This window comes from Malania oleifera, chromosome 8, assembly GCF_029873635.1.
Source record: "Malania oleifera isolate guangnan ecotype guangnan chromosome 8, ASM2987363v1, whole genome shotgun sequence".
NCBI classification, from domain to species: Eukaryota; Viridiplantae; Streptophyta; class Magnoliopsida; order Santalales; family Ximeniaceae; genus Malania; species Malania oleifera.
The window spans coordinates 61,782,264-61,854,352 of NC_080424.1; positions in this window are offsets into that span (position 1 = coordinate 61,782,264).

The following is a 72,089-nucleotide window of genomic DNA, read 5'->3' on the forward strand; positions in this document are numbered from 1 at the left end:
GCATGCTCTATGCTCAATAATAGTATTTCCAAAATGTGGACCAAACTGACATGCAATTTTCACATTGAATTTTTTTTTTTCACATGGAAACACACTACTGCATATGCAAATTCTCTCTCCCCCACCCCCTTAACTAAAATGAGACATTATCCTCAATGTGAAAGCATAAGGGAAATGGGAAAAGATATGCATGGGGGAAACAAACCAATAGAAAAAAAAAATAGTAGAGAGTCACAACCAACTAACACAGTAGAAAAAGAAAAGAAAGATGCAAATAAGAACAAATAAAACGAAAAGAAAAAGAAAATAGTAAATGAGAAAGGTTAGAGGAATCCCCTGGGGTCTTGCAGAAGCAAGATCTCCTCATATGGATCGAATGAAGTCATGAAAGGCTTAAGACGCTAGCTATTGACTGTGAAATTGTTGCCATTCTTTGGACCTACAATTTCTACTGCACCATGAGAATAAACTTTTTCAATGATGTACGGACCACCCCACCTGGACTTCAATTTCCTAGGAAACAAATGCAATCTTGAGTCATAGAGAAGCCCTTGCTGAGTAGGGAAAAGTTGTTTGTCTTTGATTTTCCTATCATGCAGCAACTTCATCCGCTTCTTTGCTAAGCGGGCATTGTTGTAAGCTTCCCTCCTGGACTCTTCAAGCTCACATACCTACAATTTCCTTAAACCTTTGGCGTCATCAAGTGAAAAGTTAATTAGTTTTATAGCTCATAAAGTGCGATGCTGAATCTCAACAAGTAAATGACATGCCTTACCGTAAACTAACCTGTAGGGAGACATCCCTAAATTCGTATTAAATGCAGTTCGATAGGCCTAGAGTGCATTAACAAGTTTTTTTGACCAGTCTTTTCGATTAGGATGCACCGTTTTCTCAAGTATGATTTTGATCTCTCTATTGGCCAACTCAGCTTGACTATTAGTCTAAGGGTGATATGGAGTAGAGACCTTATGAGTCACTCCATACTTTTGCATAATTTTTTCAATTAGTTTGTACAAAAGTGTAACCCTCCATCACTAATGATCGCCTTGGGCATGCCAAAACGTGCAAATAACTCCTTGAGAAAACGGATAACAACCCTATGGTCACTTGTTCTACGAGGTATAGCTTCCACCCATTTTGAGACATAATCCATAGCAACGAAAATGTAAGAATGCCCAAAAGAGTTTGGGAATGGTCCCATAAAATCAATCCCCCAATAGTAAAAAATTTCAAGAGTCAAAATGGGAAACATAGGCATTTCATTCTTTGCTGTGATTTTCCCTAATTTCTGACAAACCTTACAAGTTTTACAAAAATTTTCAACATCTTTGAATATAGTAGGCCAGTAGAGTCCACTTTGCAAAATTTTTGAAACATTTTTCTTTGCAGCAAAGTGACCTCCACACGCTCCACTATGACAAAAATGCATCACAGAAGTAAATTAATCATCGGGCACACATCTGTGAACCAATTGATCAGAACAATATTTAAACAAATATGGATTGTCAAAATAGTAGTGACGTATCTCTGCAAGGAACTTACGCTTGTCCTGAGTTACCTAATGGCCTGGCATTCGGTCGGTGACAAGATAGTTCACAATATTAGCAAACCAAGGAGCGCGCGACACTACAAAAAGATGCTCATCAGGAAAATCATCATTTAAGGGGGAAAGGGACACAAATATATCAAGTAGCTGCAAATGAGAAAGATGATCGGCTACAACATTTCTACTCCCTTTTTATCTTGAATGGTGATGTCAAACTCCTGAAGAAGTAGAATCCATATGATCAACCTGGGCTTAACATCTTTTTTTGCTAACAAATATTTCAACGCAGAATGATCAGTAAAAATAATAACAGGAGATCCAATGACATAAGAGCGAAATTTTTCTAAGGCAAACACAACAACCAACAACTCCTTCTCAGTGGTGGTATAATTTTTCTGAGCATCATTCAAGGTACGACTTGCATAGTAGATGACTGAAGGCTTGTTATCAACTCTTTGACCAAGAACAGCCCTAAGAGCGAAATCAGTAGCATCGGTCATAATCTTAAATGGCAAGTCCCACCGAGGGGGTTGCATAATGGGTGTCATGGTCAAATATTTTTTTAGTATCTCAAAAGTTTGTTGGTATGCATCAGTCCATAAAAATTCAATCTCAGTTTGCAATAAAGAACACAGTGGTTTAGCAATACTGCTGAAATTATGAATGAAACGCCTATAGAAACCGGAATGGCCAAGGAAAGAATGAATATCCCTCACTGTCTTAGGGACAGGTAATTGGGAAATCAACTCTACCTTGGCTCTATCAAACCTCTATACCACGCTCAGAAACTAAATGGCCAATACCCAAACCACTACTTACCATAAACTGACACTTTTCCCAATTTAACAACAAGTTCTTTTCTTCACATATTTTTAGGATAGCAGTCAAATTTTTCAAACAGGTGTCAAAAGACTTACCAAACACAGAAAAATCATCCATAAAAATTTCACATATCTCATTTAACATGTCAGAAAAAATACTCATCATGTAGCGCTAGAAAGTAGCGGGTGCATTGCATAATCCGAATGGCATCCTGCGAAAGGCGTAAGTACCAAAGGGGCAAATGAATGTGGTCTTCTCTTGATCCTTTGGTCCTACGACAATTTGATAATACCCATAAAAACCATCTAGAAAACAATAAAAAGCATTACCAGCTACTTTTTCGAGTATCTGATCTAGGAAGGGTAACGAGAAGTGATCTTTTCGGCTAGCCGAATTTAATTTATGATAATCAATGCACATTCTCCAACCCGTTGCTTTCCTAGATGGGATTAACTCTCCACAAGCATTCTCAATGATAGTCAAACTAGTTTTTTTGGTACTACATGTGTCAGGCTTACCCACTTGTTGTCGGAGATAAGAAAGATGATATCAGCAGCTAATAGTTTCAGTACTTCTTTCTTTACCACCTCTTTCATGGTTGGATTCAATCTCCGCTGTGCATCACGAACTGGCCTTGCATCTCCTTCTAGAAAGATGTTGTGAGTACAGATTGCAGGATCAATACCCTTAATGTCTGCAATAGTCCAGCCTATTGCTCCTCGATGTTGCCTCAATACCTTCAATAACTCAGTTTCCTGCTTCAAAGTAAGCTGAGAAGAAATTACCATAGGGAATGTGCCCTTATCTAGGCCCTGAAAAAATGTATTTAAAGTCTTCAGATAATGGCTTCAACTCAAGTGTAGGGATTTCTTCTTCTGATGACTTCATGACTTCTGGTAAGTCAATAGCTTCAAAAGTTTGCTTATGTCAACTACTCATATAACCTGCATCCAACAACTGAGGGGAACCATCTATCTTCGTGCACTGCCCCTCAGTTTCTATCAACTCTCTAGACGAAGGAACCGTCTCATCAAAAACATCAGGCTGCTCAGGAGAATCATTCTCAAATGCATTGTCTGAACCAAACACTGATAACAACTCTGAGATATCAAAATCATCTATCACATCAACTACACGTGCCTCGGAGTCATCACAACCACTAGGCATCTTGCAAGTATTGAACACGTTCATCTCCAATGTCATATTCCCGAATGTGAGCTTCAACACTTCACTTCGACAATTGATCAACGTATTGGAGGTAGCAAGGAATGGGCGTCCAAGTATGACAGGTGCCTGGGAAATGGTAGAGATAGGCTGCTACATATCCAAAACCACAAAGTCCATCGAGTAGTAGAATGTGTCGACTTGAACTAATACATCCTCAATAACACCCTGTGGTACCTTCACTGATCTGTCAGCCAACTGTAGCACAATAGAGGTCTTATTCAGCTCACCTAACCCCAACTGCTCATATATCGAGAATGGTAGCAAGTTCACACTACTCCCCAAATCAAGTAGAGCTCTCCCAATGTGAGATTCACCGATCATAATGGAGATGGTGGGAGAACCAGGATCTCTGAGTTTCTAAGGAATTTTACTCAATATCAATGCACCAACCTGTTCTTCTTTACATTCAATTTCCTTTTCACTGTGCACAAGTCCTTTAAAAATTTTGCATATGAAGGAACCTGCTGAATGGCATCTAAAAGCGGAATATTAATCTTCACGTTCTTGAAGATCTCCTAAATCTCAGTGTGGTATTTGTTCTTCTGATTGGCTATCAACCTTTGAGGATAGGGTACCACAGGTTGGTACTCCTTACTAGTCTCAGCCTCCACGTCGAACGACTTCTTAAATTCTGGACATACTTCCTCTGATTTTTCTTTGGTCTCATCTGCCTCAACTGCAACTTTCGGTGTCAGGGCAACTATTTCCTCTTAGTAGATATCTTGGGTCAGGGGACTTCCTTCCCATTTCTCAAAGTAATGATGGCCTTTGCCGTCTCAATGGAAACCCCTGAAACATTATCCACCGATTGCTGTTGCTGCTGGTATACTAAGATTAGGCTGAGGTTGTGCTGGAAATTTCCCCTTCTCTAAGGTACTCAACTATGTACTGATCTTATTAATGGCGCCTCATAGTTTATTGTTAGTTGTGGCTTAAATTTACATGAACTGTTGAAAAGTATCCTTAAGAGACCTTTTCGGTGGAACGGGTGCAACATTAGATGGAAACTTTGGAGGTGAGTAGTGCTGAGAAATTAGATGTGGCTGATACAGATGTTGAGACTTTGGTGCAAAATATTGGGGAGGCTACTAAAACTGTGAAGAAGATTGACCAGTCTGATCATTCCTCCATGAAAAATTTGAGTGATTCCTCCATCTTGGATTGTAAGTGTTTGAGAAAGGCTAATTGGGAGCTCTGTTAACCCAATTTGCTGACTGAGTCTGATTAAACCTACTCTCCTGTACTAACGTCATGATCGGACAATCTTGGGACTTATGGCTAGAGTCGGCGCACAGAGAGCACACCTCAACTGATTTCGCCGCTTTCACCTTTTCTAACTCCATAACCTCAACCCTCTTAGCTAATGCAACCATACGATCTTGGATATCAGTTTCCTTCTTTACCTCATATCTACCTCCAACACCAATTGCCCTGAGAGGTTGCACTACCATTGGTGCTCGATCAAATCGTGTGTTCCACTATTGTGCACTTTTAGCTAAGTAATCAAAGAATGCTAGTGCTACATCTGGTTCCTTGTTGAAGAATTCCCCATTACACATAGTCTGAATAAACTGCTTACAATCAAGAGTGAGGGCAGTATAGAAATAATTTACTAGCCTCCAAGACTCAAACCCATGATGCGAATAGATATTTATCAACTCTTTAAACCTTTCCCAACAAGCCTGGAAAGTCTTATCGCCTCTCTACATAAATTGACTGATTTGCTCCTGTAGGAATTGGGTTCTCCGAAAGGAAAAAATTTATGTAGGAACTCACGTTGCATGTCAGTCGAATCAGAAATATGATTAGGTCTTAGAGAATTAAACTAGATCTTCACTTTATCCTTCAAGGAGAAAGGAAATAAATAGAGTTTAATGTATTCATCAATTCCTACTCTAGTAATGAAGGTAGTACATGCCAACACAAAATCGATCAGATGCTGATAAGGACTATCAGAATCCATCCCGTGGAACTGAGGTATTACTGACAATATACCATGCTTAATGGTGAAATTCGATGCATTATTTGGCAAACCAATACATGATGGTGTATTGGCGCGTGTAGGTTGCAAAAATTATTTCAAAGTATGTGGTGCAAGTGGAGGTTTAGCCATGGTTTCCTTAAAATTCTCTTCAAAAAGATCACTCAAATCAATTTCAGTGTCCCCACTTACAACAGAAACAGGAAACCTACTACTTGTATTAGGTGATAGTTTGTATAGCCTATGTGAAATGTCTCTAACTCAAGGCATCAAACATCAACCCAAACAGCAAATAGTCACCAACATAGCAGCAGTCAAGCATGATAGAAAATAAAAAATAAAAATTGCTTTTTTTATTTTCTTTTATTGAAAATATTATATATTTTTGTGTTTTAAAATTATGAGAAAAATCAAAATAAATGGAGAAACACTAGATTAAAACTAATTCTGACACGCCCTAGCAACGGTGCCAAAAACTTGACTCACTTCTTAAAATGAGTAGCACAAGGGCTATCCTAAGTATTGGAGTTACGTCGTGTAATAATTAGCCCAAATAGGCCATATTGTCTCCACAGGGATTGTGGATTAGTTCTAAACTAGCGTGAAATAGATAAAGAAAATAAGAAAACAAATTTTACTAAACATGGTTTAGATTCGAAATCTTGGGATTTTTTTTGAAAGTTTGTGATAGAATTTAAAATTGAGGCAAAACCTAAACTATGCACCTAGCATGCAAACCATCCAAATGCTCACTAATTAAATATTCAAATAGTAAAACAAGGATAGCTAAAATCAGACTCCACAAAGACCTAAGAGTAATGAATAAACTGAACCTAAACAATGACTCAACTAAATGAAAATAAATTAAGATAAACGATGAATAAAACCAGACTAAATAAATAAACTAAACCCAACAATAGAAAGACTCAAACATTTCCAAAATGAAAAAAAAATGACCAAATTTAGACTAATAAAAAAAATATCCAACAACTATTAACTCCTAATCAAATACTTAATTTCAATATAATAACAGCAAGGTAAACACAAGCATAAAATTGTCCAACAAGTATCAACCCCTACAATGACCCTTGGAATAAAATAAATAAACTGAGCTCAATAATATAAATAATCCAATAGAATTTAAATTCAATCAACTACAAGAAGAATAAACTGAATTTAATCACTTAAATAATCTAAGATAATGTTTAAAATGGAGAGAAAGAGAGGCTAAACAAACATTAATCTAATAAATGACACTTAATCTAAATAAGTTCTATTAAACAAATGTTAATCCCAGATTTAAATGAAGCAAACTAAAAGCTTAGCAATAAAATAAAATAACTTAACACTGTTAAAACAATACAAGGAGAGAGAGAGAGAGAGAGAGAGAGAGAGAGAGAGAGAGAGAGAGAGAGAGAGAGAGAGAGAGAGATATGATGGAGGATGAGCTCCAACACAACTTCTCCCTTTGCTGTGGCACTGGTTCCCTAGAAAAGAAAGCCCCCTCGGCTGCTGACCCCCTTGCAAAAGCCTCAATAACAAGAAGAAAAAAACCTACCTTTTTTATCTTCCCTAAAAAGCCCCCAAAACCCCCTTTTCCTCCTTTGAATTTTCAACAAAAAATATAATAAAACACCACACACACCCGGTGCACATCTGCATGGCTGGGTCACGTCAACACTTTAATTATTATTATTTTTTTCATTTTTTATTCTCTATTCACAGCCAAATTTGACCTTCCTAGAGGTTGGTTCTCATGAAACTCAAAACATAGAAGTTGTAGATAATATTTTTCTCTTTCTATAAAAATTTGAATCGTCTCAATCAGAGCTCGGACGCAAAAGTTATGCTCAAATTATGAACAGGTGTTGGTTTTGGTTTCTGGGAATTTTCCTGCGATAAAAAATTACCAAAAACTCATAAATTATGCAATAAAACTCAAAAATGATAAATTCAGAACTTTATTAAAATGTTGGACATAATTGGATATTTAATTAAAAATATAAGTTGTGAAGCCCTAGTTAAGATGCCCAATTACGCTGTTTTGGTGCGAAATCACCTATCTTCTACAACTTGACGTAGATTCAAATATTCCACTTCTGAACACTTACTACCCTCATCCAATTTCTGGCTTGAGTCTAATGGCTCAACCTGTGGCTCTAGTGCACTAAACATTACACTCATTCTTGGCCTCCTATTTGAGGAAGTATGTGTGCAGTGGCCTGCAAGGTCAGCCACGTTGCATAAGCTATCCAAGATCTCCTTCATTGGATCCAATAAGCAATCCAATATGTTTCTTGTCCTTTCACACATATCAATATTGTCATTATTAAACAGATACACGAGGTGAATTTTTTCATTTTGACATATCCTCGTGTACTTGTTTTTTTCCCGTACTAAGTTCCATCAAAATCACTCCGAAGGCAAAGGCATCCAATTTTGAACTCAACCTACCACCACCTATTAGGAGTTTGTATGATCATAGCTAGAATATGTGTTCATGAAAAAGGAAAAAAGAAACACAGGATATGAATTCATACTTCAAAAGGAATCAAATTGCATCATATGACAAATACTCTTAAATATAATTAATGTACTCACAAATAATTTATAGAAGTTATTTTTAAAAAAAATAATATTTATTTGAACAAATTAGGTGTAATTAATAAATATTTGACTTTGAAATTTTATATTACAAAAGACAAAGATAGTTTAAAAAATTCTACTAGTTGCCAAACATGATGAAGTAAAACTACTGAAAAATGTTGTCAATGTACCTAAGCTATGTTCAAAAAATTTATGATACAAACACAACACATAGATAACAAAATATCTTGTATAAAAAACTCTTGCAAAGTCATATCCCAACATCTGCCGGAGAAAATAAATTTAAGTGTTGTTTAATGATATTATAAATATATATAAATAAATAAATAAATATATATATATATATATATACATTTAAGAAATAATTTTTTGTGATATATTTGTATGCATGCTGCCTGTCTTTCTCCAAAACTTTGTCCTAATTTTTTGATGTTTTAAATCATAATTTTAATTAAAATAACTTCAACCTATTGTACATTATAATTTAAACATAAAATTATTTTATTGCAATGCTGGAACTCTTTGCATGCATATGTTGTCTTTTATAAAAAATTTAAATATACAATGCTGGAAATGAGGTAAATAAATTTACAATTAAACATGCTAACTTAAGATTTTGAATAATTGATAAATAAGTTAAGAATTCAAGGTAAAACATATTCTCTTTATCATCATGGACAACCCAATTGGAATTCAAAACTCGAGAACTACTATATTTAGTCCCACTAGAATTGGAAAATCATATGTATGACCGTCAATAGGTAAGTTCCCAAAGGATTTCCAAAAAAATGACGTTATTGTTGTCTAACAAGATTTGAAAGAGAGAAAATCGAAACCATTTTCCCCTGAATCAAATCAGATTTCGCAAACCATGCGGATAGTATAATGGGATGGAAAAAGATCTGGGTTGCGTTAGAAACAAGAAGGCAACCTAAAAATGTTTGTAAAAAATAAGTAAAAAGTTAGTTCTTAAGTTTTGGAACCTAGCCGCAAAACCATTCAATGCCCTGTAGTAAAAATTTGAAATATGTTTATGGCGTTTGGTATTATTGCAAAAAATTAGGAAAATAAAAATAAAAAGTTAGAAACATAAACAAAAGTAAAAACTAGAAACTAGAAACTAGCAACCTATTTCATAACATTTATAAAAATAATACAAATTAAAACATAATTAAAAAAAATGCTCTTTTCATATTTAGATAAAAATATTTAAAAAAATTACAAAAATAATAACATTGCAAACAACAAATATAAAAAAAATAAATTTGATAATATAAAAATATATATTTAAGAAATAATTGTCTATGATATATTTGTATGCACGCCGCCCGCCTTTCTCCAAAACTTTGTCCTAATTTTTTGATGTTTTAAATCATAATTTTAATTAAAATAACTTCAACCTATTGTACATTATAATTTAAAAATAAAAATTATTTTGTTGCAATGCTGGAACTCTTTGCATGCATATGTTGTCTTTTATAAAAATATTAAATATACAATGTTGGAAATGAGGTAAATAAATTTAAAATAGGACATAGTAACTTAAGATTTTGAATAAGTGATAAATAAGTTAAGAATTCAAGGTAAAACATATTCTCTTTATCATAATGGACAACACCATTGGAATTCAAAACTCTAGAACTACTATATTTAGTCCCACTAGAATAGAAAAATCAATTGATTAAAATGAAAATTGTTTTTATACTATTTATATTAAAGAAATTATAAACAATTGCGAGGAGACAACAAAATAATTATCACAATAATCATACGTATGACCGTCGATAGGTAAGTTCCCACAGGATTTTAAAAAAATGACGTTATTGTTGTCTAATGAGATTTGAAAGAGAGAATACCTCAACCATTTCCCCCCAAACTCAATCAGATTTTGCAAACCATGCGAATAGTAAAATAGGATGGACAAAGAATCTGGGTTGCATTGAAAACAATAAGGCAAGCTGAAAATATTTGTAAAAAATAAGTAAAAAGTTAGTTCTTAAGTTTTGGGAACAAGTAGCAACTCCATTCAATGCCCTGTAGTAAAAATTTGAAATATGTTTTAGGCATTTGGTATTATTGCAAAAAATTAGGAAAACAAAAATCAAAAATCAAAAACATAAACAAAAGTAAAAAACTAGAAACTAGCAACCTATTTCGTAACATTTATAAAAATAATACAAATTAAAACATAATTAAAAAAAGCTCTTTTAATATTTAAATCAAAATATTTAAAAAATATTACAAAAATAATAACATTGCAAATAATAAATATAAAAAATTACAATAATAAAAATAGATTTTAAATAATGTACTACTTTTTTGGCTCTTTGGGAGCTCTTCTCCAAAGATATATATCTTTTTAAGTGTTAGAAATGCATTTCTTAATTGGAGTGACTATTGTAGACTTTATTCTGCATAGTGGCAGTTTCCCTACCAGCCTTCTTGTCTTCTACAGCTTGATGTAGATTCAAATATTCCACTTCTGAACACTTACTACCCTCGTCGAATTTTTGCCTCGAGTCTAATGGCTCAACCAATGGTGCTAGTGCACTAACCAGTGCACTCATACTTGGCCTCCTATCCGAGGAAGTATGCGTGCAGTGGCATGCAAGGTCAGCCACTTTGCATAAGCTATCTAAGATCTCTTCCATAGGATCCAATGAGCAATCCAATAGGTTTCTTGTCCTTTCACACCTATCAATATTTTCATTGTTAAACTGATGCACGAGGTGAATTTTTTCATTTGACTTGTCCTTGTGTACTTTTTTTTTTTCCCATACTAAGTTCCATCAAAATCACTCCAAAGGCAAAAACATCCAACTTTGAACTCAACCTATCACCACCTGTTAGGAGTTAGTATGATAATAGCCAGACAAGCCGTGACACTGCCCTCCTCCAAAAAATACTCTTTGCCGCTGTTACCGGGGACACGCAAGAGGGGTAGCACAGAACAACGATTTGTGACAAAACTACGATCCGTCGCCGTCGAGGATAGAGGAACTACACGCCGTCACTGCTCAGGGAGTCACCAAACAATGTAGGTTAGTCTCTTTTCCATTTAGAAAAGTTTAACTTTGATTTCAATAAATTGCAATCCAGTGTCATCTCCCGCCGATGGCCGCACCAGCAGCGGGGAATGTCGTCCAGGCAAGTCCCGGGGTGTAGTCATATGCGCAAGTTGTGAGTAAAAAAGTGGAGATGCCTGCGTTCAAAATTCCTATGAGATTGCCTATTAATATCAATGGGGAATTGGGATTTATTTTCTCAGAAGTAGAGATGGTTAAGGCAGAGGAAGAATTTCGTTTTGCATTAGTAATGAATTTTTTTAGGAATCGGCCATCTATTGATAAAATTCAGTTATCAATTGTGAAAATGTGGGGTTTGACGGAAATTCCAACGATCAGTGTTATGGATGATTTTCATGTATTAATTCACATGTAAAATGAACGTGACTTTCTGCATGGTTAGGCAAGGAAAGGTAGAACTATGGAAGGCAATTCTTTTCAATTGTTCAAGTGGATGAAGGATTTTCATTCCAAAAAAGAATCTCCATTGGCTCCTCAATGGATTTTCTTGTCGGAGTTACCAATGCATCTTTACTGAACGGATTTTCTCCAAATAATAGCGACTCATTTTGGTCGTTATCTTAGAACTAATAATGCAACAATCAACCGTATGAGAGCATCGGGGGCACGTATTTGCGTGGAAGTTGACCTAACAATGGAGCCGGTAAAGGGATTTCCTCTTGAATTATCTCTGAAACAATGTATTTGGCAAGAGGTTAGATATGAAAAGATGGGTTTTTTCTGCTCTAAATGTGCAGGCAAGGACATACCTAGATTGTTTGCAGGGTGGGAGAGAAGCAAAGGGAGGATGAAAAATATAAAGAAAAAAAGATATGGAAACCAAAGACTAATGACGGTGTGATAGAAACCGATTCTGACATGGATAAAGGGGCAAAGAAGGTGGTGCAAGAAGCAGAGCCCAATAATGTGCATATGATAAAACATTAATGATAGGGGCTCTAAAATAGCGAAAATACCTGTGGTTCAAGGAAAAGAGGATCATGTGAGGCAAAACTCCGATATAGCGCAAAGAGGATTAGAAAATAATGGGAATGAAGGTTCAACAAAGAGGAATGAAGGGGAGTGTGAGGAGGTTGGGTGTGATAAGTTTCCTTAAGTCTCAAATGTTGAACCTATATCTCAAGAGGAAGTGGATCACATGGATAGTTTTAAACTGAATGAAGGTGGGGACCAAGGTTTGCATTAGAAGGAATTGGCTCAAGGTTATTCGTCCGAGAGGGAGGAAGGTGAAATATCAATTTTAAAGGGTAAAGAAAAAATGTATGAGTCTGATACAGGGCAAGGATGGATTTCCATAAAAAATTATGTGAGGAAATCTCAGAGGGTTCTCATCCGGCTGCATAAATTAAATTTATGATGGATACAATTATTTTCTGGAATATTAGGGGGTTAGGCAGATCTAGAGGTAGGTTAAAGAAGCTAATTAAAAAGTTTAATGTTGGGTTGTTTGCTATTTCAGAACCCTTCACGGCTGAGGAGTGGATGGTAATGTTGGGTAATTTTCTAAATTATCACCATTTTATATCTAATGAAAATCAAGGTGGTAAATTGTGGCTAATTTGGAAGGATATAAAAGCCTTTGAGGTGATTTCAATCATGACTCAGAAGATTTCCGAGTGGTTTTTTAAGGACAGAAAAAGAATTTTGGTGAGTTTTGTCTATGCCAAATGTTCTTATGTTGAAAGAAGAGAGTTATGGCGGCAACTGGAGGAGTGCCAATCAGATTTTCCTTGGTTGGTCTTGGGTGATTTTAATGTTATTCGAATGGAAACTAAAAGAATTGGTGGAAATCCAAGACCTCTGTTACCTATGATGGAGTTTAATGACTGCTTACATCATTTCGGTCTCTTTGATTTATCAAGCACAAGATCACGAATGTCGTTGTGCAATGGCCATAAAGGGGTGGCTCGTAGTTGGGCTAAGCTTAATTGTGTTCTTATTAATAATGGTTTTTCCAACCTATATGGTTCGACTTAATTCAAATATCTGAGTTCGAAATCCTCAGATCATAACCCTATGGTGGTGTATACAAATACGTCTTTCTCTCGGTATGGCCCTACCCTATTTCGGTTCTTGAATATGGGGAGCTCGCATGATATGTTTTTGTCGTGCGTTAAAGATGCCGAGATTAGGAATGACTCGGCCTCGAGCCTTTTGAAACTTGATGTTCACCTTAAGAGAACTAAAGTTACATTACGTGCATGGAATAAAAATGTCTTTGGGAGAGTGGGAGAAAATTTAAAAGCCCTTGAGGAAAGGATTGAATATTTAGAAAATCAACTACAAGCAGGTTTTTTTGAGGAAGTCGAAGCTGATTACTTGAATACTAAGTTGGAGATTTAGGTATGGGAGAATAGGGAAGCATCTCGCCTAAGACAAATTGCGAAAAAAAAAAATGGCTGATTGAGGGGGATCAAGACTCTAAATTCTTCCATTCAGTTATAAATCAAAAGTAGATTAAGAATCGTATAGACCGTATGGTTCTGAATGACGGGAGGATTTTGGAGGGTTCAGAAGCAATTCATAATGAAGTAGCTATTTTTTTTCCAGAACTTTCTTTCAGAGTCTTCAGCGGTTGAACAATGTGATCTCTCCAAGTTAATTCAAAGACAAATTTCAGATGCTAATAATAATTTCCACTGCACCGAACCAACAGAAGAAGATGTTAAAAGAGTTGTGTTCTCTATTCCCAAAGAAAGTAGTCCGGGACCAGATAGATTTGGCTCTAAATTTTTTAAAACTTACTGGGACATTTTATAAAAAGATCTCTTGGATGCGACAATGGATTTTTTTTCTGGGCTCTACTCTTTTCAAGTTTTTTTCCTTTTGGTTTATTATTTTAATTCCGAAGGTGGATAATCCTTCTACCTTTGATAAATTCTGGCCTATTAGTTTATGCTCTGTGGCTTATAATTTTTTTTCCAAGATTATTGTTTTTAGACTAACTGAAGTTGTTGAGTCAGTCTTTGCACGAAAAAATCGCTAGCAGCAATGTGATGGTAAAACTCGATATGGCTAAGGCTTATGATAGAGTGAATTGGAATTTTCTTCTAGAGGTTCTTAAGGCTTTTGGTTTCTCTAAGAGGTTTAGCAAACTCATTAAAATTTTTTGGAGTCCCTATGGTTTCCTATTTTGATGAATGGAACCTTTAAAGGGGTTAATTAATCTACAAGAGGCTTGAGGCAAAGGGATCCACTCTCTCCTTATTTATTCATCATAATGGAGGAGTTTTTGACAAGGTTGCTTAGGAAAAACTATGAGACTGGTCGAATTGGTCAATTTAGTCACTAGATTGGGACCCCATTGGTGTCGCATTTGTTATATGCGAATGGTATTTTTATTTTTACGAATGGTGGGAAGAGGTCAATTAGAAATTTAGTTTATGCTCTGAAAATGTATGAGACGTGGTCGGGTTAAAAAATCAATAAGAAAAAGTCAACGTTATTCCTTTCGAAATACATCACTCTTGCTCAGAAGCATGGTTTATTGAGAATCATAGGTTTCATGGAAGGTAAATTCCCAATTACATATTTGGGTGCGCCTTTGGTGTCTGGAAAATTGTCTTCCAAGACATTGGAGCCTCTAGTGGAGAAGATTAGAAAGAAAATTGTAGGGTGGAAATCTAAGTTGCTCTCGCAAGGTGGAAGTTTGATTTTATTAAGACATGTGTTGTCTAGCATGCCTATTCATTTGATGTCTGTTATTGAGGTTTCGCAAATCACATATTCTCGCATTAACTCTCTTCTTTCTAATTTTTTATGGGGAGAGGTGAAAGAGAAGAGGAAGATTCATTGGCGCTCTTGGGGGAAAGTTTGTAAACCTACCTCAAAAGAGGGTTTGGGCCTAAAAGATCTTAAGGAAGTTTAGAAATCTCTTCTCATGAAATTTGCCTTCAGATTGCTCACCTCTAACAATTTGTCGGCGGGGTTTTTCAAGGCTAAATATTGTAGAAATGATCATTTATTAATTAGGAAAGGGAGACCAAATGACTCTTGGTTTTGGAAATCAATTATGGCCACAATTCCAGAAGTTATAGAAAATGTTAAAATTTTGGTGAGAGGTGGGAACTCTTCTTTTTGGTTCGACAGGTGGCTGTCATCAGGCCTATTATCTATGAGCACTAAGGATAGTTTGAACAAGAAACTGTGTATTAAGGATTGCTGGTTAAATAATAATTGGAGGCAGAAGTGATAATTTCTTTACAAAAATGGCTTGGGAGGCAGTGAGGAGCAGAAGTGATAATTTTGTGTGGAATGACTAGTTTTGGCATTCTTTATTGCCCAGAAGAATCTCAATGTGTTTATGGAGAGCCTGGTTTATATGTTTGGCTGTAGATGATAGAATTCAGGTCAAAGGAATATCGATGGTTTCGGCTTGTGATTGCTACATTAAAAGAAGTCAAGAAAACATTGATCATATTCTTTCTTTACGTGAGCTGGCTTCAGTGGTTTGGCATTGGGCTAGTGTGGTGTTGGGGATTCCTTTCTGACTCACTAAAAAAAAAGAGCAGCTCGGAAGCTATCCCAAGTATAGGAGTTCTATCGTGTAATATTAAGCCCAAGGGCTAGATCGTCTCCTCAGGGAATGCGTTTAATCTCAGATTTTACGTTCTTCCAATCGAAATTAAAAATGCACTGAACTCAGTTCAGATTCGGGTTTTTCAAGATGGTTCAATTTCACTTGTGACAAATTAAATGACACGCAATTTAAACATTAAAATTAACATGCACTAAATAAAAGAAAACAAGAATAGAAACCCTACGTCTACTTAAGGAAACACTAGATCATACTAACTAAAAATGAAAACTTTAAACATGGAATTAAAATAACAATAATGAGAACCCTAGTCTACTTAAGGAAACACTAGGACACACGTTAATTAAAAATGGCAACCTAGAACATGGAATTAAAAACACACAATGGAAACTAAACTAGACACATACTAAAAAAAAAAACCGAACCTACTAAAAATCGAACCTTTAGCACAATTAAGAGATCAAATCAAGACTCACAATTTAAATGCAAACATGAATTCAACGGAAATTTAAAAAACGTAAACAATAACGGAACACAATAAAAACACAACCTTTACTAATCATAGACCCTAACTAAATTGAATTTCGACAAAAAAAATATCTGAATTTAATTAAGAATGCTAAATTAAAATAACTATCAATTAGATAAACAAAGAGATTAATTTAACAATAATGAAATACTCAACATTACTCAACTTAAACAAAAAGAAAGAAAACTCCAATAACATTAAAAAAAACTAAACTTTCTTCAATATTCCAAGATTCAAAGAAAAGTAAATAAAAGAAAGAAAGAAAGGAAAAGAGAGAGAGAGAAACAAATCCACGGAGCCGTGAAGTTGCTGCAGTGCTGGAGAAGTTGCTGCTGCGCTTTGGTGGTCCTGTTATGGAGTCGGCTAGTCTTCTGCTGTGCTTGGGGACTGCTGAAGATGGTGGAGGAGGCTGGCCGTACTGCAAGAGGGCAGAGGAGGCCAAGAGAAACAGAGGAAAGGGGGAGAGTGAGGGAGGAAAGACAAAGGGAAGGAAGAGAGACAATGGGAGAGAAGCAGAATTGAAAAGAACAAAAAAAAAAAAACAAACTAATGAAGAAGAAGAAGAAGAAGAAGAAAAAGAAGAAGGAGAAGAGGAGAATGGGGAGCCATGGGGGCTGCCTACCTAGGGGGAAGAAATAGAGGAGCTTAAATAGGAGGCATTGAGTGCCCTAGACCCGGATGGAAAGGATTGACCCGGATGGGAAAGGGTTGACCCGTCAACTTGATTTTTTTTCATTTTTTCATTCTCTGTTCATCACAAATTCTGCTCTTCTGGAGCTCGTATCTCACAAAACTCAAAACACAAAAGTTGTAGATGATCCTTTTCTCTTTCTCCAAAAATTTGAATCATCTCAATCGGAGCTCGGACAGAAAAGTTATACGTGAAATACAAACAGGTGTCGGTTTTGGTTCTCGGGAATTTTCCTGCGACAAAAAATTACCAAAACTTCATAAATTGTGCAATAAAGTTCAAGAATGATGATTTTGGTACATTATTAAAATATTGGACAATTTTGGACATTTAATTAAAAATATAAACCGTAAAGCCCGGGTTAAGATGTCCAATTACGTAGTTTCGGTGCGTAATCACTTTCCAATGATCCCTTCCCTGGAAAAACAAAATGGCAAATTGGTTCCACTATGCTAAAAAAAACGTCTATTAAAGGTGTATTATTTGGGCTGATTCCGTGTTTGATTACGTGGTGCCTCTAGAATCGTAGATGTAAAGCGAGAATGGAAGGAGTTTTTCAATGTGTAGATCAGATGTGGAGAAATGTTCAATTTTAGGTTAGTTTTATTGCTGAGAGCAACAATTCTTTTCAAAAATTGAAGAAGTCAGACATTAAGATTTTGAATGAGTTTCAAATTAAGCATTAAGGAGTTTGCGACAGGCCTGAAAAATTATTTCGTGGGTTAAACCTCTAGTAGGTTGGATAAAACTTAACTGTGATGGAAGTTGTAAGGGCAATCCAGGTACTTCAGGAGGTGGAGGAATTATTCGGGACTGTCATGGTATGGTAAAAGCGGCTTTTTCAAGTTATTTTGGCAATTGTACGAATAATAGTACGAAATTAAAAGCAATCAGGGAGGGAATTTGTTTGTGTAAAAATTTGCATTATTTTAATGTGATTATTGAAAGTGACTTGCGAATTGTAGTTGATTGGCTTCGGAAAGGTAGATGTGCTTTGTGGTATCTTTGGGAATTTTAGGAGGACCTCATGGTGGAGCTAGAAGGAGTGAACGTCATGGTGATGCGTCAATATAGGAAAGGCAATAGTGCTGCTGATTTTCTTGCTAAAGAAGGAGAAATGGAAAATAATGTAATCTACGAAGAACAACATCTTCTACCACGTTATCTGAAAGGTATTCTTTTGATGGATAGGTGGGGTCTCATTTTTGTTCGTCATTAGTTTAACTCTAGAGTTTTGTTAGGTGTAGTTTGTTTTGAGTTTGGTTGTGCTTATGTTTTTATTTTATTTGTCAGTTATGTTTAGTTATGTTGTCCTAGTTTGGTTGGTCTTGTAACCACGGTATTCCTCTGTCAAAAGTAAAGGTATATTAATAAATAAATGGAGGTGCCGCCCTTTAAAAAAAAAATCCAGAATATGTATTCACGAAAAAGGAAAAAAAAAAAACAGAAGATACGAATTCATGCTTCATAAGGATTCAAATTGCATCATATAATGAATAATCTTAAATATAATTACTGTAGTGACAAATGATTTATACAAGTTATTTTTTAAAAGAAATTAATATTTGTTTGAACAAATTAGGAGTAATTAATTAATATTTGACTTCAAAATTTTATATTAAAAAAGTGAAAGATAGTTTAAAAAATTCTACTAGCTGTCAAACATGATGAAGTAAAACTAATGAAAAATGTTGTCAATGTACCTAAGCTATGTTCAAAACATTTATGATACACACACAACACATAGATAACAAAATATCTTGTATAAAATACTCTTGCAAAGGCATATCCCAACATATGCTGGAGAAAATAAATTTAATTGTTGTTTAATGATATTATAAAAATATAAAATTAAGAAATAAATGTTTGTGATATATTTGCATGTGCGACGCCCGTATTTCTCCAAAACTTTGTCCTAATTTTTTTATGTTTAAATCATAATTTTAATTAAATTTACTTCAACATATTGTACGTTATACTTTAAATATTAAAACATTTAGTGGGAATGCTGGAACTCTTGGCATGCATATGCTGTCTTTTATGAAAATATTAAATATACAATGCTGGAAAGGAGTTAAATAAATTTAAAATAGAACAGATTAACTTAAGATTTTTGTTAAAGTTTGATATACATTGTTGGCCCACAACCTAACAACTTAAGCTTTTAGGTAAAGTGGTAATATAACATGGTATCAGAGCTCTACTTACCAGGAGGTCCTGGGTTCTAATCTTGTCGCACGTCTTTATTCTGCAATAGTATTTGTCATCTGTTTATCTCTCCACATGCTATCGGGCTGCACGTGTGGGGGAGTGTTAAAGTTTGATATACATTATTGGCTCACAACCTAACAGCTTAAACTTTTAGGTAAAATGGTAATCTAACATGTTAAAATTGGAGAAGAATGATTTTTTGTATTAATTATTTTAATACAAGGATTACAAGGGTATATATACATAAGAGAATTGGAAAAAATGGAAAATAAATATTGTACTAAAATGGAAAGGGTATATCTCTAATACTCCCCCTCAAGTTGGAGCATGGAGATCTATAATGCCCAACTTGCGTGATAAAGTTTGGAAATGTTCATGACCCAAAGTTTTGGTGAAGATATGGGCAAGTTGACTATGGGTAGAAATATGCTTAGTGAAGAAGAGGCCAGCCCGTAACTTTTCACAAACAATATGACAAACGATTTCTATATGTTTGATACGGTCGTGGAAAACAAGATTCTGGGCAATGTGAAGAGCTGCTTGGTTGTCACAATATAAGAGCATAAGCTGAGAATGCTATACACCAAGATCATGTAAAAGAGTTTTGAGCTATGTAAGTTCGTAGGTAGTAGAAGCAAGTGCTCGGTACTCAGCTTCGGCAGAGGAGCAAGAGACGGTAGTTTGTTTCTTAGTGCGCCAGGAAATGGGACTAGTGCCCAAATGAATGAAAAAACCTGTGGTGGAGTGGCAAGTGAGGGGACAACTAGCCCAATCCGAATCAAAATAAGCTGAGACTTAAAGAGTGTTGGCAATAGGAAAAAATAAGCCTTGACCTTGGGATGCCTTAATGTATCGAAGAACACTTACAACAACATCATAATGCGGTTGTCTGGGCTGGTGCATAAATTGACTGAGAATGTTGACTAGAAATACAAGGTCGAGACGAGTGATGGTGAGATAGATCAAATGTCCAACAAGTCACCAAAACGAGCTTGGATCAGAGAGAAGAGCACCATCAGTATTATTGAGCTTTAGATTTTGTTCCATGGGAAAGTGGGCAGGACGAGCACCTAGATGGCTGCTATCAGTGAGGATGTTAAGAGCATATTTGCGTTGGTTGAGAAAAATGCCAGTGAGAGAGTGAGCAGCTTCAAGGCCAAGGAAATATTTCAATTTTCCAAGATCCTTGAGTTTGAATTTCTAAGTGAGCATGACTTTGAAAGTGCTAATAGCGGAGAGATCATTGCCTACCATGAGAATGTCATCAACATAAACAACTATAAGAGTAAAAGACTGACCCCTAGAGCGGGTGAAAAGAGAGTGATCGGCCTGAGAATGGATGAAACCTGCAGCAAGTAAAACAGAAGATAATTTAGAGAACCAATTGTGAGAAGCTTGCTTGAGGCCATAAAGGGATTTCTAAAGACGACAAACACGAGTCTCCCCCTGTTTGCAATATCCTGGGGGGGGGGGTCATATAAACCTCCTCATCGAGGTCACCATGGAGAAAAACATTGTTGAGGTCCAATTGAAGGAGATGCCAATTCCGAGCAGCCGCCACTGCAAGAACACATCTAACAGTAACGAGTAGCAACAGGAGCAAAAGTATCATGATAATCCAAATCTTCTACCTGAGTGTAGCCCTTGGCCACCAAGGGAGCTTTGTGTTGCTCTATGGATCCATTGGCCCAGAGTTTTGTTTTGAACACCCATTTACAGCCAATTGGTTTTTTTCCAGGGGGAAAGGGTTGAAGAACCCATGTATTATTGATTTCTAAGGCTTAGATTTCAGAAGCCATGGCATCACGCCAATGGGAGTGTTGCACAGCCTGAGAATATGAGGTGGGTTTGGGATGTTGGGACATAATAGAAAAAAAAAAAAAGCCAAATATGGAGGAAAGAAACGATGGTAAGATAAAAAAGAGGAGAGGCAATGAACCGTACCTGAGGGACATCTTGAAACTTGTGAAGCCGTGGAGGACTTTGGTAAAGTTGGGCAGATATAATTAGCTAAGTGAAAGGGATGTGTGACAACTCCTTTGGGCTGTGAAGAGGGAGGTGGATGGGGTGGTGAGGGGGTGGAGGGGAAAGGGGTGAGGGTGGCTGTGTCAGGGAGGGGACCAAGGGAGAAGGAGATAAAGAGGAGGGGCTAGGGTTAGGTGTGGGTGGTGGAGAAGGTAAAGTGTAGGAAGGATGTATATCAGGAATAGGAAGAGGAAGGACTGGAGAAGATGTGGGAGTTGGAGAGACAAGACAATAAGGAAAAACATTTTCTTCGAAAGTGACATCATGGGAGATGAAAATTTTTTTGTTTTCAAGATCGTAGACACGATAAGCCTTATGATGAGTAGGATAACCTAAGAAAACACATCGAAGAGCACGAGGAGAAAATTTATCACGATGTTGGCAAGTAGTTTGGCCATAGCCCAAGAACCTAAACACTCGCAAGTGTGTATACAAAGGGGGTTTTTGAAAAAGAAGTTCATAAAGGGACTTATGATTCAGGCTAGGTGAAGGAGTGCGATTAATTAAATAGGTGGTTGTTAGAATGCATTTGCCCCAAAAGGAAACGGGAAGATTGGATTTACTGAGCCACATTAAGAAGATGACGATGTTAAAGCTCAGCAACACCATTTTTATGTGGTGTATGTTAGAAAAGGTGTATTCCCAAGAGGGGGGGGTGAATTGGAATTTTAAACTTTCTTCCTAGGTTCAACTAATCCTACAATCAGTATTACACAATCCTAGAGTCTTTTGATGCAATTCCAAATGCGCTGATAAATATAGTGTACAGAAATTTAAATTAAGCGCATCATTCACACAATAACATACATGTGCGGTAAATGTAAAACGTAAAAATATGGACAAGGCACACGATATGTTATTGGGGTTCAGCCAAATGTACCTACATCCCCGCCTCTAGCTCGCAAGCCCGAGGATTCCACTAATAGCTCACTTAAGGGTAGAGCGACACCGTTTACAACTAGGTCAAATTAACACAGGGCTGACCTCAACCTTAACTAGGTCAATTAGAGGGACTGACCTCAACCTATACGCCTTAACAGGACAATGCACCTAACTTTCCTAACCAGGTCTAAACCAATTCGGGACTATTCCAGGGCTAGTCTCCCTCTTCAGGCCTATGCCTGGATATACAAAAAATGTGTATATAATCAGATGGTACAGTGATTGTGCTTTCGTGTAAAACAGATATGTATCCAAATGTACACAATAACATACACCACAATATGATTCAATATGTAAGCTCAATGTGGTCTAGATGGTTCAACTCTCAAAAGTATTTTCTATCAGTGTAATGCATACGTGAGAGTGTCAAACAAGTAATCTTTGTATCATAAGATATTTAGTCAATAAGTTCACACAAAGATGTCGAGTCTCAAGTATTTCAATCAACAAGGTATCTCAAGCACATAAGTATCAATTAAAGTATATGCTTGGATTGCAAAAGATGTGTAATCTTTGTATTCAACTAGAGATATGAATCAATGAATATTGGAACAAATATTTTTCTCACACAATCAAATATCTCTTTAAAATATTTATCAAGATAAAGCAGACTAGATATTTGAAGGTATTTTGAAAATATTTTGCAACAAAAAACAAATACAATCTTCCCAAGATCTTGCAATGAAGGTGCAAGCTTAGAAGATCTATCAAAGTCTTCTTAGAATATGCTTATCAATAAAGTCCCCTAAGAATCCTTAGGTTTTGCTCTCAAATAAAATCGTATCTATCAAATAGAATAAGGAGAGCAAACCTTTGCAAACAGACACGCAATCCACTTACAAATGATTTAGACACTAATAGAGGGTAAGCTTGAGTGAATGAGGCTAAAAAATGAGTAGTATAGGATTTTAGGTTTTCAGAGGATTTTCCCCTAATCAAAGTAGTTAATCATACTTCTTTTTAACAAATGATCTTATATATATAGGCATGGGAGAAAATATGACCATTGGGGACCTATTGGGTATTATCAGGAAATTTTAATGATGTTTAAAGCATTTTAACCCTGTTTAAAAATATTTAATTGTGGTAAAAATCAGGGCAACCCGAGAGGTCCGGTCGACCAGATTAAGTTCGGTCGACCAAGTCTCACATGGTTCAGTTGACTAAGGGACTTTTGAATTGGGGGCTCGGTCGACCAGGAGGGGGCGATTTCTCAATTTTTTGAGGTTCGGTCGACCAAACCATTTTGAACTGGCTGGTTCGGTCAACCAGACCACTCGGAATTTTCCCGAGGACCCTCGATCGACTAGGTGGTTGGAGTTCATTTTTGTCTCGGTCAACTAGATGGCCAAACTTTTGACCCCAGAGGGTTTCAGTCGACCTGGGCTCTTTGAACTACCTGGTTCGGTCAACCAGGGCCTTGGTTAACTGTTGACCCAGGCCTGGTTTGGTCAACCAGGATAGAATGAATTGCCTGGTTTGGTCGATCGAAAGTGCACCAAGTGTGCATTTCGGTCCCGTTTTGAGACATACAAACCCTAATCAAGTGCCTAACAAATATATGTGTAAATATGTGTGTCCTAGGGTCACTTGGGGTCCAATTTCAAGACACTGAAAAAGTTCGGTGTCAGTCGATCGAACCCTAAGGTCTTTCTAAGGTCACTTTTAGTTCGCATCTAGTTTGAGCTTACAAAATAAATCATACATGTGATGTGTGTGAGTTTATTACAAACCAGAGCCCTACTTACTATTACAGACCGATTTTCACAAATGAATTATATTACAAGTAAGATTGATAATCGGTCTTGAAACTTTTGCTTGCTTTGTGCCCATCTTGATCTAAACAATCTTAGTTCCTGCACAAAAAACTCAAACACTCATTAGATACAATGAGTATTTGTCATAATCAAAACCTGGTGTGACCTATAAGGTTAACATTCTCCCCCCTTTTGATGATGACAAATACGATTGGCAAAATATAGGGTTAAGACCAAGAAGGCTCCCCCTCACAATATGCATCCAATGTATTTTAAATAAACCCTTTTAAATAAACCCATTATTTTTGCCCCTTTCCATATCCCCCTTTTGGCAACAGCAAAAAGGGCCATTTGAATAAAAATCCTTGGCAATGGGTGATTATTTCATTTATACAAGAGTAATGTTGGAAAGATTTTTTGAAAATTTCGGCAGAGTGCCGTTTGTAAATCGAACTTTCCAATAGAAAACCTATATAAGTGCAACCTATTTGAGTGGAAATATATCTTAGAAAATTATTCACAACACCTCAAACAGTTTAGTATGGTCCAATCAAGCAGATGGAATGTCAATATGAACATTGCATTTGGACAGGTTGTGCGACATAGATGATGAACAATATAAGCATGCAATAGGGGTATAAAGTGTACACACAATCAATAATTATCTTTCACAAAGTCTAAAGCAAGAAGATTAGTCAACAATAGAGTTATTTGATAAGACTTGAAAGATTTCCCTGAGAGAGAGCTCCCCTTAACAATATGCAAGTTATGAAACAATCAACCCAAACATATATATATATATATATATATATATATATATTTTACCTGCACAAAAATAGTTCTCAAACATATGGTATCATAAGAGCAAGGCATGCGAGAGCCTATCATCTACCAACAGGTAATACTCAACAACTGCATCCGCCATGAAGTAGGCATTCTATACTACTTATGCATTTCAATAAGATAAACATTCAAACACTAGCATATGCAAATCAAGGTACTACCAATATATGTTATAATCAAATAATGTAATGTACCATGAGAATCCAAAGAATACAAAGAAAATAAAATGAAATAATATAAAAGTTGTTTTTAGTACAAACCAAATTAAATAAAATAGAATGAATCAAAGCCATATAATCTGATCTGCAGACCATCCTGGAGTCTAGAACTCCCCTCCATCATCTCCTCCATCCTCTCCTCCATCACCACCGTCGGCGGCATCAAAGTCGAAGTCCATAGTCATCCGATTTCTCTCATCTTGCATCTCCTGAATACAGTCACTCAGCTCACTGAAGCCAACTGTCATGGACCGCTCCAAATCTGTAAAGTGGCTGGCAGTGGAGATGGAGTGCTGCTGGAACTCCTCCCGAAGTGCAACGGATGACGATGCTAAGTCCTACAAGTCTGACTGGACTAATCCCCGAAACTGTGTGAATGTGTTACACAAGCTAGTGATGGCAGCCATAAGATCCAAGTTTGATGGCTGCGGAGGCTGTGGTGGCTCCTGTAGGCCCTCTACCTGCGCTGTTGCTGCTTTAGAGGGTGCCCAAATGTTCCCAATAAGCTCATACCCCATCAGTTGTAGGGTCATGCCGGAGAATATGTCAATGGGTCGCCTCCTGTTTAGTGAAGCCACATTTGACTGTGTAACCCCGATGTTTCCGAATAGCTTGTTCAAAATGCCTTCATATGGCATTATCACTCAGCGGCCAATCATCTTGGCCATCATCCAACAGATTACAAGACTGGGTAGATCCAATTTCTTCCGAGCGAAAAGGCACCATATAATGAAGCAATCCAAAAATGACACGTGCACTCTAGATCCTGCCTTGGGTAGGACATTGTAGGTGATCAGGTGGTGCACTATCTTAGCCTCTAAGGTGAACTGTCTGTACTGTGGAGGGTGGTTCTGGCTAGCAGTGCCAGGGTTAGACAGAGTTAGGTTTGCGAATGAGGCTACTATAAATTCCTGCTCAAAGATTCAGGAGTTTACTACATCGAGGCACTCAAAGTCTCCACAACTAATGTCGAGGACATCAGAGATATATTATGCGTCAAAACGCACATCTGTCCTCAGAACATGGGAGAAGTACCCGTTCTCGTCATTGCCCAGGTTGGCTTAGAACATCCTAACAAAAGTAGGGTAATGACCCCCTGGCTGGTAGGAGATAAAGGCTCTCCACCCCTGATACTCAAACATATCAAAAATGTTTCTAAAATGATGATTCGTAAATTCTAAATTGAGTATCTTACCTAGTATAGCTTCCTTGGAACGGAACTCCCGTATATACCAAACTTTGCACCTCTTAGGGAGAAAATACTCATCCTCCGCATGTGCAATGTCGTGAATTTCGATGTGTGCCATGGTAACAAAGGATGTAAGGCTTCAATTGTTGGAAATTTAGTGAAGGGATGGAAACTCTCTTAAGAATTACGCGCAAATGAGCTAAAAATGAGTAATCATATATATATATATATATACCATAGCTCGGTCGACTAGAAGCTGATACGGTCGACCGACGCTTGAGATTTCCCCGACACCGACACAATTCGGTCGACCGAGGCAAAAATGAACTAAGAAGCTCGGTCGACCGAGAGGGTGCACTGTGCCATGTTTTGGTAGACCAGGGGGAAACCGGAACTATTGGTCGACCGAGGGAGTTTGTTCACTAGGGTTCGACTGATCGTAAGGGTCAAGGTCAACAAGCACTTGGTCGACCGGGGCATTTTATAACTGCAGTGCTCCGTCGACTGAGCACAGTGCATTTTCCAAATTTTGCCTAATTTTTTTTTTTATCCAAAGTTCTCCCTAAGGTTCAGATTTGATATATTACAATATAGATATGATTCTTAGGGGTTCTTGGTGAAGAAATATTTCTCAAATGAAGTGCGTACCAAGAATCGACTCATTGACCTATTTTGGGCACCGAGCACTAAGGAGTATGAGGCTTTTCTTAAACTATGTCTTTTGGTGATGGGAGAGTATCCTACAAAAATGATGACATATAGGATCAAGGATATGAACCAAGGAATGAGTGAAAATTTACCGAGTATGATCATCGTTTGGTGATGACTTCCTATGGATGAGATAAACCTGAATTGAAGGATTTGCAACTTAAATTCAAAGAGACCAATTCCCTAGAAGGTACTTCGAATCTGGTTATAGTTATGAGAAGCACCTAATATGCATTAGTCATTCATGATCAATGGTGCTTTAAGCCTAGAGTGATATCTTGATTTTGATTTAGGCTTTTCATGTTTAAAAAATGAGTTTAGGGTATAGTGATGTGAGATATAAGATGGAACCCTAAAACTCAATTTTGTGCAATAGACAACTACTGCTTAACTTTATATTTTTCATGTCAGCATGGGTTAAGCAATTGGAACTAAATACCGAGCGTACATGTCATGTCCATTTGGAAGTGGATAAAGGTTCTTAGTACTATAAGATGGCTTAGTGAGTGTATGTACTAAGAAATTCCTTTTAAGCATCAATCACTCCCTAATCCTACAGTCATCACTGCCCCCTAAACCTAGGAACTAAGGAAGACTTAAATAATTATATAATTTCTATCTGAATCTGATCTTCCTTAGACCCTACAGGGTTTGCTTTCATGATTACCCACATCATTTCTTTTTCAACTCCTCTAGCACTCCTAGATGAGAAAATAAGTCGGTTGTGCCATTTTCCTTTAAAATGTAAGCAAGTTTTATAAGTAAGTGAAAGGATATGCTTACACTTCTTATGATTGCTTGTTGAGCCATGATTGTGAGAATTATATGATAACCCTAAATCCTTTTTGAAAAGAATTTTCCTTTTAATCTCTGAGGGTTTATTATGATTATTCTTATCATTTTAAGCTTTGAGTATAAGTCTAGAATAATCATCTATTTCTTCATCCAAGCATGCAATTTTTAATATTTTCTCAATCTTTTTCTTTTCAAGAATAGCATGAAAATTTTCCGACTCCTCAAATTGTTTTGCTATTCTTTTGTTTTCACTCTTCAAAAATATTTTATGCTTGGAAATTCTAACTAGAAACTTGTGCATTTTCAATAAAGTCTTTTCTAGTTTTTCATGCAACAACATGCTTTTAATATTCAAATGAGCACATGATTCATCAAAAGAATTAACACAATAGTTTTCATGCGAATCATTGCATGCATGTTCAACAGGACTATCATAAAGTGTAAGGGATGATTCATTCCATAATATACTGTAACATTCAATACATGAATCATCACATACAACATTATTGGAATTATTATGATATTCAATAGATGATCCAGCATTTGATACATCACATAAGCAAACAAATGATTCAGTATATGGCTCATCACAACATTCATCACATAAACCATCAAATAAGCTAGAGTGAGAATCATATACCTCTTCGTGGATTTCTAGCTCATGATTTACCTCCTCCTGATCATTTAAGCTTGGAGCATCCAGAGGAGTTACCATCTTTGATTCCTGGGATTTTCCATATTTATTTTCCAGTTCATCCTAGATTTCCAGTGCACTATAACATGCCACAATCTCAATACAAATATTAGTCTCTAAAGCACAATGTAGTATATCCATGGCATTAGAATTAGTCATATTAAAATCATTTTCATTTACTTGTGCACATCTTCCTTTCACAGTCACAAACCAGACCCTCCAGTCCATAGATTTCAAAAATATGGTCATTCTAACTTTCCACATGGTGTAGTCGACACCACAAAATACGGGAGGACTAGAAAATGACTGTCCCTCATCGAATGGGGATACATCAAAGTGAGCCATTGCAATCTTTTTAGAAAAACGTTTAAGTCAAGTGCAACGAGGCTCTGATACCAATTATTAGAAAAGGTGTATTCCCAAGAGTGGGGGTGAATTGGAATTTTAAACTTTCTTCCTAGGTTCAACTAATCCTACAATCAGTATTACACAATCCTAGAGTCTTTCAATGCAATTCCAAATGCGCTGATAAATATAGTATACTGAAATTTAAATTAAGCGCATCATTCACACAATAACATACATGTGCAGTAAATGTAAAACGTAGAAATATGGACAAGGCACACGATATGTTATCGGGGTTCGGACAAATGTGCCTAAGTCCCCGCCCGTAACTCACAAGCCTAAGGATTCCACTAATAGCTCACTTAAGGGTGGAGTGGCACCATTTACAACCAGGTCAAATTAACACAAGGATGACCTTAACCTTAATCAGGTCAATTAGCGGGGCTGACCTCAACCTATACGCCTTAACAAGACGACGCACCTAGCTTTCCTAACCGGGTCTAAGCCAATCCGGGACTATTCTAGGGCTAGTCTCCCTCTTCAGGCCCATGCCTGGATATACAACAAATGTGTATATAATCAGATGGTACAGTGATTGTGCTTTCGTGTAAAGCAGATATGTACCCAAATGCGCGCAATAACATACACCACAATATGATTCAATATGTAAGCTCAATGTGGTCTAGATGGTTCAACTCTCAAAAGTATTTTCTATCAGCGTAATGCATACGTGAGAGTGTCAAACAAGCAATCTTTGTATCACAAGATATTCAGCCAATAAGTTCACACAAAGATGTCGAGTCTCATGTATTTCAATCAGCAGGGTATCTCAAGCACGTAAGTATCAATTAAAGTATATGCTTGGATTGCAAAAGATGTGTAATCTTTGTATTCAACTAAAGATATGAATCAATGAATATTGCGACAAATATTTTTCTCACACAATCAAATATCTCTTTAAAATATTTATCATGATAAAGAAAACTAGATATTTGAAGGTATTTTGAAAATATTTTGCAACCAAAAATAAATACAATCTTCGCAAGATCTTGCAATGAAGGTGCAAGCTTAAAAGATCTATCAAAGTCCTCTTAGAATAGACTTATCAATAAAGTCCCCTAAGAATCCTTAGGTTTTGCTCTCAAATAAAATCGTATCTATCAAATAGAATAAGGAGAGTAAACCTTTGCAAACAGACACTCAATCCACTTACAAATGATTTAGACACTAATAGAGGGTAAGCTTGAGTGAATGAGGCTAAAAAATGAGTAGTATAGGATTTTAGGTTTTCAGAGGATTCTCCTATAATCAAAGTAGTTAATCATACTTCTTTTTAACAAATGATCTCATATATATAGGCATGGGAGAAAATATGACTGTTGAGGACCTATTGGGTATTATTAGGAAAGTTTAATGATATTTAAAGCATTTTAACCTTGTTGAAAAATATTTAACTGTGGTAAAAATCAGGGCAACCCGAGAGGTTCGTTCGACCAAGTCTCATATGGTTCGGTCGATTAGGGGACTTTTGAACTGGGGGCTCGGTCGACCAGGAGGGGGCGATTTCTCAATTTTTCAAGGTTCGGTCGACCAGGCCATTTTGAACTGGTTGGTTCGGTTGACCAAACCGCTGGGAATTTTCCCAAGGACCCTCGGTCGACCAGGTAGTTGGAGTTCATTTTTGTTTCGGTTGACCAAATGGTCAAACTTTTGACCCTAGGGGGTTTCGGTCGACCAGGGATCTTTGAACTACCTGGTTCGGTCGACCAGGGCCTTGGTCAACCGTTTTGAGACATAGAAATCCTATTCAAGTGCCTAACAAATATATGTGTAAATGTGCGTGTCCTAGGGTTACTTGGAGTCTAATTTCAAGACACTGAAAAAGTCTGATATCGATCGACCGAACCCTTAGGTCTTTCTAATGTCACTTTTAGTTCGCATTTGGTTTGAGCTTACAAAATAAATCATACATGTGATGTGTATGAGTTTATTACAAACCAGAGCCCTACTTACTATTACAAACCAATTTTCATAAATGAATTATATTACAAGTAAGATTGATAATCGGTCTTGAAACTTTTGCTTGCTTTGTGCCCATCTTGATCTAAACAATCTTAGTTCCTACACAAAAGACTCAAAAACTCATTAGATACAATGAGTACTTGTCATAATCAAAACCGGGCATGACCTATAAGGTCAATAGTGTATCCACACATGTGCACTTGTGAAAAATGCCTTGATCATGGAAAAAGGTTTGAAGCGGGGTGGATAGAAATTCTCGACCATTATTAGTGCGAACATGCTTAACAGTGCAATTGAAATGATTTTTGACCATGGCATAAAAATTTTTAAGGCAAGTGAAAGTATCAGATTTCATGTGCATAAGATAGATCCATGTAGCACGTGAGTAGTCATCCATAATTGTTAAAAAGTAATGTGCACTAGAGAGTGAAGCGGTAGGATAACCACCCCATATATCACAATAAATCTGATTAAAACAAAATGTGCTCTTATGTGTATTCAAGGAAAAAGGTAAACAAGTGTGCTTTGCTATAGAACAAACATCACAAGGCAAATGAGGAGAAGAAATATTTAAGATTTTCAGCATACATGAAATGGAAGGGTGACTGAGACGTTGATGCCAAAATGTAGTGTCAGAAACACGTTGAGAGTGGAAAATTGAGCCAGGGGGGTTTATAGTGGTAAAGCCCATCACGTACTTCACACGTTCCAATCAGCCTCCTCGTTGATAGGTCTTGAAAGACACAAATGGTGGGAAAAAATATAGTAACACAATTGAGATCAGTGGCAAGTTTTCTGATGGATAATAAGTTAAATTTAAATGAAGGCACATAAAGAACATTAGAAAGAGAGAAATTAGGAGAAAATCACATAGTGCCCATATGAGTTACAGGAACAATGTCACCATTTGGAAGCTTAATGAGGCATGGCTGATTGAGAAGCTGAATACTATCAAGAAAAGAAAAATTGGAATTCATGTGAACAGAGGCACCTAATCAACAATCCATTCAGTGTTAGAAAGAGAAGCAGAATGACAAGAGGCGAGGTTACCAGAAAAATTGGCAGAGTTTGTGTTTAAGGGCAATAAAGGATCCAAGAGTCGACGACATTGTTCCTTGGTGAGACCAGGGATAGCAATCTCAGAAGAGGTTGAAGAACTAGTGACAGTAGATGCCGCTATTGAAATACTAGATGCTTCCATGATGTCAGATCAATTCAGTTCAGAAGAATCAAACCGCCCAAATGGGTCAAATCTGAGTTTTGCAATGACTAAAAATATAAACCTTCAATTTAATAGTCTTCAAGTGTAGAGAAGCCGAAGGTGCCGTTGGAGTGTTAAGACCACGAAGTCGAGTCGAAACCAGAGATGGTCAATCAAAAAAAAAAAAAAAACTGCTGAAGAAGATGGGCTGTTGTAGTGAGTATTCTGCTGTGTGTGGGTCTGGGGGCTGCTGATATGCTGCTGATTGTGGTGGTCTGATATAGGGATCTTCTTGTGCTACTGTTGCTAAAGGCAACTCCCACGACCTATTTCTGGTATAGAGTGAAACAGAGGAGAGCTGGTGTGGTTGGTGGGACTACTGGTCCTTTCGGATTCTTCAAGGAGCAGATGCAACTATGGTGAGGATCTGGAACAGAGCCGAGGCTGTCGGGTAGTTGGTTTTGCTACTGGTGGCTACAGAGATGTCACCAAAGAAGGCAACCCGAGACTGCTGCGAGGGCCGAAGACGACTGTCACAGAAGACAGGAGAACCTAAAAGAGAAACCCACACAAAGAGAGGGAAAATAGACGAGATAGAGAGAGGGACTATTGAGGCGCTCCACCGACATCCAGAATTGACCCCCTACCAAGCCAAAAAAAACCTTACAAAAGTGCTCGGGTTCGACAGCAAGCACCATTTGTAGCAGCAGCAGAGATGAGAGAGATAGTCGGAGAAGATAAGCAAACTCTAAACGAATGTTGGAGAAAACTAGCAGTGAGCACCGTAGAACACGAACGAGAACTTGAGAATCCAGAGACAGAACTGATACGAGCCAAAACTAAGAAAGACGAGGACTGTCGTAGGAGAAACTAGCTAAAGATGAGAGCTAACGAAGAAGATGATATTGAGAGGCGAGAGAACTGAGAGATGTGGGGAGCTACCGGAGAATGATGAACAGAGGCGAGTCGCAATTGAGTTCAGAGAGAGAGGAGAGCATTTGTTAGCGACTGTGACGAGCTAAAAACTGGAGGAAACAGGAGAACAATGGAGCAGCGGTGCCCAAAAAAAATTAAGAAACCTAATCTCTGATACATGTTAAAATTGGAGAAGAATGATTTTCTGTATTAATTATTTTAGTACAAGGATTATAAGGGTATATATACATAAGAGAATTGGAAAATATGGAAAGTAAGTATTGTGCTAAAATGGAAAGGGTATATATCTCTAATAATTTTGAACAACTGATAAATAAGTTAAGAATTCAAGGTAAAACATATTCTTTATCATAATGGATAGAACCATTGGAATTCAAAACTCGAGAACTACTATATTTAGTCCCATTACAATAGGAAAATCAACTGATTAAAATGAATTTTTTTATACTATGTATATTAAAGAAATTATAAATAATTCAGAGGAGATAAAAATAATAATTATCAACATAAACATATGTATGACTGTCGACAAGTAAGTTCCCAAAGGATTTCCAAAAAATGACGTTATTGTTGTCTAATGAGATTTGAAAGAGAGAAAACCTAAACCATTTTCCCTTGAACCCATTCAGATTTTGCAAACCATATGGATAGTAAAAAAGGATGGACAAAGAATCTAGGTTGCATTAGAAACAATATGGTAAGCTAAAAATATTTGTAAAAAATAAGTAAATAGTTAGTTCTTAAGTTTTGGGACCTAGCCGCAACCCCATTCAATGCCCTGTAGTGAAAATTTGAAATATGTTTACAGTGTTTGGTATTATTGCAAAAAATTAGGAAAACAAAATAAAAAATCAGAAATATAAACAAGAGTAAAAAACTAGAAACTCACAACCTATCTTGTAACATTTATAAAAATAATACAAATTTAAAGATAATTAAAAAATGTTTTTTCATATTTAAATCTAAACATTAAAAAATATTACAAAAATAGTAACATTGTAAATAATAAATATAAAAAAATTACGATAATAAAAATAAAATTTAAATAATGTATTTCTTTTTTGGCACTTTGGGAGCTCTTCTCCAAAGTTATATAGCTTTTTGAGTGTTAGAAATGCATTTTTTAACTAGAGCGATTATAGTAGACTTCATTATGCATAGTGGGGGTTCCCTGCCAGCCTTTCTATCTTCTACAGCTTCACGTAGATTCAAATATTCCACTTATGAACACTTACTACCTTCGTCCAATTTTTGGCTCGAGTTGAATGGCTCAACCAGTGGTGCTAGTGCACTAACCACTGTATTCATTCTTGGCCTCCTATGTGAGGAAGTATGCATGCAGTGGCATGCATGGTCACCCACCTTGAATAAGCTATTCAAGATCTCTTCCGTAGGATCCAATGAGCAATCCAATAACTTTCTAGTCCTTTCATACCTATCGATATTGTCATTCTTAAATAGATACACGAGGTGAATTTTTTTCATTCGACAGGTCCTTGTGTACGACATTTTTTTCCCGTAATAAGTTATATCAAAATCACTCCAAAGGTAAAACCATCTAGCTTTGAACTCAACCTACTACCACCTATTTGGAGTTAGTGTGATCATAGCTAGAATATGTGTTCATGAAAAAGAAAAAAAAAACATACAAGATACGAATTCATGCTTCATGAGGAATAAAGTTGCATCATATGACAAATACTCTTAAATATAATTAATGTACTGAAAAATAATATAAATTAAAACATAATTAAAAAATGCTCTTTTCATATTTAAATCAAAATATTAAAAAAATATTGCAAACATAATAACATTGCAAATAACAAATATACAAAAATGCAATAATAAAAAAAATTTAGATAATGTATTACTTTTTTGGCTCTTTAGGAGCTCTTCTCCAAACTCATATAGCTTTTTGAGTGTTAGAAATGCATTTTTAATCAGAGCGACTAGTGTAGACTTCATTCTACATAGTGGGGGTTCCCCCTGCCAGCCTTCTTGTCTTCTACAACTTGACGTAGATTCAAATATTCCACTTCTGAAAACTTACCACCTTCGTCGAATTTCTGGCTCGAGTCGAATGACTCAACTTGTGCTGCTAGTCCACTAACCACTACACTCATACCTGGCCTCCTAGCTGAGGAAGTAAGCGTGCAGTCACATGCAAGGTCAACCACCGTACATAAGCTATCAAAGATCTCTTCCATAGGATCCAATGAGCAATCAACCAGCTTTCTAGTCCTTTCACACCTATCAATATTGTCATTCTTAAATAGATACACAAGATGAATTTTTTCATTTGATATGTCCTTGTGTACTGCTTTTTTTTTTTCCAATAATAAGTTCCATCAAAATCACTCCAAAGGCAAAAACATCTAGCTTTGAACTAAACCTACCACCACTTGTCATATATTTGCATGCCCGACGCCCATCTTTCTACAAAACTTTGTCCTAATTTTTTGATGTTTTAAATCATAATTTTAATTATACATTATAATTTAAACATTAAAACATTTAGTGGCAATGCTGGAACTAGTGGCATGCATATGTTGTCTTTTATAAAAATATTAATAATACAATGCTGAAAATGAGGTAAATAAATTTAAAACCGAATAGATTAACTTAAGATTTTCAACAATTGACAAATGAGTTAAGAATTTAAGGTAAAATATATTCTTCTTTATTATAATGGATGGCACCACTGGAATTCAAAACTCGAGAACTACTATATTTATTCCGACTAAAATAAGAAAATCACCTGATTAAAATAAAAAGTTTTTTTATACTATGTACATTAAAGCAATTATAAACAACTGGGAGGAGATAAAAAAAATAAATTCCACAATAATCATATGTATAACCATCGACAGGTAAGTTCCCAAAGGATTTCCAAAAAATGGCATTATTATTGTGTAATGAGATTTGAGAGAGAGAAAACCTTAACCATTTTCCACTAAACCCAACCAGATTTTGCAAACCATGCAGATAGTAAAAAGGATGGAAAAAAAAATATGGGTTGCATTAGAAAAATTAAGGCAAGCTGATAATATTTGAAAAATTAAGTTAAAAGTTAGTTCTTAAGTTTTGGGACCTAGCCGCAACTGCATTCAATGTCCTGTAGTAAAATTTTGAAATATGTTTAATGCATTTTGGTATTATTGCAAAAATTAGGAAAACAAAAATAAATAATTAGAAACATAAACAAAAGTAAAGAACTAGAAACTAGCAACATATTTCGAAACATTTATAAAAATAATACGAATTATAACATAATTAAAAAAAATGCTCTTTTCATATTTAAATCAAAATATTGAGAAAATATTACAAAAATAATAACATTGCAAATTAAAAATATAAAAAAATTCCGATAATAAAAAAAAATTTTAAATAAGTTTTTACCTTTTTGGCTCTTTGTGAGCTCTTCTCCAAACTCATATAGCTTTTTGACTGTTAAAAATGCATTTTTAATCTGAGCGACTATTGTAGACTTCCTTCTGCATAGTGGCGGTTCCCCCTGCCAGCCTTCCTATCTTCAACAGTTCAATGTGGATTCAAATATTCCACTTTTGAACACTTACAACCTTCGTCAAATTTCTAGCTCGAGTCGAATGGCTCATCTAATGGTACAAGTCCACTAACCACTACACTCATACCTAGCCTCCTATCTAAGGAAGTATGCGTGTAGTGGCATGCAAGATCAGCCACCATACATAAGCTATCTATGATCTCTTCCATAGGATCCAATGAGCAATCAAACAACTTTCTAGACGAGATACGAATTCATGCTTCATTAAGGAATCGAATTGCATCATATGACAAATACTCTTAAATATAATTAATGTACTGACAAATAATTTATAGAAGTTATTTTTTAAAAAAATATTAATATTTTTTGAACAAATTAGGAGTAATTAATTTATATGTCACATCGAAATTTTACATTACAAAAGTCAAAGATAGTTTAAAAAATTCTACTAGTTGTCAAACATGATGAAGTAAAACTAATGAAAAATGTTGTCAGTGTACTAAGCTATTTTCAAAACATCTATGATACACACAACACATAGTTAACAAAATATCTTGTAAAAAAAAAACACTTGCAAAGGCATATCCCAGCATCTGCTGGAGAAAATAAATTTAATTATTATTTAATGATAATATAAAAATATATAATTAAGAAATAGTTGTTTGTGATATATTTGCATGCGCGATCTCGTCTTTCTCTAATACTTTGTCCTAACTTTTTGATTTTTTAAATCATAATTTTAATTAAATTTACTCCAACCTATGGTGCATTATAATTTAAACATTAGAACATTTAATGGCAATGCTGGAACTCTTTTCATGAACATGTTGTCTTTTATAAAAGTATTAAATATATAATGTCGGAAATGAGGTAAATAAATTTAAAACAGAACATATTAACTTAGGATTTTGAACAATTGATAAATAAGTTAGGAATTCAAGGTAAAACATATTCTTCTTTATTATAATGGAGGGCACCATTGAAATTCAAAACTCGAGAACTATATTTAGTCCCACTAGAATAGGAAAATCAACTGATTAAAATAAAATGTTTTTTTAGGCTATGTACATTAAAGCAATTATAAACAATTGGGAGGAGATAAAAAATATTTACCACAACAATCATATGTATGACTATCGACAGGTAAGTTCTCAAATGATATAAAAAAAAATGACTTTATTGTTGTCTAATGAGATTTTAAAGAGGGAAAACCAAAACAATTTTCTCCTAAACCCAATTAGATTTTGCAAACCTATTGTACATTATAATTTACACATTAAAACATTTAGTGACAATGCTGGAACTCTTGGATTGCATATGTTGTCTTTTATAAAAATATTAAATATACAATGCTTGAAATGAGGCAAATAAATTTAAAACAGAAAAGATTAACTTAAGATTTTGAACAATTGATAAATAAGTTAAGAATTCAAGGTAAAACATATTCTTCTTTATTATAATGGACAGCGCCATTGGAATTCAAAAAACTCAAGAACTACTATATCCCACCAGAATAGGAAAATCCACTGATTAAAATAAAAAAAAATTTATACGATGTACATTAAAGCTATTATAAACAATTGGGAGGAGATTAAAAAATAATTACCACAATAATCATATGTATGACCGTCGACAGATACGTTCCCAAAGCATTTGCAAGAAATGATGCTATTGTTGTCTAATGAATGACATTTGAAAGAGAGAAAATCTAAACCATTTTCCCCTAAACCCAATTAGATTTTGCAAACCAAGCGGATAGTAAAAAAACGATGGAAAAAGAATCTTGGTTGCATTAGAAACAATAAGGCAAACGGAAAATATTTGTAAAAAATAAGTAGAAAGTTAGTTCTTAAGTTTTGGGACCTAGCCGCAACTCCATTCAATGCCCTATAGTAAAAATTTGAAATATGTTTAAGGGGCTTTGGTATTATTGCAAAAAATTAGGAAAACAAAAATAAAAAATTAGAAACATAAACAAAAGTAAAAAACTAGAAACTAACAACCTATTTCGTAACATTAATAAAAATAATACAAATTAAAATATAACTAAAAGAAATGCACTTTTCATATTTAAATCAAAATATTAAAAACATATTACCAAAATAATAACATTGCAAATTATAAATATTAAAAAATTACGATAATGAAAATCAAATTTAAATAATGTATTACTTTTTTGGCACTTTGGGAGCTATTCTCCAAACTCATATAGCTTTTTGAGTGTTAGAAATGCATTTTTTAATCGGAGCGACTATTGTAGACTTCATTTTTCATAGTGGGGGTTCCCCCCGCCAGCCTTCCTATTTTCTACAACTTGACGTAGAATCAAATATTCCACTTCTAAACACTTACTACCTTCGTCCAATTTCTGGCTCGACCAGGGGTGTTAGTGCACTAACCACTACACTTATACTTGGCCTCCTATCTGAGGAAGTATGCGTGCCGTGGCATGCAAGGTCAGCCACCTTGCATAAGCTATCCAATATCTCTTCCGTAGGATGCAATGAGCAATCCAACAACTTTCTAGTCCTTTCACGCCTATCAATATTGTCATCCTTTCACGCCTATCAATATTGTCATTCTTAAACAAATAGATGAGGTTAAATTTTTCATTTTGCATGTCCTCCTGTACTGCTTTTTTTCCCAATAAATTCCATCAAAATCACTGCAAAGGCAAAAACATCTAGCTTTGAACTCAAACTAGCACCACATGTTAGGAGTCGGTATGATCATAGCTAGAATATGTGTTCATGAAAAAGGGGAAAAAAAGAAGAAGCACAAGGTATGAATTCATGGTTCATAAGGAATCAAATTGCATCATATGAGAAATACTCTTAAATATAATTAATGTATTGACAAATAATTTATAGAAGTTATTTTCGAAAAAAATAATATTTGCTTGAACAAATTACAAGCTATTAATTAATATGTGACTTCGAAATTTTACATTACAAAAGTCAAAAATAGTTTAAAAAACTCTACTAGCTGCCGAACATGAAGAAGTAAAACTAATGAAAAATGTTGTTAATGTACCTAAGCTATGTTCAAAACATTCATGATACACACATAACACATAGATAACAAAATATCTTTTATAAAATATTCTTGCAAAGGCATATCCCAACATCTGCTAGAGAAAATAAATTTAATTATTGTGTAATGATATTATAAAAGTATATAATTAATGTTAGCATATCTCTCTCAAATATCTCCCCAAAATACCCTTGTATATCTACATACTCTTGTAGTCTGCCTCCTTCCCCCATAAAAGGATGGCCTTATATAGTTTTTTATGTACAAAAAGATTAATAAAGTTTGTATTAATCTTAACATGGTATCAAAGCCAAGTTAAACCTAATTTCTTTTTTCCTAAACATCCTTGTTGCCGCCCACTGTTTCTAAACATCCTTCCTCTGCTCGGCTGCCGTTTCAGACGACTTCGTCGTCATTGTATCCCCTCCGCTCGGCCGCCATTTCAGACGATGTCGTCGTCATCGTTGGTAGCCATTCCAGACGACGTCATTGTCATCTTGCCCAACTTTCTCCGATCGAAATCCCTCTGGTCTTGTCTCCCTCTGATCGTTGTCATCGTCTCCAGCGAGACTCTCATCTTTAGTCGCTCGGTCCCACTCTTGTCTCACATTCTCTCTCATGATCTCTCCTTTGAGCCTCTCGAGTCTTCACTGATTCGGCGCATAAGAGAGACAGCAGCAACAGTTGCCACTACCACTCCCTGCATGAGCCTGCTTCATAACGCATGATACTGCTCTCTAGTCTTCACCAGCACGACCCTGCTCCACGGCCTCCATGATCTCTGGCGACAACCACGGCGGGATTTTTCATGTGAAAGCTAGAAAAATTCCTCACAATTTTCCGCTATCACTACTACTAAACACGCGTGGACTCAGATAAAAAAAAAAAAAAAAAAAGAGCGACTGAGAGAGAGCTACCAGTGTTCTAAAGACCCGACTTGTGGTTTCGTATTCGACTTCAAATCAAATTGGGCGATGTTGGGTTCCTTCTCTGCCACAACTTCTGGGTTTTAAAAGCGATTTCAGGATTAGATAACTCTGGCTCTCTGTGATACTCCAAACACCCACAGATTTGGCTGGTTCTGTGACATGGGATGTACATGGTAATTGGCGTTAATATTATTGGAATCGCACTGGATATAGATAACCTTCTTTGGTCATGTTCTTTCTCTGGCGAAGCACCAATTTTCATCTCTCCAATTCCATTAAATTGCTATTTTCTTTATGGCATCTTTCACTGATGTTGCCCACCCTATAGAGATTGTTTTGAATGGCTCCAACTACAATGCTTGGGCCCAACAAATGTCAGTTTTTTTGACACTACAAAAAATAAGATTATTAGTGATGGTTTTCAATTAGTCGCTATAATTACCGTTACTAATACTTATTAGTGACGAATTTTTCAAACCGTCACTAATAATAGAGCATTAGTGACGGATTAAAACCGCCACTAAAAACCTAAGCTTGTCACTATAGATTCTACACCGGATCGACTAAAAATCATCACTGAAGCCATAGTATTAGTGACAGTTTTAAAATTGTCACTATTGCTCTATTATTAGTGACGGTTTTAAAATCGTCACTAATGCTCTATTATTAGTGACAGTTTTAAAACCGTGACTATTGCTCTAGTGACCATTGTAAAACCATCACTAATGCTCTATTATTAATGATAGTTTCAAAAACCGTCACTATTGCTCTATTATTAGTAACAATTTTAGAATCGTCACTATTGCTCTGCAGAACCATCACTAAAGTCATAGTATTAGTGACGGTTTGAGAACCTTCACTAAAACTTTTTTAAAAGGCTATTAGTGACGATTTCAAAATCGTCACTAATACTTGAATTGGACAATTAGTAAAGAAATTAATTTTTTTTTCCAATTATTAATTCCTGTAAAAATCTGTAATTAAATTACATTTTCTTATACATAACATTAAACCATAATTGCAATAAAATTCATAAATTATTCAAAATTCTAATTCAAATTTAAATACAAATATATTATACAAGTTCAAATTCAAATACAAATATATTATACAAATTCAAATTTAAATACAAATATATTATACAAATTCAAATTTAAATACAAATGCATTATACAAATTCAAATTCGAATACATTTCATCTGTTCAGATAATAAAAAAAGTGAAAAGCTGCTTCCGTAGTGCATGACATCGTCTTGACATTGTCACAGTTGCAAACCCTACAAATTAAGAAAGTTAAAAAAATTAGCATATGCTTTTTGAAAAATTTTGGCAACATTTCTTATGTAAATATGACATTTTCCATAGATATATGCTCCAAACCTAAGTGTTTACAATAAACAGTTCACAATAATCCAACTAGTAATGAATTTTGCGAGTGCACAGGAGCTTCATATAATAAGCATTAAATAATGTAATGACCACAAGAAGGACATCAAGATTCAAGAGAAATAAAATTAATATTTAAATCATACCTTAAATATAAGAGACTACCTATCAGATGAAAGGCTAAAATTCATTTTATCTACATGGACAGGCTTATCGTATTTCAAATCAATTTTGAAAAGAAACTCTGGGTAAACTAGATAAAGCCCCTCTATTCATTATATATACACTACAAATGATATGCCCACTATCAAAAATAGAAGTTATCAAAAGTAGACCTAAAATTATATAACAAACCCTTCTCAATGACGGCAAAATCTAAGGAAAAAACTACATAATTATAAATGCAATGTAAAAAATAAATATACTTTTAAACTATTTTTTAGTTATTCAAATTACTAACTTAAATTCATTAAGTAAATCAAGCCAAGAGAAATTTATAAAATTTCAAAGTTCATATTACTTTCAAGATTTATGATACAACTCGCAATTATTCCTATATTGTTTCCAAATCTCATCCAACAATAAACCTCCACCTTAGTCAAAACTCAAATCCTCACTTTCTGATCCAATATATCTCCCCATTTCTTAACCTTCTTTTCTTTCCATTCCACATTGATGCACCCAACCTCCTTCTTAATAGGAGAATCTCATCCAACAACAACCTCCCACCACAGTCAAATCTACCAAAATTCAGACACAAGATATCATCAATCTCCCCCATAGTTGCTCCTAGGTTTGTGCATCTTACCTCCCCATTTTTCAAACACTTCTAGCTCCAAACTATTAATATTCTGGACATGTACCAAAGTTTGATCACCATGATTTGAATTTTGGAGTACTGGACTCTAAACGTGAAGTCTAACCTCCTATTAGTAATACTATTTCTTTTGCACAAAGTGTTTTTTGTGGGAGAGAGGCAGATTGTGTATGTTATTTTTAGTAGACATTGAAGTGGTAGGATGTTCATTGTACAAAGAAAAATGGCACTGTGTTCAAATTAGATCTTCTGATTTTGAGAAGGCATGTGATTGAGCTAGTTGGGATTTCTTGGATAGAGTGCCTTTGAGGAACGGGTCAGGTGTTACGTGGACGAATTGGATAGGGGGCTCTTTATCTAATGCCTTTGTGAACCACCAATATGGATTGGAATCTCTAAAATCAAGCAAAACTAATATAGAAAACAACCCACCCTAAACATATGTGAACCACCAATATGGATAATCCTTAAAATCAAGCAAAACTAGTATAGAAAACAACTCAACTAGTCAATCCTTAAAAGAAGGTCCGCTTGTGTCCCAAATCATAATTTGACTGTTTGACGCACTCGAAAAGGGTTCCTAGATTCCCATCTGCTTCTAATAACAAACTAAATGTAATTAATAAAGTAGATATCACCAAAAAGTCAAGGGGGGGGGGGACTCATTATACACACACACACACACAAACACAAACACATGTATATCAGTACCTAAAACAAAAGCAATGTCAATCATTTTGCAATAATTTCACGTGCTTATATCATAAAATTTATATTCATTCAATTAGTAACTTTTCTTTTTATACCATAATATTTTATTGAATGTATCAATAGTTTTACTTTGCATCCTAAAATTGCAACATTGACATATCAACACAAACCCATCAAGAAACAACAATAGCATCTCATTGTATCCCAAAAACATGGCTCCACCTTTGGTCCTCTGCGTCTATGGATCAACCAAAATGATTTCAATATATGATATTTTGTTGAGTAGTCATATAGGAACCGAAATGTCAAACTAAATAGAAATGCATGCTAGGGCCACATGCCAATTTGGTGAAGGGCTATATTGCCTTAGTTATAGTACACCTAGTTAACTAGTTAGCTTAAAGTATATTATGATTTCACCACATGCATGAATGAATTCCTAGTCATCGAACACAAAGTTAAATGTAAGCAATAAATGAGCATGTATTAAAAGATGAGTCGCATTGTAAACTAAAAAAAAAAAAAACGCAATTCATTATTCACACTTTTGTAGGTAAGGTGTGTCTAACGAGAGAAGCAAATAGACTAAATACGTTAACTGATTAACTGATTATCAAATTTCAATATATGATATTCCTTAAAAAAACTAATTGACTTGTCATTATATCATAATCTTATAATTGATTAAGCAACGGAATATCTTACACCTACATTAAATATTTTAATTTTACAGTTAATCAGTTATTGAACAAATTAACTAATTGACAAGAGAATAAGATTATGATATAATGACAAGTCAATTATGAGCATTCTATAAATAATATATATATATATATATATATATATATATATATAAATATATGGTTTTCTAACAAGTTAAAAGTTTATTCTTTATAGACATTTTACTGATATAACGGCTGTAAAATGAAATATTAAAATAAAATGAAATTTTATAAAGTACTAAAACAATTAATAGTGTAGAAAGTTAATTAACTATCTATTTGGGGGAAAAAAAACTCAACTTTTTTAAATTTAAATTTAGAAAAAATGCTATCTAATACTCTATCGTAGTTGTAAAATTTTAAAGACCTAGTTTAGTGGTATTTAATTGTGAAAATTAAATTTTATTTTTAAAATTATTTTTTAACATTTATATGAAAATATTGAAAATTAAATAAAAGTGGCTTTTTTAATTTTTGATCCAAGTGTTATAAGAACTAGAGAACACTACAATTTTACTTGCTCGAACATGGAAAATGTTTTTACTCATCCTTTCAAAAATATTTTAACATTAAATGACTAAACCTATCTTTTCTTTTTGTTTGGGAAAATTTTAACGCAATTTCGGCAACATGTCGTCTGTAAATTGGACGTTTTTTCATAAAACCTGTACCTGTTGGGTTCAAATAGAGCATTTATAAGAAGTTGAAGGCACACGAGAACCTATATCCACTACCAGCATGCAAAACACATCAACTGCATCCGCCATGCAGAAGGCATTCTAGACTAGCATGTAGCATATTCACGACAGTAATACATGTAACCATATCTTAAATTCATAATATAAATACTTGAGGTTGCTCTTGCGAAGCTCATTTCTGAGGAGACAAGCCAACAAACTCGTCGAGCTCATTCTATAGATATGGTTTTAGCTACTGCTCCGTCTAGTTCCTTTACTCCGACTACTCCTGCTGCAACTATCGCATCTTCTAAACCACGTCGTTTCCATGGCCAGTGCCACTATTGTAAGGAAGATGATCACCTTATTTTTTATTGTCCTAAGAAGAAGGCTAAGGATGCTAGGGATGCTCTCTCAAGGCTAAGGCCTCTTACTCTTCCAAGCATGTTGTTGTTGTCTCCACTAGCTCCTCAATTTATGCTCCATCTTCTATGCCTCCTTTGTCATCTCTTTTTGTAGCTGACCTTAAGGCAATTATCACCCAGGTTCTATCCCACACTTTTACTACCTTATCAGTCTCCACAAGTACCCCGACACCTTGGTTTATTGATTCTTCCTGTTGCAATCATATGACCTCTGATTCCACTTTAGTGACACATAAGTAGTCTTTAAATCATGTTCCCTTAATTTATACTACTGATGGTTCACATATGTCTGTTAGTCATCTTGGTCATATTTATACTCCTACTTTTTTCGTGCCTAACATATATGTTGTGCCTAACTTGTCTCTTAATCTCCTTTCTGTTGGTCAACTTGTTGAATGTGGTTTGATCTGAACATTTTCTCACAAAGGTTGTGATGTGCAGGATCCGAAGACGGGCCAACTTGTTGGGACCAAGCATAAAGTTGGTGACCTTTTCGAGCTCACATCTCTACATTTGCCTCGTTCGTGTTCTCCTCCATCTTCTTTTGCTGCAGTGTCTTCCAGTGTTTGGCATTCTCGTCTCAGTCATGCCTTGTTGTCTCGTGTTCAATCCTTAGCTTCTAGTGGTTGCTTAGGAAATGTTAAATTTGAATATTTTGATTGTATGCCTTGTCAACTTGGGAAACAAAAAGCTTTACCTTTTAATGAAAGTACTTCTTTGTCTTCTGCACCATTTGATTTGGTTCATTCTGATATTTGGGGACCTGCTCTTATCCTTACTAAAGGAGGGTCTCATCACTTTGTCATTTTTATCGATGATTACTCTTGGTATACATGGATTTATCTTTTACATGATCGTACTAGGTTACTTAATGTTTTTCGTGACTTTAAGTAGATGATTAAAACTCAATTTTCTTGCACCATTAAAGTCTTTCGGTCTGATAATACCCTAAAATATACTTCTACCTTTTTCATTGAAGAACTTCGAGAGGCTGACGCCTTATCCCATCAATCCTGTCCATCCACCTGCCAGCAGAATGGTCATGCCGAATGTAAGCATCGTCACATTCTTAACACTGTTCGCTCTCAACTCTTCTCTGCATCCCTCCCCAAATCCTTTTAGGGTGAAGCTGCTCTTACCACTATTTACACTATTAATTGGGTTCCAACCCCTACTCTTTCCAATAAATATCCATATGAGGCTCTCTATGGAAAGGTACCGGATTATTCTCTTCTCAAAGTTTTTGGTTATGCTTGCTTTGTTTTGCTTCCACCTCATGAACATACAAAACTTGAACCTTGCTCTCGTCTCTGTTGCTTTCTTGGTTATGGCATTGAACACAAGGGTTATCGATGCTATGACCCCATAGCCAAGCGTCTTCGCGTCTCTCAGCATGTTCAATTTTGGGAACACAAAATGTTTGCTAGTATCTCTCCATTTTCTTCCGATTGTCCTTCATACTCCCCCATTTTAACTGATCTTGCCATCGATCCCTCTCTTTCTTTATCTTCTAATGCAGGTCATGCCAGCTCATCAGGTGATCCCTCCGCCTCAGTCGCTCCCGCACCTGGACCATCTAATGAGCCTAACGTCACTTCCATTCTGCCCGAGTCCACTGATTTGGATGTCCATCATTCTAGTCGGGTAAGGGCACCTCATACCTATCTTAGTGACTATCACTGTTTTTCTACTCTTGACTCCCTTCATAAGCCTCACAGTTATCGCAAAGCTTGTTTTGTTCCTGTTTGGAAGCTAGCTATGTCTAAAGAACTTGATGCACTTCACAAAACCCATATTTGGGACCTAGTTGACCTGCCTCCTGGTAAGACTGTAGTAGGGAACAAATGGGTGTATAAAAGGATAACAAACTCCGATGGTTCTGAAGTACGACATAAAGATCATTTAGTGGCAAAGGGCACTCAAGAATATGGCATTGATTATAAGGAGACATTTTCCCCTATTGCTTGTATTACCTATGTTTGCTCCCGTTTGGCTGTTGCCTCTGCTCGACGATGTCCTTTATTTCAAATGGATGTTAAGAATGCTTTCTTACATGCTGATTTGGCTAAGGAGGTATATATGTAGGACCCTCCTGGGTATCCTCATTCTCCAGCTTAGGTCTGTCGTCTCCACCATGCTTTATATGGGCTTAAGAAAGCTCATCGTGCTTGGTATGCCAAGTTCAGCTCCACTATTGCCCAGTTTGGGTTTGCTTCTAGTCCCTATGACTCAGCCCTTTTTACCCGTCACACTGCTACTAGCATCACTCTTCTACTACTTTATGTTGATGATATGATCATTACTGGTGATGATACTTCTGGTATTCATAAGCTTAAGCAATTTCTGTGTCTGCAGTTTGAGATGAAAAACCTCGGTTCTCTTCGCTACTTAATTTCTCCAAAACTTTTTCCTAATTTTTTGAAGGTTTAAATCATAATTTTAGTTAAATTTACTTCAACATATTGTACATTATAATTTTAACATTAAAACATTTAATGGCAATGCTCGAACTCTTGGCATGCATATGTTCTCTTTTATAAAAGTATTAAATATACAATGTTGGAAATGAGGTAAATAAATTTAAACAAAATAGATTAACTTAGGATTTTGAACAATTGATAAATAAGTTAAGAATTCAAGGTAAAACATATTCTTCTTTATTATAATTGACAGCACATTGAATTCAACTCGAGACTATTTACTAAATTAGTCCCACTATAGGAAAATAACATGATTAAATAAAAAGTTTTTTTATACTATGTCCATTAAGCAATTAATAAACTTGGGGGAGATAAAAAAATATTTACCATAATAATTTATATGTATGACCATCGATAGGTAAGGTTCCCAAAGGATTTCCAAAAATGACATGGAGGTTAGATTGGGAAGCTTTTTATCAATAGGGAATAGAGCCTACCCACACATACTTGTCTATAGTCTTCCCTAATTAGGATAGAGCCATGAAGAACCCTGTATATATGTACCTACCCTGGGCTGGGACAGGAGCCACATCCTTCTCCACGTATTGTCTTTTGTATATATGTTTTGAAATACTTTGTATTATTTCATGCATTTTGCATCCATTTTAGACATACATACTACTTAGTCATTATTCTAAAAAAGCCCAATAATGAGACTATGAAAAAATAAAGCACTAGGCCCAAGCATTTTAAAATACTGGTCGGCCCAACCCTTTTCAAATAACTCAAGCCAAATTTTTCTAAAAAAACAAACCTAGGTCCGGCCTTTTCCTAAGTAAAAACTGGGCCCAAGCCTGATTTTCAAAAAAGGTCCAAAACACAAATTTTAAAAGCGGGCCTAGCCCTATTACCTAAAAATTCAGGCCAACATTTTTTAAGAAATCCAAGCCCAAGTCCTTTTAAAATAGGGCTTGATCCCATCATAAAAAGCTTGAAGCCCATATTTTAAAATACTCGAGGTCCAAGTGTGTATCAAAGTCCATGAGCCTGCATTGAACAAATCCAACGGGTTGATTACCCTGGGTCAACCCCAACCTCAGATCATAATCTGACCCTTTATAGAATCTGAGGTACATGGACCATCAACAAGGAAAGGAATGGTTAAGGGAAGATTTGAACTGAAATTGTGGCCCATCAATGGTTGTGTTAATCTTGAAATCTTTCATTAGTGGAATTTTTCTAGAATTCTAGCTAAGTAGTCATTTAGGTTACAACGTATTCATGCACTTCATTTTATACATTGTCATGCACGATAGGCTGCATGCACACTCATATCTTTGTTTGTATGTATAAGTGCATTGGTTGCATCCATGCATAAACACATATTGCATACCCTGATCATGCATCAAAACATATTCACTCATGCAGTGCATAATTGTGCATTCATGATTCTAAAAAGGAAATTTTTGGTTTTTAGTTCCTAATCAAAGAGGTTGTTTGAGTAACATAAAGCAATAATTAAGACCACCACGCATCAGTACAACACCAGGCGAAGAGCAAGAGAAATGAGTGAACAATTGGAAAATAGGGTCCTGGGCCTGGTACAAGGACAAGAATCGATAAATGATAAGATAAGTAAGGTTCTGGAGTTACTGATGAACAAAGGAATGGCAGTGCGGGTTGATCCTGAAGTAAGTGTGGACCCCACTCATCCCCCAAGGTTCACCCCAGATCATGGACAAACATCAATTCCATCACCTGGTGTCATAGGGGGTCCACTACCAAATATGCCTCCTTTCATCCCTACTGTGCCAACACAAGGGTTCCTAGTGGCAGGAACTCCTCCGTTAGTACCTTCTGATATGGGGATAAATAAATCTGAGGCCGAACGTTGCTGTGATGTATTGGAAGAGTGCTTGAAAGCAATGGAAGGATCTAATACTTTCGATTCCGTTAATCCAAATGACCTTTGCTTGGTGCCAAAAGTCACTCTTCCGCCAAAGTTCAAGATGCCAGAGTTTGAAAAGTTCGACGGGACCCGGTGCCCTCGAACGCATTTAGTGATATACTGCCAAGCAATGGCCACTTACTCAGATGATGAAAAAATAATGATGCATTGTTTTCAAAGCAGTTTGACTGGGTCCGCTATCCGTTGGTATATTCAGCAAGATAAGGCTCGAATCCATACTTGGAAGGACCTAGCCAATGCCTTTGTTACTCACTACCGCCATATGACGGAGATAGCGCCTGATCGAATCACTCTACAGGAAATGGAGAAGAAATCCACCAAAACATTCAGAGAATATGCTTATAGGTGGAGAGATATGTCAATCCAGGTAGACCCCTCGGTGAGTGACCGAGAGGCCATCTCTTTGTTCGTGAGCACATTAAAAGACCCCTACAGCACGCATCTTCGAGGACCAACTCCCCACGATTTTATGGATATTATGGCTGCGGGAGGAAGAATTGAAGGTGATATCAAGGCGGGCCTAGTCAAGGATAGTGGTGTAGAAACTGGTCTGGGCAAAAGGTGGACTAATAGGAAGAAGGAGGAAGAAATGCAAATGATACAAGGGCAATTTAATTGGAAGAATCAGTACACTAGAGGTGGAAACCAATGGCCCAAGAGGAATGTTTGTTTTGAGCATGCGATAAATCAAAAAGTGCATACAGACACAAGGCCCCAAATCATTCACTCCGGTCCTACGTTCACTCAGCCGAATGATCAGGCAAAAGAAAGAAATGGCCAAAATAACTTTTGGAGAATATATCCTATCCCTTTGTCATATTCAGAGTTATTCCCTCAATTGTTCGAAAGAAAAATGGTTTCAACCATCCCAAGGGCTTCCATTCCAACCCCTCTCCTACAATGGTATGTCCCAAACGCCAAGTGCGCATATCACGCCAATTCCCCCGGTCACACCATCGACCAATGCTGGGTGTTCAAACACAAAGTGAAATCATTAAGAGATGTAGGATGGTTAGCTTTTGATGACAAGCAACTAGGAGTCCAAGGGAATCCTTTGCCCAATCATGAGGAAGGAAGTGGTTAATGTATCAGGGAGGTTCCCAAATCAATGGTTTCAGTCATTAATCACAAAGGCTAAAGTGCTGGAGTAGCAAGCTTTTTATTATCTAATCCTTTTCATTTGATGTTCTTTTGTTTTCCCCCTTGTTATTTGCCTTTTGTAATCCGTGGACTCTTGTGTCTCGGAAGATTTTCTATATTCAATAAAATGAATTATGCATTTCGAGTCCAGTTGCCAAATTTTGCTTATGTTTCATGCAGGAATAGGGAAAGTAATATTGTCAGTATTCACAAGCCAGAAAGAGCTGTTAAATTTTGAAAATTTAACCCAAGAGGCAAAAGTAGAGAAGGATGAAACAATCATCAAATTCAAATGTTATGAAGAAGTATCTTACTTTCCAAGGAATTCAACGAAGCGCTGTGCTGTTCTGATAATTTCTTGTCAATTCATCACTTATATTTTGATCAAATGATGGATGACCCTCTTTAGCTGACCAGTTATCCCTAAAAGAACCCAAACAATGATTTACCATTTGTTAACCAAGTTGAGCCTGAATGTTAAACTAGTTTTTTTTTAAAAGTCAGATCACCAGAAATCTAACTTGGGCATTGGTACCTTAGCGTTTGGCGAATCATTTAAGACAAGAATCATTACCAAAATATTGGCAGGCCATTGTTCTACTACCCAAAAGAAATTTAAATTCAAAGAAGAAATCTCTTGCAAACCCTTTTTGAGCCTAAAAGATTCATTTCTTGATTAACCCGTCAAAGGATCACACCCCACACTGGGGCAGTTTCAAAAAGATCAGTCCCAAATGAAGTTCAAATGAAAATGAAGTTAAGATTCCTTCATAAAAGGAAAAGTGAAAGTTGTAGTAAAAGAAGATGAAAAATGAAAGGAAAAGGGAAAAAGAAAGAAGAAGAAAAGGAAGAAGAAAGAAAATAAGAGACATACTACACATGTGATCTTTGACCGAACTACCCTTGATGAAATCGAGGATTTTGAGCTTTATATAACTCTTTTCTTCTTCAATTCATACCTCTAGCCTACATTACAGTCCAAATGAAAGTCCTGACCAGATTGGTATATGTTATTGCCTCAAATAATTTGTCAAACTCACTCTTGAGTTTGAACTACATAATGATCTGATCCTGAAAAGGTACGTAGGTAGCTTGTTTAAATAACAAGTTCGGTCAATATCTTGCAAAGTGCCTCAACTCTAAGTGGGGGCATAAAACATCATTATGGGGCGGGATTTTTTAGCCTTAGTTTCTCTTTTACTCTGAAAGCCTATATCCCTAAGCCTACATTTCGTCCTAAGTCTTAAAGACCATCTTGAGATCAAAACATGGGTTGATGAAACTGGGGTAGTTGAAGAGAATGACAGTCGTCTAGGTTGGGAAATCAACGTTATACGACTATTGAATACTGGTATGAATTTTCCCTTGCGATAGCATTGAAACATGGTAAAACATTTATTTTGTGCAAATGGTCTTCTGATTTAGCAAGTTGATGTCATAATAGCATAATCATTCCTCGTTCGAAAAAAAAAAACCTTTCTTACTCTTCAGAGCGTTAAAAGAGGATGGATAGTCAAAGGGTTTCAAAATCCCCAGTAGTTTCTACCTGTGGGAAATGAGTAGCCTAATTGGGAAAAATGTTATGTGAGGTTTCAAAGATCTGCTTATTCAAAAAAAAATCCAACAATAGAGTCAAGATTGATGGGAGATGAATTTAACTGGGACAAATTTCGAGTTGAGTTTCAGTGGGTCCCATTCAAGCACCTTCATATCAGATTGGAATATGAAATTAAGGTCAAGATCAGCTGTAGGTCCATTTAGCTGGGGCAGATTTTTTGATTTTCATTTAAGCCGAGTCAATCACTTCCATGACCGGATGAATCAAGGAGATTGAACCAAGATCAATTACAGATCCATTCAAATGTGGCGAGCTTTATGTAGAGATCAAAGATGAGGTCATTGATCACAAGCGCGTTTAAAGAAAAGATTCATGCATTGCCATGCATTACCCTATATTTCATACATTACCATGCATCTCATGCATTGCCATGTATTTCATGCATCACCTAAATTTCATGCATTGCCATGCATTCTATGCATTACCATACATCTCATGCATTGTCATGCATTTCATGCATTACCTACATTTCATACATTGCCATGCATTACTCTATATGACATGCATTGCCTAAATTTTATGCATCATTATGCATTTCATGCATTACACAAAAAGTAAAAAGGCAAAAAAAAAAAAAAAAAAGGAAAAATCACAAGTTGGCAGCATAAGCAACATATCACTACATTCTAGCATCATAAGTTAGCAACATGCATACATATAGCAGCATATCATTGCATTCTAGCATCACAAATAGCAATAGAGCACCCTTCATACTTGAATAAGCTTTCAAATGATCATTTGACATCTTTGATTGAGATATTCTTGCTATGCTAATATCTAAGTTGGGGTAGTTGACCCCAAGCACACATTAATTTACTTGGAAACTAGGGGAGCTGACCCCAGACACACATTGATTTATTGTGAGACTGGGGTAACAGATCCCAAAGACAAAGGGAGTCATTCATTGATATTCGGGCCTTACCCCAAGTGCATTTTTCAAATAGAGTAACCACTTTCCAAACTTTGCTTTCACACCTTGTTACTGGTTGAGGTGGCTCGAGTCATCGTATCTGCTACGGCTCGGATTCTTACATTCGAAGCAAGCCATCATTGTGTCATGTGGCTCAGATTATCATATCCGCTACGACTCTGATTCTTACATTCAAAGCAAGCCATCATGGTACTTTAGTGCTCAGGTTCTCAAACCCAGTGCAAGTTAGTCTTAGTTACTTTGGCACTCGGGTTCTCAAACCTAGTGTAAGTTAGTCTCATTTACTTTGGCGCTCGGGTTCTCAAACCTAGTGCAAGTCAGTCTCATGTACTTTGGCGCTCAGGTTCTCAAACCCAGTGCAAGTTAGTCTCAGATACTTAGGCACTTGGGTTCTCAAACCCAATGCAAGTTAGTCTCATATACTTAGGCGCTCGGGCTCTTAAACCCAATGCAAGTTAGTCTCATGTACTTAGGCACTCAAGTTCTCAAACCCAGTGCAAGTTAGTCTCACATACTTAGGCCCTCGGGCTCCCAAACCCAGTGCAAGTTAGTCTCATGTACTTAGGCACTTGGGTTCTCAAACTCAGTGCAAGTTAGTCTAATGTACTTAGGCACTTGGGTACTCAAACCGAGTGCAAGTTAGTCTCACATACTTAGGCGCTTAGGTTCTCAAACCTAGTGCAAGTTAGTCTCATGTGCTTAGGTGCTCGGGTTCTCAAACCTGATGCAAGTTAGTCTCATGTACTTAAGCGCTTGGGTTCTCAAAACCAGTACAAGTTAGTCTCATGCACTTAGGCGCTCGGGTTCTCAAACCCAATGCAAGTTAGTCTTATATACTTAGGCGCTCGGGTCCTCAAACCCAGTGCAAGTCCTCATCATTTGCTTCGGCACTCAGGTTCTTAAACCCGTTGCAAGTCATCATCATATACTTAGGCACTCGAGTTCTTACACCCGATGCAAGTCATCATCATATACTTAGGCACTCAAGTTCTCAAACCCGGTGCAAGTCATTCTCATATACTTAGGCACTCAGGTCCTTACACCCGATGCAAGTCATCATCATATACTTAGGCACTCGGGTTCGCAAACTTGGTGCAAGTCATCCTCATATACTTAGGCACTCGAGTTCTTGCACTCAATGCAAGTCATCATCATATACTTAGGCACTCAGGTTCTCAAACCCGGTGCAAGTCATCCTCACATACTTAGGCACTCGGGTTGTTATACCCAATGCAAGTCATCATCATATACTTCAGCATTTGGGTTCTCGAACTTGATGCAATTCCTCCTCTTTAGTTTCTATTGACACGTTCAAAAATATCAGTTGGATTACATTGTTCATTCATGAAGTTATCTTCCAGAAAATTGTGCTAAGCATTTCAAGATTGCCCTAATCACTTTTTGTTATTCCTGATTGGCAAAAGCAAATAGTACATGATTGAAAAGCCCCAGACAATTGTGTGGCCTGGCTAAAATAGGTGTCTTTTATCTTTGTAGGCTTGTTGCTACAAAAAACGTAGGAGAGTTCCTAAAGTTACATTGAAGCAACGAAGCCTACAAAGAGGGGCAGCTGTAGACACCCTATTTTTGCCCTAACCGGATAGAACAAGGGTCCCTTCTTATTATCATTATCATTATTATTATTATCATTATCATTATTATTATTATTATTATTATTATTATTATTATTATTATTATTATTATTATTATTACTATTATTATTATTATTATTATTATTATTACCTTATTATTTTTATTATTATTATTTTATTTTATTATCATTATTATTTTTAGTATTTTTATTATCATCATTATTTTTTTTTTCATTTTTATTATTATTACTAGTATTTTTATTATTTTTATTTTATTATTACTTTACTATAATTATTTTTATTTTTCACTATTATTTATTTTATTGTTCATTTTTTTTGCATTAATTATGTGTTATTATTTATTTTATTTTATTATTTGTAGTATTATTAGGTATTTAATATTATTTGCGTTATTATTATTTTTTATTACTCAAGTTATTATCATTATTATTATTATTATTATTATGATATTGAGTTATTTTTGGCCTCATTATTATTTGGTAGTTATATGGGCGAGTATTTGTATGGACTTTATTATCATTATTATGTTATTATTTTACTAGTAATTACGAATTATTATTATTATTATTATTATTATTATTATTATTATTATTATTATTATTATTATTATTATTTATTATTAATACTCTTAGGGTTTTTGGGGATATAGCCTATATATAGGCTCATTCTCGCAGGGATAAGGGGGGCGCACAGCCAAGCCCAAGGAAACACAAAAAATAATAATAAAAAAGCTATCTTTTTCTTGCACGTTCGCTCCCTCATCCCTTGGTTCTTCGCCTCCATCTTCCCCGACCTCCATCTTCAACCCAGCTTCGCTCAGCCTCCTCTCGTTCTCATCTCTCATCTCTGGCAACTAGCCGTGCAGCAGCCCCATCTTCCTCTTCTTCCATCTCCCTCATTCTCTCCATCCCACTCGCCCAGCTTTCATCCTTATAGAGCCCCGCACAGCAGTCACGAGCTCTTGCAGCAACCTGCTGCCGAGACCATCAGCACCAGACCACCGTCACCTTCCAGCAACTATAGCCATCGCCCATGACCCCGTTCTCCGGCGTCACCTCCAGCTTCGGTGTCACTCCGCCGCAGACCTGAGCCAGGCCACAGCCATCGCGATCCTACTCCATCATCATACCAGCCCAGCAACCAACGCCGTCACCATCTCTAGCCATCCTCCTCCATTCCATCACAGTAGTCTACTACTGCAGAAGAGAGCCGTTGGAACCTTCACCGCCATTTTCGTCTTCGGCAGTCCTTGCTGTCCTCCACCGCAGTCGTCGTCTCCAGCAGCCCTTGCTGTCGTTACCGCTTCCAGCCTTAGTTCTCTGGCGGTATCCCCCCTCTATAAGTACCCACTGTAAATACCTCCCCTGCACAGCACACACACACACACGTGCACCCATATTTTAATTTTTTTGTGTGTTTTCTTTCTTTCTGTTTCTTTCCTGTTTGGTTTATTTCTTTGTTTTGATTTATTCTGATGTTTGGGTTTCATTGTACCTGCACGTAGCATGCTTAGGTTGTGTTTATTATATATATAAGGATTACCATTCCTTCTATAGGGTTTTTATATTTAGTTTAATATTTAATATTCATGGTAAGTTTTTTTATTGCATTTGTTATATAGGTTGATTGTTTTATTATCATTGTTATGAAATTTTTATAATTGGAATTTGTTTTGATATTTATAGTTTAACCTTTTGTATTCGTGGAATTATTAATATTCTTATTGTAGGATCCTTAATGTTATAGTATGTGGTTATATGTCTAGTATTCATGTTGCATGTTTTATTATTGTTACAACTATTTTGATGTCCAATTGTCATATTTAGGGTCGTTTGTTATTATTGCATGTTTAATATTTATGTATTTAGAATGGTTGTTATTATAGTACTTATTTATGTACGGGCGATATTGTTTGATATTTGTATGTTTAGGTATGTTATATGTAATGTTCACATTCGGGCTATATCCAATATTATGGTTTAGGGTTCTTGTCATTGTTAATGTTCACATGTAGGGTTCATTATTATTCATGTTTAGTGTCTATATTAAGAATATGGTTATATTTTAATATTATGTCATTTTTAGTATTTCGTTCTATGTTGTATATTATTAGTATGATTATATTTCTTATTTAGTGTATATTTGTTAGTATTCTAATATTTAGGGTATTACCTTTTTTGTATATAGTATCTTTAGTATCTTATATGATATTTTATTACTTATTTTGGGTATTCGTAATATTTTAGTCGATGTGTGTTATTATTAATATTATATGCATTGGGATAGTGGAATATCATAATTTATTATCCTATTATTATATATATTAAAACCTCCCATACTAGTATTTTCCTATAAAAATTTTCTATACAATTTCAAAATTTGGGAGTGTATTTTCTTAAATATTTTCTTGATTTTTATCCTTATGATTTTAATGCTAGGGTATGAGCTTTCGGGCTTCACGTACCTTTAGTTCTGAGGGAATATATATAGTACATATATTTTTTGTATGATTTGTTTATTTATTTATTTATATTGCATGTATATGTGTAGATCCACTAATAAAGGAGTAATGTGAAAGACTTATTAGATTAACTTAGGGATAGTTCCAAATTAATTAGGTACCGTTCGTAAGAATGGGTGTGTAGGGGGTGCTCGTACCTTCCACTTGTGTAACCGAACTCCCGACCTTAGCTCTGGTAACGTAGAACCATCCTGCCCTTAACGGGGTAGTAATTAAGTGTTCTAACCACACTAAAAGGTTAGTGGGGATTTTGATATTCATTGTTTTTCCTTGAAAATATTAACACATTTTTTGTTATTTCGTCGACCCTGAGGCACACGCGCTCTGGGACGTTGCGACACATATAATTATTGTGGTAAATATTTTTTTATCTCCTCCCAATTTTTTATGATTATTTTAATGTACATAGTATAAAGAAACTTTTTACTTTAATTAGGTTATTTTCCTATCCTAGTGGGACTAAATTTAGTAGTTCTCGAGTTTTGAATTTCAATGGTGATGTCAATTATAATAGAGAAGAATATGTTTTACCTTGAATTCATAATTTATTTATCAATTGTTCAAAATCCTAAGTTAATCTAATTTGTTTTAAATTTATTTACCTTATTTCCAGCATTGTATATTTAATATTTTTATAAAAGACGACATATGCATGCCAAGGGTTCAAGCATTACCATTAAATGTTTTAATGTTTAAATTATATTGTACAATATGTTGAAGTAAATTTAACTAAAATTATGATTTAAACCTTCAAAAAATTAGGAAAAAGTTTTGGAAAAAGAAGGGCATCGCACATGCAAATATATTACAAACAATTATTTCTTAATTATATATTTTTATAATATCATTACACAATAATTAAATTTATTTTCGCTAGCAGATGTTGGGATTTCTTTGCAAGAATATTTTATACAAGATATTTTGTTATCTATGTGTTGTGTGTGTATCATGAATTTTTTGAACATAGCTTAGGTACATTAACAACATTTTTCATTCGTTTTTCTTCATCATGTTTTGCAGCCAGTAGAATTTTTTAAACTATCTTTGACTTTTGTAACGTAAAATTTTGAAGTCACATATTAATTAATTACTCGTAATTTGTTCAAACAAATATTTTTTTTTTTGAAAATAACTTCTATAAATTATTTTTCACTGCATTAATTATATTTAAGAGTATTTGTCATATGATGCAATGCAATTTGATTCCTTATGAAGCATGAATTCATATCTTTTTTTTTTTTTTCCTTTTTCATGAACACATATTCTAGCTATGATCATACTAACTCCTAACATGTGGTGCTAGGTTGAGTTCAAAGCTGGATGTTTTTTCCTTTGAAGTGATTTTGAAGGAACTTATTATAGGAAAAAAAGCAGTACACGGGGACATGTCAAATGAAAAATTTCACCTCGTGTATCTGTTTAAGAATGACATTATTGATAGGTGTGAAAGGATAGAAAGTTGTTGGATTGCTCATTGGATCCTATGGAAGAGATATTGGATAGCTTATGCAAGGTGGCTGACCTTGCATGCCATTGCATGCATACTTCCTCAGATAAAAGGCCAAGTATAAGTGCAGTAACACCCTTGGTTGAGCCATTCGACTCGAGCTAGAAATTGGACAAAGGTAGTAAGTGTTTAGAAGTAGAATATTTGATTCTACATCAAACTGTAGAAAACAGGAAGGCTGGTGGGGGGGACCCCCACTATGAAAAATGAAGTCTTCAATAGTCGCTCTGAATAAAAAATGTATTTCTAACACTCAAAAAGCTATATGAGTTTGGGGAAGAGCTCCCAAAGTGCCAAAAAAGTAATACATTATTTAAATTTTATTTTTATTATCATAATTTTTTTTATATTTATAATTTGCAATGTTATTATTTTTGTAATATTTTGATTTAAACATGAAAAGTGCATTTCTTTTAGTTATATTTTAATTTGTATTATTTTTATAAATGTTACGAAATTGGTTGCTTGTTTCTAGGTTTTTACTTTTGTTTATGTTTCTGATTTTTTATTTTTGTTTTCTTAATTTTTTGCAATAATACCAAAGCGCCTTAAACATATTTCAAATTTTTACTACAGGGCATTGAATGGAGTTGCGGCTAGGTCCCAAAACTTAAGAACTAACTTTCTACTTATTTTCTACAAATATTTTCAACATGCCTTATTGTTTCTAATGCAACCAAGATTCTTTTTCCATCGTTTTTTTACTATCCACATGGTTTGCAAAATCTAATTGGGTTCAGGGGAAAATGGTTTAGGTATTCTCTCTCTCAAATCTCATTCATTAGACAACAATAACATCATTTCTTGCAAATCCTTTGGGAACGTACCTGCCGACGGTCATACATATAATTATTGTGGTAATTATTTTTTTATCTCCTCCAAATTGTTTATAATAGCTTTAATGTACATAGTATAAAAATAAATTATTTTAATAAGATGATTTTCCTATTCTAGTGGGATATAGTAGTTCTCGAGTTTTTTGAATTCCAATGGCACTGTCCATTATAATAAAGAAGAATATGTTTTACCTTGAATTCTTAACTTATTTATCAATTGTTCAAAATCTTAAGTTAATCTTTTCTGTTTTAAATTTATTTACCTCATTTCAAGCATTGTATATTTAATATTTTTATAAAAGACAACATATGCATGCCAAGAGTTCCAACATTGTCACTAAAAGTTTTAATGTTAAAATTATAATGTACAATAGGTTTGCAAAATCTAATTGGGTTCAAGAGAAAATTGTTTAGGTTTTCCCTCTTTAAAATCTCATTAGACAACAATAATGTCCTTTTTTTTTTTAAATCCTTTGGGAACTTAACTATCAACAATCATACATATGACTGTTGTGGTAAATATTTTTTTATCTCCTCCCAATTGTTTATAATTGCTTAAATGTACATAGTATAAAAAAACTTTGTATTTCAATAAGTTGATTTTCCTATTCTACTGGGACTAAATGTAATAATTCCCGAGTTTCGAATTTCAATGGTGCCATCCATTATAATAAAGTAGAATATGTTTTGGTGCCATCCATTATAATAAAGTAGAATATGTTTTACCTTGAATTGCTAACTTATTTATCAATTGTTCAAAATCCTAAGTAAATATGTTCTGTTTTAAATTTATTTACCTCATTTCCAACATTGTATATTTAATACTTTTACAAAAGACAACATATTCATGCCAAGAGTTCCAGCATTGCCACTAAATGTTTTAATGTTTAAATTATAATGTACAATAGGTTGAAGTAAATTTAATTAAAATTATGATTTAAAACATCAAAAAATGAGGACAACGTTTTGGAGAAAGACGAGGGTCGCGCATGCAAACATATCACAAACAATTATTTCTTAATTATATATTTTTATAATATCATTAAAAAATAATTAAATTTATTTTCTCCAGCAGATACTGGGATATGCCTTTGCAAGAGTTTTTTTTTTATAAGATATTTTGTTATCTATGTGTTGTGTGTGTATCATAAATGTTTTGAAAATAGCTTAGGTACATTGACAACATTTTTCATTAGTTTTACTTCATCATGTTTGGCAGCTAGTAGAATTTTTTAAACTATCTTTGACTTTTGTAATGTAAAATTTTGAAGTCACATATTAATTAATTACTCCTAATTTGTTCAAACAAATATTATTATTTTTTAAAAAAATAACTTCTATAAATTATTTGTCAGTACATTAATTATATTTAAGAGTAATTGTCATATGATGCAATTCGATTCCTTATGAAGCATGAATTCGTATCTTCTGTTTTTTTTCCCTTTTCATGAACATATATTATAGGTATGATCATACTAACTCCTAACAGGTGGTGGTAGGTTGAGTTCAAAGCTGGATTTTTTTGCCTTTGGAGAGATTTTGATGGAACTTATTACAAGAAAAAAAAAAACCATACACGAGGACCTGACAAATGAAAAAATTCACCTCGTGTATCTGTTTAAGAATGACAATATTGATAGATGTTACAGGACTAGAAGCTATTGGATTGCTCATTGGATCCTACGGAAGAGATCTTGGATAGCTTATGTATGGTGGCTGATCTTGCATGACACTACACGCATACTTCCTCAGATAGGAGGCTAGGTATGAGTGTAGTAGTTAGTTGACTAGCACCACTGGTTGAGCTGTTTGACTCGAGCCAGAAATTCGATGAAGGTTGTAAGTGTTCAAAAGTGGAATATTTGAATCTACATCAAACTGTAGAAGACAGTAAAGCTGGCAGGGGGAACCCCCACTATGAAGAATGAAGTCTACAATAGTCGCTCCGATTAAAAAATGCATTTCTAACACTCAAAAAGCTATATGAGTTTGGAGAAGAGCTCCCAAAGAGCCAAAAGGTAAAACATTATTTAAATTTTATTTTTATTATCGTAATTTTTTTATATTTTTAATTTGCAATGTTATTATTTTTGTAATATTTTTATTTAAATATGAAAAGAGCATTTTTTTTAATTATGTTTTAATTCGTATTATTTTTATAAATGTTTTGAAATATGTTGCTAGTTTCTAGTTCTTTACTTTTGTTTATGTTTCTGATTTTTTATTTTTGTTTTCCTAATTTTTTTCAATAATACCAAAATGCCTTAAACATATTTCAAAATTTTACTACAGGACATTGAATACAGTTGTGGCTAGTTCCCAAAACTTAAGAACAAACTTTTTACCTAATTTTTACAAATATTTTCAGCTTGCCTTATTGTTTCTAATGCAACCCAGATTCTTTTTCCATCCTTTTTTACTATCTGCATGGTTTGCAAAATTTGATTGGGTTTAGTGGAAAATGGTTAAGGTTTTCTCTCTTTCAAATCTCATTAGACAACAATAACGCCATTTTTTGGAAATCCTTTGGGAACTTACCTATCAACGGTTATACATATGATTATTTTGGTAATTATTTTTTTATCTCCTCCCATTTGTTTATAATTGCTTTAATTTACATAGTATAAAAAACACTTTCTATTTTAATCAGGTGATTTTCCTATTCTAGTGGGACTAAATATAGTAGTTCTCGAGTTTTGAATTCCAATGGCGCTATCAATTGCTCAAAATCTTAAGTTAGTATGTTCAATTTTAAATTTATTTACCTCATTTTCAGCATTGTATAATTAATATTTTTATAAAGACAACATATGCATGCCAAGAGTTCTAGCTAGTATGTGCTTTGACAACATTTTTCATTAGTTTTACTTCATCATGTTTGGCAGCTAGTAGAATTTTTTAAACTATCTTTGACTTTGGTAATGTAAAATTTTGAAGTATCATATTAATTAATTACTCGTAATTTGTTCAAAAAAATATTATTTTTTAAAAAAAAAAACTTCTATTAATGATTTGTCACTACATTAATTATATTTAAGAGTATTTGTCATATGATGCAATTTGATTCCTTATGAAGCATGAATTCGTATCTTGTGTTTTTTTCTTTTTCCTTTTTCATGAACACATATTATAGTTAAGATCATACTAACTCATAACAGGTGGTGGTAGGTTAAGTTCAAAGCTGGATGTTTTTGCCTTTGGGTTGATTTTGATGGAACTTATGACGGGAAAAAAAGTAGTACACGAGGACCTTTCGAATGAAAAAATTCACCTTGTGTATCTATTTAAGAATGACAATATTGATAGGATCCTATGGAAGAGATCTTTCGAACATTTATTTAATATTTTTATAAAAGACAACATATGCATGCAAGGTGGTTGACCTTGCATGCCACTGCACACATGCTTCCTCAGATAGGAGGCCAAGTATGAGAATAGTTGTTAGTGCACTAGCACCACTGGTTGAGTCATTCGACTCGAGCTAGAAATTGGGTGAAGTAGATGTGGAATATTTGAATATAGGTCAAGCTGTAGAAGACAGAAAGGCTGGCCGAAAACCCCCACTATGCAGAAGTCGAATGAAAAAAAGTTGCTTGATTGCTCATTGGATCCTACGGAAGAGATCTTGGATAGCTTATTCAACATTTATTTAATATTTTTATAAAAGACAACATATGCATGCAAGGAGTTCCAGCATTCCTAGTAAATGTTTTAATGTTTAAATTATAACGTACAATAGGTTGAAGTAAATTTAATTAAAATTATGATTTAAAACATCAAAAAATTAGGACAAAGTTTTGAAAAAGGACGGGTGGCACGCATACAAATATATCACAAACAATTATTTATTAAATATATATTTTTATAATATCATTAAACAACAATTAAATTTTTTTTCTCCAGTAGATGTTGGGATATGCCTTTGCAAGAGTATTTTATACAAAATATTTTTTTATCTATTTGTTGTGTGTGTATCCTAAATGTTTTGAACACATATTAGGTACATTGACAACATTTTTCATTAGTTTTACTTCATCATGTTTGGCAGCTAGTAGAATTTTTTAAACTATCTTTGACTTTTGTAATGTAAAATTTTGAAGTAACATATTAATTAATTGCTCCTAATTTGTTCTAACAAATATTTGTTTTTTAAAAATAACTTCTATAAATTATTTGTCACTACATTAATTATATTTAAGAGTATTTTTCAAATGATGCAATTTGATTCCTTATGTAGCATGAATTCGTATCTTGTGTGTTTTTTTTCTTCTTAACAGGTGGTGGTAGGTTTAGTTCAAAGCTAGATGTTTTTTCCTTTGCAGTGATTTTGATGGAACTTATTACTAGGAAAAAAAAAAGGCAATACACGAGGACATGTCAAATGAAAATTTTCACCTTGTGTATATGTTTAAGAATGACAATATTAATAGGTGTGAAAGGACTCGAATGCTGGTTGATTGCTCATTGGATCCTACGGAAGAGATCTTGGATAGCTTATGTAAGGTGGCTGACCTTGCATGCAATTGCACGAATACTTCCACAGCTAGGAGGCTAGGTATGGTTGTAGTGGTTAGTGGACTAGCACCACAAGTTGAGTCATTCGACTCGAGCCAAAAATTGGATGAAGGTAGTAAGTTTTCAGAAGTGGAATATTTGAATCTATGTCAAGCTGTAGAAGGCAGGAAGGCTGGCAGGGGGAACCCCCACTATGCAAAATGTAGTCTACAATAGTTGCTCCGATTAAAAAATGCATTTCTAACACTCAAAAAGCTATATGAGTTTGGAGAAGAGCTCCTAAAGAGCCAAAAAAGTAATACATTATTTAAATTTTTTTATTATAGTATTTTTTTTATATTTATTATTTGCAATGTTATTATTTTTGTAATATTTTTTCTCATATTTTGATTTAAATATGAAAAGAGCATTTTTTTAATTATGTTTTAATTTGTATTATTTTTATAAATGTTACGAAATGGGTTGCTAGTTTCTACTTTTTTACTTTTGTTTATGTTTCTAATTTTTTATTTTTGTTTTCCTAGTTTTTGTTAATAATACCAAATGACTTAAACATATTTCAAACTTTTACTACAGGGCAATGAATTGAGTTGCGACTAAGTCGCAAAACAAAAGAACTAACTCTTCACTTAATTTTTACAAATATTTTCAGCTTGCTTTATTGTTTCTAACGCAACGCAGATTCTTTTTCCATTGTTTTTCACTATCTGCATGGTCTGCAAAATCGGATTGGGTTTGGGGGAAAATGATTTAGGTTTTCTCTCTTTCAAATATAATTAGACAACTATAACGTCATTTTTTAACAATCCATTTGGAACTTACCTGTCGACGGTCATACATATGATTATTGTGATAATTATTTTTTTATATCCTCCCAATTGTTTATAATTGCTTTAATGTACATACTATAATTTTTTTTTCATTTTAATCAGTTGATTTTCCTATTCTAGTGGGACTAAATATAGTAGTTCTTGGGTTTTGAATTCCAATGGTGCTGTCCATTATGAAAAAGAAGAATATGTTTTAGCTTCTTAACTTATTGACAACATTTTTCATTAGTTTTACTTCATCATGTTTGGCAGCTAGTAGAATTTTTTAAACTATCTTTGACTTTTGTAATGTAAAATTTCGAAGTCAAATATTAATTAATTACTTTTAATTTGTTTAAACAAATATTATTATTTTTTAAAAAATAACTTCTATAAATTATTAGTCAATACATTAATTATATTTAAGAGTATTTGTCATATGATGCAATTTGATTCCTTTTGAAGCATGAATTCGTATCCTGCGTTTCTTTTTTCCTTTTTTATGTAGACATATTCTAGCTATGATCATACTAACTCCTAATAGGTGGTGGTAGGTTGAGTTCAAAGCTGGATGTTTTTGCCTTTTGAGTGATTTGATGGAACTTATTACATGAAAAAAACCAATACACGAGGACATGTCAAATGAAAAAGTTCACCTCGTGTTTCTATTTAACAATAAAAACATTGATAGGTTTGAAAGGACAAGAAAACTATTTGATTGCTTGTTGGATCCTATGGAAGAGATCTTGGATCACTTATGCAAGGTGGCTGAACTTGCATGCCATTGCATGCATACTTCCTCTGAATGGAGGCCAAGTATGAGTGCAGTGGCTAGTGCACTAGCACCGCTGGTTGAGCTATTAGACTCTAGCAAGAAATTGGAAGAAGGTAGTACGTGTTAAGAAGTGGAATATTTGAATCTACGTCAAGCTGTAGAAGATAGGAATGCTGCAAGGGAACCCTAACTATGTAGAATGAAGTCTACAATAGTTGCCCCAATTAAAAAAATGCATTTCTAACACTAAAAAAGCTATATGTTTTTTGGGAAGGGCTCGCAAAGAGCCACAAAAGTAATACATTATTTAAATTTTATTTTTATTATCATATATTTTTTTATATTTTTTGTTTGCAATGTTATTATTTTTGTAATACTTTTTAATTATTTTTATCTAAATATGAAATGAGCATTTTTTTAATTATGTTTAAATTTGTATTATGTTTATAAATCTTACGAAATTGGTTGCTAGTTTATAGTTTCTTACTTTTGTTTATGTTTCTAATTTTTTATTTTTGTTTTCCTAATTTTTTGCAATAATACCAAATGCCATAAACATATTTCAAATTTTTACTACACGGCATTGAATGGAGTTGCGACTAGGTTCCAAAACTTAAGAACTAACTGTTTACTTATTTTTTACAAATATTTTCAGCTTGCCTTATTTTTTCCATCCTATTTTACTATCTGCATGGTTTGCAACATCTGATTGGGTTCAAGGAAAAATGGTTTAGGTTTTCTCTCTTTCAAATCTCGTTCGACAACAATAATGTCATTTTTTGAAAATCCTTTGGGGACTTACTCATCAACGGTCACACATATGATTTTCCTATTCTAGTGGGACTAAATATAGTAGATCTTGACTTTTGAATTCCAATGGTGCTGTCCATTATGATAAAGAGAATATGTTTTACCTTGAATTCTTAACTTATTTATCAATTATTCAAAATTTTAAGTTAGTATGTTCTATTTTAAATTTATTTACCTCATTTCCAGCATTGTATATTTAAAATTTTTATAAAAGACAACATATGCATGCCAAGAGTTCCAGCATTGCCATGAAATAATTTTATGTTAAAATTATAACGTACAGTAGGTTGAAGTTAATTTAATTAAAATTATGATTTAAAACATCAAAAAAATAAATTAGGACAATGTTTTGAAGAAAGATGGGCGTCGCACGTGCAAATATATCACAAACATTTATTTCTTAATTATATATTTTTATAATATTATTAAACAACAACTAAATTTATTTTCTCTAGAAAATGTTGGGATATTGCTTTGCAAGAATATTTTATGCAACATATTTTGTTATATCCATGTGTTTTGTGTGTATCATAAATGTTTTGAACATAGCATAGTAGTTCTCGAGTTTTGAATTCCAATGGTGTTGTCTATTATGATAAAGAAGAATGTGTTTTACCTTGAATTCTTAACTTATTTATTAGTTGTTCAAAATCTTACGCTAATATGTTCTATCTTAAATTTATTTAACTCCTTTCTAGAATTGTATATTTAATATTTTTATAAAAGTCAACATAGGCATGCCAAGAGTTTCAGCATTCCCACTAAATGTTTTAATGTTTAAATTATAACGTACAATAGGTTGAAGTAAATTTAATTAAAATTATGATTTAAAACATCAAAAAATTAGGACAAAGTTTTGGAGAAAGATGGGCGTCGCGCATGCAAATATATCACAAACAATTATTTATTAAATATATATTTTTATAATATCATTAAATAACAATTTAATTTATTTTCTCTTGCATATGTTGGGATATGCCTTTACAAGAGTATTTTACAAAAGATATTTTGTTATCTATGTGTTGTGTGTGTATCGTAAATGTTTTGAACATAGCTGAAGTACATTGACAACATTTTTCATTTGTTATACTTCATCATATTTGACAGCTGGTAGAATTTTTTAAACTATCTTTGACTTTTGTAATATAAATTTTCAAAGTCAAATATTAATTAATTACTCATAAATTGTTCAAACAAATATTGATTTCTTTTAAAAATAACTTGTATAAATCATTTGTCACTACATTAATTATATTTAAGAGTATTTATCATATGATGCAATTTGAATCCTTATGAAGCATGAATTCGTATCTTCTGTTTTTTTTTTTCCCTTTTTTGTGCACATATTCTGGCTATGATCATACTAACTCCTAGCAGGTGGTGGTAGGTTGAGTTCAAAGTTGGATGTTTTTGCCTTTGGAGTGATTTTGATGGAACTTAGTACAGGAAAAAAAGAAGTACACGAGGACATGTCAAATGAAAAAATTCACCTCATGTATCTGTTTAACAATGACAATATTGATAGGTGTGAAAGGACAAAAACCTGTTGGATTGCTCATTGGATTCGACGGAAGAGATCTTGGATAGCTTATGCAAAGTGGCTTACCTTGCATGCCACTGCATGCAAACTTCCTCAGATAGGAGGCCAAGTATGAGTACAGTGGTTAGTGCACTAGCACCATTGGTTGAGCCATTCGACTCGAGGTAGAAATTCAACTAGGGTAGTAAGTGTTCAGAAGTGGAATATTTCAATGTACGTCAAGCTGTAGAAGCCAGAATGGCTGACAGGGGAACGACCACTATGCAGAATAAAGTCTACAATAGTCACTCCAATTAAGAAATGCATTTCTAACACTTAAAAAGATATGTCTTTGGAGAAAAGCTCCCAAAGAGCCAAAAAAGTAGTACATTATTTAAATTCTATTTTTATTATTGTAATTTTTTTATATTTATTATTTGCAATGTTATTATTTTTGTAATATTTTTTAAATATTTTGATTTAAATATTAAAAGAGCTTTCTTTTAATTATGTTTTAATTTGTATTATTTTTATAAATGTTACGAAATAGGTTGCTAGTCTCTAGTTTTTTACTTTTGTTTATGTTTTTGATTTTTGATTTTTTTTTCCTAATTTTTTGCAATAATACCAAATGCCTTAAACAAATTTCAAATTTTTACTACAGGGCATTGAATGGAGTTGCTACTTGTTCCCAAAACTTAAGAACTAACTTTTTACATATTTTTTAAAAATATTTTCAGCTTGCCTTATTGTTTCTAACGCAACCCAGATTCTTTGTCCATCCTATTTTACTATTTGCATGGTTTGCAAAATCTGATTGGGTTTAAGGGAAAATGGTTTAGGTTTTCTCTCTTTCAAATCTCATTAGACAACAATAAAGTCATTTTTTTAAAATCCTTTGGGAACTTACCTGTCGACGGTCATACATATGATTATTGTGATAATTATTTTTTTGTCTCCTCGCAATTGTTTATAATTTCTTTAATATAAATAGTATAAAACAATTTTCATTTTAATCAATTGATTTTCCTATTTTAGTGGGACTAAATATAGTAGTTCTCGAGTTTTGAATTCTAATGGTGTTGTCCATTATGATGAAGAGAATATGTTTTACCTTGAATTCTTAACTTATTTATCACTTATTGAAAATCTTAAGTTAGTATGTTCTATTTTAAATTTATTTACCTCATTTCCCGCATTGTATATTTAATATTTTTATAAAAGACAACATATGCATACAAAGAGTTCTATCATTACCACAAAATAATTTTATGTTTAAATTATAATGTACAATAGGTTGAAGTTATTTTAATTAAAATTATGATTTAAAACATCAAAAAATTAGGACAAAGTTTTGGAGAAAGAAGGGCGGCATGCATACAAATATATCACAAACAATTATTTCTTAAATATACATTTTTATAATATCATTAAATAACACTTAAATTTATTTTTATTCCAGCAAATGTTGGGATGTGCCTTTGCAAGAGTTTTTTATACAAGATATTTTGTTATCTATGTATTGTATTTGTATCATAAATATTTTGAACATAGCTTAGGTACATTGACAACATTTTTCATTAGTTTTACTTCATCATGTTTGGAAGCTAGTAGAATTTTTTAAACTATCTTTGACTTTTGTAATTAAAATTTCGAAGTCACATATTAATTAGTTACTCCTAATTTTTTCAAACAAATATTATTTTTTTTTAAAAAATAACTGCTATAAATTATTTTTCAGTACATTAATTATATTTAAGAGTATTTTTCATGTGATGGAATTTGATTCCTTTTGAAGCATGAATTCATATCTTGTGTTTCTTTTTTCCTTTTTCATGAACACATATTCTAGCTATGATCATTCTAACTCCTAATAGGTGGTGGTAGGTTGAGTTCAAAGCTGGATGATTTTGCCTTTGGAGTGATTTGGAAGGAACTTAGTACGGGAAAGAAACAAGTACACGAGGACATGTCAAATGAAAAAATTCACCTCTTGTATCTATTTAACAATGACAATATTGATAGGTGTGAAAGCATTAAAACCTGTTGGATTGCTCATTGGATTTGACATAAGAGATCTTGGATAGCTTATGCAAAGTGGCTGACCTTGTATGCCACTACATGCAAACTTCCTCAGATAGGAGGCCAAGTATGAGTGCAGTGGTTAGTGCACTAGCACCATTGGTTGAACCATTCGACTCGAGGTAGAAATTTGACTAGGGTAGTAAGTGTTCAGAAGTGGAATGTTTCAATCTACGTCAAGCTGTAGAAGACAAAATGGCTGACAGGGGAACGACCACTATGTAGAATAAAGTCTACAACAGTCACTCCAATTAAGAAATGCATTTCTAACAGTCAAAAGTTATATGACTTTGGAGAAGAGCTCCAAAAGAGCCAAAAATGTAGTACATTATTTAAAATTTATTTTTATTATCATAATTTTTTTATATTTGTTGTTTGCAATGTTATTATTTTTGTAATATTTATTATTATTATTTTTATTTAAATATGAAAAAATCATTTTTTTAATTATGTTTTGATTTCCAACATTGTATATTTAATATTTTTATAAAAGACAACATATGCACTCCAAAAGTTCCACCATTGCCACTAAATGATTTTATGTTTAAATTACAACATACAATATGTTGAAGTAAATTTATATAAAATTATGTTTTAAAACATAAAAAAATTAGGACAACATTTTGGACATTGACGATCAGCGCACATACAAAATATCACACAAAATTATTTCATAATTATATATTTTTATAATTTCATTACACAACAATTAAATTTATTTCCTCCAACAGAGGTTGGGATATGCCTTTGCAAGAGTTTTTTTTTTTTTCTACAGGATATTTTTTTTATTTATGTGTTGTGTGTGTATCATAAATGTTTTGAACATAGCGTATGTGCTTTGACAACATTTTTCATTAGTTTTACTTCATCATGTTTGGCAGCTAGTAGAATATTTTTAAACTATCTTTAACTTTTGTAATGTAAAATTTTTAAGTCACATATTTATTAATTATTCCTAATTTGTTCAAACAAATATTATTTTTTTTTTAAAATAACTTCTATAAAATATTTGTCACTATATTATTTATATTTAAGGGTATTTGTCATATGACGCAATTTTATTCCTTATGAGGCATGAATTCGTATCTTCTGTGTGTTTTTTTTTTTCTTTTTCCTGAACACATATTCTACCTATGATCACACTAACTACTAACAAGTGCTGGTAGGTTGAGTTTAAAGCTGGATTTTTAACCTTTTGAGTGATTTTGGTGGAACTTATTGCAGGAAAAAATGCTGTACACGAGGATCTATCTAATGAAAAAATTCACCTAGTGTATCTGTTTAAGAATGACAATATTGATAGGTGTCAAAGGACTAGAAAGCTATTGGATTGCTCATTGGATCCAACGGAAGAGATCTTGAATAGCTTTTTCAAAGTGCCTAACCTTGCATGCCACTCCACGCATACTTCCTCACATAGGAGGCCAAGAATGAGTACAGTGGTTAGTGCACTAGGACCACTGTTTGAGCCATTCGACTCGAGCCAAAAATTGGACGAAGGTAGTAAGTGTTCAGAAGTGGAATATTTGAATCTACGTCAACCTGTAGAAGACAGAAAGGTTGGCGGGGAACCCCCACTATGCAGAATGAATTGAACAATAGTCGCTCTAATTAAAAAATGCATTTCTAACACTCAAAAAGCTATATGACTTTGGAGAAGTGCTCCTAAAGAGCCAAAAAAAAAAAATACATTATTTTAATTTTATTTTTATTATCATAATTTTTTTATATTTATTGTTTGCAATTTTATTATTTTTGTAATATTTTTTATTATTATTTTGATTTAAATATGAAAGAACATTTTTTTTAATTATCTTTTGATTTCCAGCATTGTATAATTAATATTTTTATAAAAGACAACATATGCATTCCAAGAGTTCCACCAT